The 72,089-nt window shown below is 43.0% G+C and overlaps 1 protein-coding gene across 2 annotated transcripts; it reads left to right on the plus strand.

Moving 5' to 3' along the window:
• The first annotated feature begins 28,408 nt into the window (after nt 1-28,408).
• On the plus strand, nt 28,409-48,202 carry LOC117505930 (keratin, type I cytoskeletal 13-like). 2 transcript variants are annotated; one of them, XM_034165466.1, is made up of 10 exons: nt 28,409-28,991; nt 38,731-38,824; nt 38,931-39,358; nt 40,645-40,727; nt 41,758-41,914; nt 42,531-42,692; nt 43,027-43,152; nt 43,240-43,460; nt 43,600-43,636; nt 48,192-48,202. In XM_034165466.1, the coding sequence occupies exons 3-10, from the start codon at nt 39,002-39,004 to the stop codon at nt 48,192-48,194; spliced, it is 1,146 nt and encodes a 381-aa protein (XP_034021357.1). In that variant the 5' UTR covers nt 28,409-28,991; nt 38,731-38,824; nt 38,931-39,001; the 3' UTR covers nt 48,195-48,202. The 2 variants fall into 2 exon arrangements, with proteins under 2 accessions (XP_034021357.1, XP_034021356.1); XM_034165465.1 differs by lacking the exons at nt 28,409-28,991; nt 48,192-48,202 and having other exon boundaries at nt 43,600-43,720.
• Nucleotides 48,203-72,089: the final 23,887 nt, after the last annotated feature.

Consider the following 72,089-nt stretch of genomic DNA (forward strand, 5'->3'; position numbering starts at 1 on the left):
CAAAACTTCAGAATTAGTGCATTATTTTAAAATTAAAAGATATGTTATATTTTCACTTTGTACAAATGACAGAATTGACATGTAGTTATTCTATCTGGATTAATTTGATTTAGAAATCAAAACCATTAGTCAAACCTGCTTTCCTTTTCAAGATGTCTGCCTCACGGGTGGACCGCTGTATGCTGTTAAGGATAATGACTTTTATTTAATTATTTTTTGTAGCCGTCTCACAGCCAGGTCCCTTCTGCTGGTGTAGAGTTGAATTCAGCTCCTCTTAGCTGCCTCACTGCTGCAAAATACATAGCAGACAGGAGCCAACAGGGTTTCAAAATGTTTTTCAACATTACTAACTACGTAAAAAAAAAAAAATTAGCGGTTTAAAAGTTATCGGAACTAAATCTATCGGAAGCTAATTGGTCCGCTGATGGTTTTTGAAGTTTGCTGAAAAGCTAATCTGCTAACAAAAAAGTTAGCTTCGCTAATTAGCAGTTAGCAGATTAGGGGAACTGTGCCCACCACTGGTTTGTGGTATATGCTACAAACATACAGCACCAGCACATTTCCAAACTTGATGATTCTGTGTCAGCCAAAGGCCATGCAGACGTCCAGCAATGCAGACGTGAAAGACGGCCACAGCATGCTAGTACTCATTCTCCTGCTAAAACTGCAGGACAACTGTGACTGCTATGATTACGACTGACGACATGTGGCAAGGTTACGTCAGGCCGAGCAGTCTGTTGTTCACATCCACCATGTTTTTTGAGTCCCAAGTGACAATCGTGGCTGTCAGGTGGTAACTGTTTACTCATAAGACATTTAGGTTTTTGTATGTGTCCCCTGTAGGTCAAAGGTGAGCTGTATGTCAGGATGTGGACAAATAGAGAATTTACAGAATATCTCTGTACTGACTCATTTTGAATTACTGGTATTTCAGAAATTCTGTCTGAAAGCAGAACTCAGGACGTCGTGTTTAGATCTGATGTTTCTCATTATCACAAAGCCTCCAAAGAGAAAAACATTTTTTCTGAAGATTTCAGTTGAAGCACAGCTGTAAGTGATGTGGAACCAGCAGAGAACTTATTCCTTCTCTTCAACCACAAAACAACACTGCTGAAAGAATTATGAACAGTTTAACATTTTGAAAACACATGGGTAATGTTTAATATCATTTTGACAAAGTTGTCAGAATATTAGAAGTACTAAGTTTGAAAAGAGTCACATGACATCAGGTACCAATACTTTCTTCTCTGATTGCTTCATCACTTACGTGGTGAGGAGCAGGTTCAGACCTGCAGTGGAACACCTACCTGAGCTGCAGTGGAACAGGTCCATGACGTGCACCGGAACAGGCCCCCAACGTGCAGCGGAACAGGTCCCAGAGCTGCAGCAGAACAGGACCACGACATGCAGTGGAACAGGTCCCCGACATGCAGAGGACTAGATTCCCAAGCTGCAGCAGAACAGGTCCCCGGGTTGCAGCAGAACAGGACCACGACATGCATTGGAACTGGTCCCCGACGTGCAGAGGACTAGATTCCCAAGCTGCAGCAGAACAGGTCCCCGGGTTGCAGCAGAACAGGACCACAAGCTGCAGCAGAACAGGTCTCCATTGTGCAGAGGAACGGGTCCCCGGGCTGGAGCAGAACAGGTCTCTGACATGCAGTGAACAGGTCCCCGACTGCACCAAAACAGGCCCCTGATGTGCAGTGGAACAGGTCTCCGGGTTTCAGTGGAAGAGGTCCCCAACATGCAGAGGACTAGATTCCCAAGCTGCACCAGAATAGGTCCCCAATGTGCAGAGGAACAGGTCCCTGGGCTGGAGCAGAACAGGTCTCTGACATGCAGTGAACATGTCCCTGGGCTGCAGCTGAACAGGTCCACAATGTCCAGTGGAACAGGTCCCCGTGCTGTAGCAGAACAGGTCCCTGACATACAGAGGAACTGGTCCCTGGGCTGCATCAGAACAGGTCCCCGACATGCAGTGGAACAGGTCCCCGACCTGCAGCGGAACAGGTCCTCAGGCTGCGGCAGAACAGGTCCCCAACGTGCAGAGGAACAGATCTCCGCCAGGGCTGTAGCAGAACAGGTCTCCGATGTGCAGCGGAACAGGTCCCCAACATACAGTGTAACAGCTCCATGGGCTGCATCAGAACAGGTCCCCAATGTGCAGTGGAACAGGTCCCTGGGCTGCAGCACAACAGGTCCATGACATGCAGTGGAACATTTCCCTGGGCTGCAGTGGACCAGGTCCCTTATGTGCAGCGAACAGGTCCCTAGGTTGCAGGGGAACAGGTCCCCAGGCTACAGCTTAACAGGTCCCCAGTCTGCAGTGGAAAAGGTCCCCGACGTGCAGTGGAACAGGTTCCTGGGCTGCAGCGGAACAGATCCCCGACATACAGCGGAACAGGTCCCTGATGTGCAGCGCAACAGGTCCCCAGGCTGCTGGAAGTCCCTGAACAAGTCCAGAACAGGTCCCTAAGCTGCACTAGAAAATGTCCCCAGAGTGCAGAGTACTGGAACAGGTACCTGGGCTACAGTGGAGCATGTTCCTGATGTGTAGTGGAACAGGCCACTGGGCTGCATCAGAACAGGTCCCTGGGTTGCAGTGGAACAGGACCACGACATGCAGTGGAACAGGTCCCTGACCTGCAGCAGAGCATGTCCCAGACGTGCAATGGAACAGGCCCTGGGCTGCAGCAGAACAGGATCCTGACGTGCAGCAGAACAGGCCTTCAGATTGCAGCAGAACAGGACCACGATGTGCAGTGGAACAGATCCCTGGGCTGCAGCAGAACAGGTCCCTGGGCTGTAGTGGAACAGGTCCCCGATGTGCAGAGGAACAGGTGCTTAGGTTGCAGGGGAACAGGTCCCCGGGCTGCAGCGGAACAGGTCTCCGATGTGCAGTGGAACAGGTTCCTGGGCTGCAGTGGTTATTTTATGGGACTGAACATTTAGGCTTTTCCAAATGCGGTCAGAGATTTGGACGCAATCTTTAAAGTTCCTTCTTGACTGATATTTTCTTTTTTTAGATTTTTGGAAATGAGTAATTTTTAAAGAAGTTGTTAAATTCTTTTGCATTTTGGAACCACGTCTCTCTCATTTGTGAACGAACCCGTGTGTCTTGAGTTGGAGTTATTCCAATTGGAGAATTCCCTGGGTGAAACTCCCAGGGTGGTGTCAGAAGTCCGACCTGTCATTTCCATTCATGATTTCTGATTGTCTCGATGATTAACCAACCCGTCCTCTTTGCCACATTTTGGTGTCAGAAGTGGGATACAAATTGAGAGTAGAGAGGTGTGTTCTTTTTTTTTTTCCTTTTGTTAAAAGCAACATTTTTTTTAGTTGTGTTTAATTTGTTTGTTTTCTCTTTTTCAGGGCAAAGCAGCAGTCGGCTTCTGTGAGAGTGATTTCCCCTTTGATTTTGGTCTCACCTTTATCGTGGGAAAGTCTCAGGTGGTAAGGTGAGGGATGGAAGTAAGATTCAATTCGTGCAGGAACTGTGCCACTCATTGAAGCATTTTGAAGATATTAAAGACATTGTAGGCTGCTAGCCTACTACAAATGATAACGTTTGTCCAGCGCACTAAAATCTACTTCAACATGTCATGGGTGACGCATTCTGTTGATTATTTTCATGTATTCATCAAATTGACATTTATTTTGGAGAAAATTTTCTAAAAATTTTTATTCTCTGAACTAAAGACAAGGAAATACAGACGGGGATGCAGAGACTCTCCAGTACAGTTCATTGAGCCATTTAAAGAAATATTTTTGAGCTCTACAGACTCTGTAAAATGGCAGCTGTGATCCCAGTGAGTACTGCTTAGTTTTTCTAAGTTAAAACGTGTAAAAAAAAATGCCTCAGATCCACCATGAACAATAAGAGATTAAACAGAGCATCGAGTCTAGGAGGGCAAAGGCATTGAGTCTTGATTCATTTGTTGATCAGTTTGCCAGAAAACACTAAAACCACAGAATACAGTTGCTGTAATAGTAGAGCAGTCATAGTATTTCTATAATTTTGGACTAAGAAACTGAACCAAGGCTGCACCTAAGTTATTTTCATTATCAATTCATCTGCTGATTATTTTCTCAAGTCAATACAGTCTGTAAGATGTTTTATTTATATATATATATAGTATTTTTGAACCATTCAGGTTGGTCACAATGATTAATCAGTAGTTTTATGAAAATAAAAATAAATCAAATAAGATTTCAAATCTTTTGCCCTGGTTTGACAAACACCAGGCCCCAGCCAGGCCCCCTCAATAAAAATGATCTAGAACCGCCACTGTGAGAAAGTCACTTGTTAATTAAAAGGGCTTGCGCACCAGCAGGAGCTTTGTGGTGATTCTGTCAGGTCTCCCTCTGAGTCTGCTGCTCACAAACAGAAGACCAGTGGCTTCACAAAGGTTTTTTTTTTTTGCCTTCCTCCCCCTGATGTACGAGGTCTGTGATAAAAGTAACGGACCTTATTATTTTTTTCAAAAGCCATATGGATTTGAATCACGTGTGATTACATCAGACATGCTTGAACCCTCGTGGGCATGCGAGAGTTTTTTCACGCCTGTCGGTTACGTCATTCGCCTGTGGGCAGTCTTTGAGTGAGGAGTCGCCCACCCTCTCATCGTTTTTTCATTGTTTATGAATGGCTCAGAGACTGCTGCTTTGTTTGATCAAAATTTTCTCAAAACTAAGGCACAACTGAGTGGACACCATTCGATAAATTCAGCTGCTTTTCGGTAAAAATTTTAACGGCTGATGAGAGATTTTGGTCTGGTAGTGTCGCTTTAAGGACCGCCCACGGCGCCTGACGGCGATCTGCGCCTCGAGGCGGCAGCGTCTCGCCGTTTCAAGTTGAAAACTTCCACATTTCCGGCTCTGTTGACCCAGGAAGTCGTCAGAGAACTTGCAGAAGAAGTCGGCATGAGGAGTTTATTCGGACATTCCATTGTTAACGGACATTTTGTAATGAAAGAACGTGCGGGCAGAGTCGCATGTCGGGCCGGACCCGACCGCGTGGGGTCGCGACAGGAAAAACACCTCCGTTGGAAACCTTAACGGGCAAGTTGGAACATGCCCAAGCTGTTAAACAATTTCTCAGTTACTCACTTGTTGAAAGCCATCAAAAGCCTCCTGAATTTTACAAATGGTTTTCAACACAGAGGTGTTTTTCCTGTCGCGGCGCACATAGATTCACCGAGTTGTCACGGAAACGACTCGGCGAATTTGCGCGCACGTCTTTCATTACAAAATGTCCTTAAACAATGGAATGTCCGCATAAAGTCCTCATGCCGGCCTCTTCTGAATCTTCTCTGTTCTCTCACGACGTCCTGGGTGAATTAAGCCTTAAATTAGAATGTTTTCAGGTCAAAAAGGCCGACGACGGCGCCTGGAAACGCTGCGCGACATCCCGCTCCGTGGGAAGTCCTTACAGCGACAGAAACACCCCATAATCTCTCATCAGCCGTTAAACTTTTCACCGAAAACCAGCTTAATTTCTCCAATAGTGTCCACTCGGATATCCCTCACAGGTCCAGAAAAAATGTTGATAAAGCAACGCGCGCCGTCCGCAGCGGCTATTCAGACAAAGAGATTCTGACGGACGGGGTGGAGCACTCCTCACTCAAGGCCTGCCCACAGGCGAATGACGTCACCGACACCCGTGAAAAAACTCACGCATGCGCACGAGGGTTCAAGCATGTCTCACGTAAAAACATATGAATCAAATCCATTTATTTTTTGAAAAAATAAAAAGGACCGCTTTTTTCATCACAGACCTCGTATTCTGCACAGGACGTACATTTGTGTGCAGGCGCCAATTCAGAAGACAGAATAACGCACCATTTGCGCGCCCCAAGGCGCATCTCCGTTTGGTGTTGTGACTCATGAATCAAACTTCCAGCTCTTCAAAAATACAAAAGTAACTGGAGACAGACACAAAGCGGCCTACCATTTTTTTGGGCTGTTGTTGCTGGAAGTTTCTTTTCTTTCCTCTCAGATTATAAACAGGGGTGAAACGTTGCTCTTCAACAGGCGTACCGGCTGTGTTCCGGCTGTAAAGGACAGAATATCTCTTACTGGTATGGAGTTCCACTGCATTCCAGCTTACTTTCACCCTTTGGTAAGGTTAAGTGATGGTTATGTGTTAGGACAGACTTAGTGAACCCCAGAGCAGGACAGCTGAGTCGCAGGTAGGGATAAAAAGAACAATCGTTTACTAAATAGTACATGCGTTAAACTCAGGAGTAGTCTCATAAGAAAGAGGAGTTCCACAGGGGAGTGGTCTTCTTCAAAAGGGTGAGTAGAACCAAGGAGTAGTCTTCAAAAAGGGGGAGTTCAGTTGAGGAATAGTTTTCATCAACATGGTGAGTATAACCAAGGAGTAGCCTTCTTGTTGAGAAATCAAGTTTCATACAAAAGGTGATAAACAGAGGAGTCTTCTTAGTAAGGGATTAGACAAACTGAGGAATGGACTTCAAGTTCATCACAAATAGTTTTCCTCACAGAAGGTAATCCAACTTGAAACTTCCTTCCTCAAAAAGGAGGGTTCAAAATGCTGAGTCTCGTACTCAATAAGGAGTGCACCAAATCAGAGTCTGTTTCTCATAAGAAAGTTCCAAACACAAAATCTCTTAAGGCCCGGTCCCACTGAGGAGGGGATTAATTGCGCATGAACTGAGAATACAAATGCTGGGCTTTGTTGTCATCTGCAACAAAAGTGGTCAAAAATGACAGATGTCTCAGTATGAATTACAGCTATATTAATAATGTACAGCGAATAACAGTCACGGATGTATAACGCATGTATTGAGGAAATGGATCGGACGCATTGCGATTATCACGGAGGTATTACAGATGTATTGGCAATGCATTGTGCACGTGCTGCACATGCACAGCATCTGCATCGTGGTCATAAAAGAAGTGCACTCGGGCCTGTCAGCATCACTATTCACACCAACACCACAGCCTCTGGAGCAATTGCTGGACTTGGACAAGTTGATTGGAGTAAACAAGCAGTGAACAGGGTGAGTGTTGACGTCAACGGATTGCATCAGAGCGCAGCTCGTCTGAACGATTATAACAAGAAGTTAAATCTGTTATAAACATAAGAATACTGTAAGAGCTGCAGACAAGAAAGGGAAAAACATGCAACTGTTTTATCAAGCCTTGACAATGTAAACAAGTCAAATAATTACCTTTTTAGACGGCTCAAAATGCTTTCTGCAGCTTGTAAGGCGCGAACGGCTCGGGCTGCAGCCTCCTCTGTGATTCAGATAAGATAATAAAAGACATCTTAGGCATATTTTCTGTCATTGAATAAAATTCAACAAAATTTAAGTTGCAGCTTCACATTGTCTAGCATAAAACCTCATACAATAATTTAAGACAAAGGACAAAAATACACATTCAACTATATACATAGAGAATACAGTAGGCAGAGAAATGGAGCAGGGAATATCAAAAAGTGCTGTATGCATGGCAGCTCCATAGATAAAGTGCTGTGTGCATGACAGTTCTATAGATAAAGTGCAGTGTGCCAGGAGTTGCAACCCCTGTAAGCATTACAGTCCCCGAGGAAGTGTGTGTGTGTATATGTATGTATGTGTGTGCATGTATGTATGTGTGTGCATGTATGTGTATGCGTATGTCTGTGTGTCGATAACTACAGATTGGTGGGGTGTATATGAAAAACTGCAAAGGAGGGTGGGGGGGGAGGGCTAATAGCTCTGACAGCCCTAGGGAAAAAAACTGTCTCTCAGTCTGTTTGTAGTGACCCTTATATTCCTGTACCGCTTGCCTCATGGAAGCAGTACAAACAGTCTGTGGCCCGTGTGACTGGGGTCCACAGCGATAGATTTGACCCTTTTCTTGACACAACCCTCATAAATGGAATCCAAGTTTGGGAGGGGGCAGCCAACAATGCCCTGTTCTGTCCTCACCACCCGCACCAGACTCTTCTTCTCCTGGGTCGTACAGCTGCCGTACCACACAGTCACTCTAAGGCAGAGGGTGCTCTCTATTGTGACCCTGTAAAAGTTTGCCAGCAGTCCGGAGGATAGTCCAGCCCGTGTCAGTTTCCTGAGGAAGAAGAGCCTTTGTTGTGCCTTCTTCACCAGATGGGAGGTGTTCATGGACCAAGACAGATCAGATGTAATATGGAGGCCCAGAAATTTTATGTTATCCACACGCTCCACCACTTCTCCGCCTATGAGGAGGGGGACGTGATCCGTTTTCTTAGCCCTCCTAAAATCCACAATGACCTCCTTGGTCTTCCCTGTGTTCAGTATCAGATTGTTAGCTGAATTAGCTGATGAACCTCCTCTCTGTAGTGGGTCTCATTATTATCTGAAATGAGACCAACTACTGTGGTGTCATCTGCAAACTTCACAACTGTGTTTGTGGGGTGGATGGCAGTACAATCGTGTGTGCAAAGAGTGAAGAGGGCGCTGGGCTGAGCACACAGCCTTGTGGAGTGCCTGTGTTAAGGACCAGAGAAGACTATGTAAGGTCACCTATTCTCACCACCTGAGGCCTATTGGTGAGAGAGTCTCTGATCCAATATCACAGCAGCACAGGCAAACCCATCTGGTGTAGCTTCAGTGTCAGCTTGTCTGGGATGACTGTAAAAAGCTGAGCTGAAGTCTACAAATAGCATCCTAACATATGTGTTAGGGTGCTGCAGATGGGTCAGGGCTGTGTGCAGAGTGATGGAAACAGCATCCTCTTTTGAACGGTTCCCTCTGTAGGCTGTCCAGGTCCGCAGGAATGAAGTCTCTGATGTGCCTTAGAAGAATCCGCTCAGAGCATTTCATGATTACCGGGGTCAGAGTGACAGGCCAGTAATCATTCAGGCAGGTGTTGGATGTCTTCTTTGGTATCGGTATTATGATGGAGGAGTTGAGGCACCCAGGAACCTTGGCCAGGCACAGGGACAGATTGAAAATATCTGAAAACACCCCTGCTAATTGTTAAGCACATGTTCTCAGAGTCCGACAAGACACCCCATTCGGTCCTGCAGCTTTGCGGACCTTGATCCTCTGCAAAGTGGACATCACCTGATGGTGCTGCAGGATAGAGCATGACACAGGAGTGGATTTTCACTCCCGCCCCATCCCGCTCACAGAAAAAAAATCCCATCCTGTCCCAATCCTGGACTGGAGTAAAAAAATAAATCCCATCCCGTCCCACTCCCACTCAAAATCAGTCCCACTCCCATCCCACTCCCGTATGTCTTCGTGGCTAGGATGCGGTTTGACATCTCCCAATTGTGGATGTAGTGCACGGTGACCGTTATGTAATTCGTGTTGGTTCTCTCTTCTAACCACAGATCTGTGGTAAACGCATGATCTCTGCTCTAAGCGATTTTGAGTGATTGGCGCGTTTGTGGTGCGATATTGCGTTGCATCACGTCGCGTTGCCCTCCTCCCCAAGTTGACAAATCTGAACTTTTTCATCTCGTCGTGCCGTGATGATCAATCAGGGACTGAATATGTAGTGATGTGGAGATGTCTGGAGTTTGATTGAAGATGTGAACATGTCCTGTCTCTGGTAGCAGCCTGTGAGCAGGACTTATGTCTCTTTTGTCCTTTATTTCACAATTATGACAGAGTTTTTGGAGCGAGCAGCAGCACCACAACAGTGGGGAGCAGAGTTTCTTTTTCTTTTTATTTTACATGTGCGCGCGAGTGAATCGTCCATGAAGATTATTTTACTTATTAACTACACAGATGTATAATAAAACAAATGGTGACTTGTTTCTAAACACAATTATGACAAGGTTTTTGGGGGAAGAGCAAGCTGCAGTTCCACAGCAGGTAGCAGAATTTCTTTTTCTTTTTTTTATTGTTTACATGTGCGCGCATGAACGGGACAGGAGGTCCTCAAACTGGGTCCTGCAGAGGCGGAAGGACCGCTGAAAGCGGCCGTCATCCAGACGCAGCTCCTGCAGCAAATAATGATACTCTCTGTATTGGGAGCTTTCCACAACAACTCGCTCCGTGTGATCAAGGTCAGTCATGATGACTTGACTGACAACCGGAGCTGGCGAGCGGAATGGAAGCTCTTCCTATTTGATGACGCACCGGGGTGAATTTTCGCAGCAAAAGCAGAGCGACACACCGGGCGAAGGAGGCGCGTCCGTCGCCACGCGACCCCTGCGAATTTGTAGCGTCTGATCGCACCCGGTGTGAACGCGTTTTGATTGTTTTAAATAGATGAAAATCATCTATTTTTGGAATTCCCGCTCCTTCCCTCTCCCATTCATTTTTATTCCCATCCCATCCCCATCACGGGATTGATAAAATTTTGAGTTCCGCAAGAATCACGTGACCCACGGGAATTCCCGAAAAATGTCATCCTCTACTGCAGGACAAGGGGCTTGTGCTGCTCCTCAGGTTGGGGTAAATGTACAGCCGCCCTGCTGTTTGAAATGTCAAAATGGACAATGAAGTTGTTCAAAGTGTCAGGCAGGGTGGGGTCATAGCTGGCCAGTTGATTCTTACGCTTTTATTCTGTTATGTTCCTGATGCCTCGCCATATATTCTGAGGGTCCTTGTTATTAAAGTACTCCTCCATGCGCTGTTTATACCAGAGTTTTGCCTGCTTAATTCCACTCCTCAGTACAGATTGAGCCCTGCAGTACGCCAGCATGTCTCCAGCAGCATCTTGGGCCTTCAGCAGGGACCGTACTGTGCTATTCAGCCATGGTTTCTGGTTAGGAAACTCCTTAATGGTCTTTTCAGGAAGTGATTAGAGCCATTTTCAACTGCGAATTTGCAGAAAACATGATTAATCTGCCACAAAATAATTATTTTATATATGTAGCGTCCAGCGCAGAGTGGCAGCCGGTAGAACAAAGAACGGCGTCCAGTTGTGAACACCACGGGTGTGATTGTCAGGACACAGGTCATGCTGCTACGTGAAGCAAAACATGCTCGTGTCAGTGCACCTTTATGTTGATGGATGGTGTTTTGGGGGATCCATAACTACATCTGTACGTCTCCACAGCTGGACTGGCATTAACTGGCAGGTATGTCAATGTCTGCCATGGTACTTTGGGTTCACATGGAGTGTTTGTTGTGCATTCGCAAATTGTCCGCAATTCAGATGCAAAGCATACGTAACACAACAGCTTTATTCGTGGCCAGTCTGTATGCAGTCGCTACATGTCGCAGTTTGTGATGTGGACGTGATAGGCACGCTATATATCCGTTTTACAAACTGTCCCAGTCTGCTGCCAAGCCGCAATACCTCGTCAGTTGCGGATATCAGTGGATAACTGCGGATATTTTGTGCAGCTCAAAAATCCTGGCAAAGGAAAAACGTGCCTCTGCGGATACTTGCGGACGTGTGCGGTTGTCGGCCGACTCATACAAGCATGTTTCACAGATATTGTGGACGTTTAGTGAATATGAACCAGTTCTGTGCGCAATACATACGCAAATCGGGCCTTTACACAACTCAGAGTCTCTTTCTCAAAGGAATGTTCACCGGACAGAGTCTTTATCTCAAAAAGGAAATTACAAAAACACAAAGTGAAATGGGAGACTGGGAAAAACTGAGGAAAATAATCTTCCTGTCAAAAGGGTGAACTTGTAGGTAAACACTTTAACACATTAGGAAAGTGCAGGAAAAAGTCACAGGAGGGACATCTAAATGCAATACCAGGCTGATTACTCACAACTTGCAGGCACTGGAAGATCCAAGGACAGGACACCACAATATAATTAAAACCAATGGACCTGCAAATAAGACTGAGCAGAGTCTCTTTAAATAACAGACACAATCAGAGACAGCTGCAGCTCCAAGCAGGTGTAGACAATTTACTGTAATTCTGCTGGAACGCAACAAAACAGCAGAGGGGGCTAGAAGGTCAGGATAGAGGCTAAAACATGTAGGAATATAACTAAACACCAGAGGGGGAAAGCGAGTAGATCACACGTACAAGATGACAGAGGAAAAAGTCAGGAGATAGATAATAATAAGACAAAGGCAGATGTGAGAACAGACAAAGGTAGTGACAAGAACAGACATGAGACAGAAGAGGCGACAGAGTGTGGCACAGGAGAAGCAGGCTGGGACTAACAGAATAAAGCACAACATATGTAGGATATGAATGGGGGAGAGTGAGAGAAACAAAGCAGGGCTGAGCAAGAGAGATGCTCACTCTCACACCAGATTGTTTTCATTGGTATTGATGGGCCTGATGGCATGTATGAAGCAGCGTGCACCCAGTGGTATCCCAAATGCAGCGGTTTTGTTGCGTGATCAGTTTGTGGAGTATGTGCTTGATGGGTCACTTTGTCATGAGTTGAAGAAGTTTGTCCATCGGCAGTCTACCACTACCTTACTGGAGGTCAGGGGTGAGGCAGTTAGGTTGGGAACGAGAGGGTCCACCTGGGGGTGTGCAGGGTCGTAGTTTTTCCATCCATTCTGTTGTTGGTACTCAGTGTGTGGTTCAGGACAGTGGCCAGGTGGAGGCTAGTTCTTCCCAGCCCTCAGAACTGCATGAGATGAGGGAGAGCTGTGTGTCATCTATTCAGGAGTCTCTTTTCTGTCGGCAGTTTGAGCCGTGGGTTTCGGGGTGGCTGAAATCTTGTGATTGGCTACAGCTTAGAGCCAAATAGCCATCCCTTACCTTGGCTATTTGGAGTTGGACGTGGACTTTTGTGGTAAGCTGTTGCCAGCGTGTGGCATCTTGGTGGTTAAAGATTCTCCTGGTATGTCCCCGCAGGTTCCTGGGGTCCTGGGGATGAATGTCATCCACAGGTGTTATGGGGAACTTTTTGGGCAGTACGGGGTTACCCTGTTCGATTTGCTGGTGGTGTCTGAAGCCCCCGAGCATGTCATGCAGGTGTTTCAGAAGTGTCACAAAGCTAGTTGTATGGTTGATCGAAGGTTTAGGTTCATGGGAGAGAGGCTTGTCGGATCCCGGGTGGTGTGATGAAGTTTGTTAAGACCACATGCTCAGAGTGGTATTCTGGTGGTGTGACCCTGTTTGAACCTGTGGAGTCTGGCCTGCCTGCTGGACTGTTGGTGCCCCCTGCTTTGGTGCAGGTGAAACGGGGTACAGCCTACATTCTGGTGGTGAATGTGGGGTCTGCAGATGTGTGGGTTTGTCCCTGGGCTATGGTAGGTATTTTAGAAGAGGTACGGATGGTGAGTTTGCCTGTGAGGTGCCCCCTGTGGAGGGTCTAGTGGCTTCGCAGTTCATTTTTCCATCAGTACGGGATCAGATCTCGGCCTTGGAGTTGGGTCACTTACCTTTGGAGGTATAGGGTAAAGTGAGAGCATTGTTGGGCCAGTTTAGTTCCGTCTTTTCAGCCCAAGATGGGGGTCTGTGTTGTACTGACCTAATCTTGCATGAGATTCTGCTCCTAGATGATGTTCCGGTGCAACAGTAGTACCGCAGAATTCCCTCATCTGACTATGAGGTGGTTAAAGATCACATTAATTAGTTGCTCCATGCACAAGTTGTTAGGGAGGGTAGCAGTGCTGGTTAAGAAGAAGGATGGTAGTTTGCATATGTACATTGACTACAGGCTCCTGAATGGTAAAACCAGGAAGGATGCCTGTCCTTTGCCTCAGATTGATGAGTCCTTGGATGCTCTCACTGGGGCACATTGGTTCTTTACTATGGACCCGGCAGGTGGATATAACCAGTTCCCTGTGGCAGAGGCTGATCATCCCAATGTGGCCTTTGGATGCCTTTGGTCTGTTTGAGTGGAACTGTATGCCCTTTGGACTTTGTAATGCTCCCGGTACCTTTCAGAGATTGATGCAGAGGATTTTTGGTGATCAGCAGTGTTTGTCTCTGTTATTGTATTTGGATGTCATTGTGGTTTTTTCCTCTACTTTTGAGCAACATCTGGAGAGGTTAAGGGTGGTGCTGGAGTGTTTGCAGCATGAGGGGTTAAAGGTTAAACTCAAGAAGTGTGTGTTTTTCCAACAGGAAGTGCAGTATTTTGGGCATGTCATCTCTGATAACGGTATTACCACAGACATAAAGTGGAGGTGGTTGCCCATTGGCCGACTCCAGCCATGCTTTCAGAGTTACGCTCTTTCTTGTGCTTTGCCAGCTAGTACTGCCAGTTGGTAGAGGGTTTTGCAAGGTTGGCTGCACTCCTAGATAGTTGGTAGCTGAGTTAGCTGGGTTGAAGCCCAATTGGGTGGACCAACCGGTTTTGGGTCATTGGACAGAGGTGTATCGGTGCAGCTTTGAGGCGCTGAAAGCTAGACTTACCTCCACACCTGTGCTGGCATATGCTGATGTTACTCTCCCATTTATTTTGGAAGTGGATGCTAGCTATGGGAGACTGGGAGCAATGATATCCCAGGAACAGGATGGTAAAGTTAGGTCCATCACTTATGCGAGCCGTGGGTTGAGGCCCACTGAGCGTAACATGATTAATTACAACTCCATGAAGTTGGAGTTTTTGGCGCTCAAATGGGAAATGACTGAGAAGTTAAGGAAGTATCTGTTCTGACATAAGTACATCCTGTATACTGTCATGTAAAATTATTTGCCTTACAGATGCCCTGCCTAAAACTTTTGCATCTAAACTGTAACTCTGTACAAAAATGCCCTTACATAACCTTAACCTAATGTGCTGGGCAGGTCCAGCTGCATTAATAATCGCATTATCTCTGTCTTACGATACTCCTTTCCTCCATAGCAGAAACTGTGATAACATGTATTCTTCAGCGAGAGTTTTCATGGGAAAAGCAAATGTATTCATGTGTATGTGTCTGCTTGCTGCACAACCCCATCCTGGCTAGGTGTATAAAAGAGCACTTTCAGAACTGCTTTTCGCTGCTGTGTGCGTCTCAGAGACCTCAAATTAAAAGCCTGTTAGTTTGAGAATCTGTCAATTCTCTGACTGTATTTCCACAAACAGCCTTAGGACAGCTTGGTCTAAAATTAATTTTGTCTCAACAATACTGACAATAGTCCATTGAGTCATTTGTCATCTGCAAAGCTTGGGACCACTGAGCAGCGTAGGGCAGCGCAACTTGCCACATTTGACTTTGAGGTTAGGTGTTGCCTGGGTCACAGTAAGAAGAACGCTGATGCCCTTTCCCGTCAGCACACTCTTGGAGCACAGGAATTCCAAGTAATGGTTGATGGTGCATGGCTTCCAGAGCCATTGCAGCAGGTTTGCCAGGGAGACAAGGTGGATGTTACACAAGCTGTTGTTGGAGTTTTGCCCTATCACCTTTCATCTGACCTGGCTTCGCACTGAATCAGTTATTCAGGAGACTTTGGTGTTCTGGGAATGTAAAAGGTGTCCTGATAAAGAGGAGTGGAAATAGGTGTCATAGTTAGCCCGGGTGCTGCTTCAGCAGTGGGACCGGTTGATGGAGAGGGATGGTGTCTTGTTCCGTCAGGTGTTTAGGCCGGATGGAACTGGGGCTGTGTTGCAGCTGGTGTTGCCTGGGGCTTTAAAAGCCGAAGTGTTGACTGAGGTTCATCAAGAGCATGCTCATCAAGGGGGCGAGAGGATCTTAGAGCTCTTACGTCAGTGGTATTATTGCCCAGGGATGTCTGCTGAGGTGGCAGATTGGTGCCAGTCATGTGAGAGGTGCCAGGTGGCCAAGGTGAGTCAACCAGTGGCTCCTGGCCCTATGGGACACCTATTGGCATCCCAGCCTAATGAGATTCTTGCCATTGATTTTACCATTTTAGAGCCTAGCCATGGTGGAATAGAAAATGCACTTGTGATGACTGATGTTTTCAGTAAGTACACGTGGGCAGTCCCTACTCGTGATCAGCGAACCACTACAGTAGCTCAGGTTTTGGTTACAGAGTGGTTTTTGAGGTTTGGGATTTCAGCTCAGATCTACTCTGATCAGGGACAAAGTTTTGAGAGTGTATTGATTCAGCAGTTGTGTGGCTTTTATGGCATAGAGAAGTCCCGCACTACGCCATACCATCCATCTGGGAATGGGCAATGTGAGCGTTTCAGTAGAACACTTCATGATTTGTAGCATACATTGCCTGTGTCTCGGAAGTCTGATTGGGGTTCCTGTTTGCCCCAGGTTCTGTATGCTTTTAACAATACTCCACATCAGGCAACTGGGGAGTCCCCTTTCTTGCTGATGCTTGGTCAGGAGCCGAGACTTCCAGTTGATTTTCTGTTGGGCAGAATTCAGGAGCCTGTTGGTGGCTTTGTTCGTGAATGGGTCCAGGAGCACCAGACCCATTTGCAGATGGCTTTTGATAGATCTCAAGAATGGCTGAAGGCTGCTGCAGAGCATTGCAAGAAAGATCATGATCAGAGTGTCTGTGATCCTCCTTTGAAGGAGGGTCAGCTAGTTTGGTTGCGAGACACTGGGGTACGGGGTCGCCATAAGATCCAGGACTAGTGGTCCTCAGTGATGTATCGTGTGTTGAGGGCAATGCGGGATGAGGGAACTCTTTATACCATCACCCCTAGGGATGATTCAACCAGAGCCAAACAGGTTCACTACTCTTTGTTGAAGGCTGTGGTAGGTGTTGATTCCCCTGATGGGGCTGTGGTTCCACCTCTGCTCCCTGTGGAGCAGTCAGAGGACAAGTGGTGACCCAACCTGCCCCTCAGGTACAGGTTGTTGAGGTTGTGAGTCTATCTGCTTCTCCGCAGTTGAGTCCACCGGCAGACCTGGTTGTGATTGTCTCATCTTTGCCAGTGTTAAGCTACCTGTCTACTTTGCCATATAAGGATTAAGTCATTGCTTTTACAGCCAGTTTTCTTGAGACAATTGAGGTGATGGACACATGAATATGTCTTTGACTTCATTTACATCAGTCATTATGAAATACAAACAATGTGGTACTATGTGGTAAATCTGTGTCAAGTAGGCAGTTTTATAAAATTGAGTGACCATGCTAGAAGGAGAGCAGTGAGAGAGGCCACCAAGACACCTTTTATTTTTATGCAGCATTTTTTCTGACAAAAGAATCAACATGTCTGCATCACTCATGGACAGAAGAGTAGTGAATTTAATGATTGTTTTCTGGATCTACACTATTGTCCATATCCACACTTAAAGAACATCATTTTGATTGTTTCTCGGCAAAAAGTCTAGGCATGTACCCTGTAACATGTATTGAATAAATAAACAGATGAGTCCATCTCGTCCAGGTTAACATGATAAATACCACTTGCGTGTTGCCCGTGGGGGTGCACATTAAATTTTGCTGAGTAAAATATATTCTCCCGGGATAACATTTGGTCCCAGTCTAAACAGAGTAAAATACACTATTATAGAGTGAAATCAGCTCTACAGTCTTGTCAAATCAAGTGTTTCTACTCCAATAAGAGTTGATTTTACACTGTGATAGAGTATATTTAACTCTGTTTTGAGTGGGACCAAATGTTATCTCAGCAGAGTAAATTTAACTCTGCAAAATTTACTGTGTGGAAAAACAAGACAAGCCAGTCTTAACTATTCCAACCCGTACCACACTATGCCGTATCGATCCAGAATGCTCGGTGGAAATGGGGCTGTTGGCATACGCTGGCTAAATCATCACAGTGTGACAGGACCCTAAGATTATGTTGAAATGTGCTATTGTTTTGAGAGACTCTTGTGCAAGAAACAGTAAGTGTTCCAGGATAACGGCTAGCTTTGTGTAAGTTAGAACGTCAGCGGCAAGACAAAGTAGACGTTCTTCAGTTTTCACTGAGAGGCTGAGGGGAAAATGCCACCTCCTGTGGCCGATGGATGTTTTATCTTAACAAGGAAAAAAATGGACAGTAAAAACAGATTAAGAGCAGCATTGCCTGAATTTAAACAGGTAGGAGCTTTTGAAGCTGCCATCAGAACCAGGGTTTCCTGCTTTAACATAACACTCTACAAAGCTAAATTATTATATTGTCATGTGGTTACTGAAAAGTAGCCATGCCTCACGTCGTTTCATGCAGTGCATCCCTGCAGACGGGATTCTGCTGTGACGATCTTTCTGCTGCCGAACTGAGAAAGCAGCTTAACATTGACTGGACACCCACTTGCAAGTTATGAACAATGACAGGACAAAATAAATTTAACATAATCGGGAAAGTTCTGTCTGATGTCCGCTCAAAGTTTACAGCATGCACAAAACTTTCCAACGGACTCGCCGAACATCAGCTAACAATGAACACATTTAATGAATGAGAAAAGGATTTGTACAGATCAAAAATGGACACAAATGGCTGAGTTATTTGATTTATTTCTTATTTGTGATGAAATTAGACATTTTATTGAAATGGGTGTTCCGACAAACTTAAGATTTGGTATATGTGTGTTGCTCACTGGCAGCTGAGAGTGGATCTTGAAAAACAATTAAAGCTGCCTGATCATATCACACACACATGGCACTCTGCCCAGACCTTGTCACCTCCTCAGACTACACCAAACCGGTGACTACATGGGAGCTGACAGGACTGACACATGGCTCACAAGTGGAAGCTCACCAATGATTTCTATTTAATCCACAAGATGGCGGATGCAGCCCCTGAGCTGTTTCCAGGCAGCCGCCAACTTGCTTAGCTTTATTATGCATTGTCAGGCATTAGATTAAATAGAAATCGATGATGCGCTTAAACTTGGGTTAAAGTGATCTGAAAATGCTGTTTTGTGCAGCGTTCGGTCGCAGCGACAAGCTGACAATGGATTGTGGAGTCAGCTTTCATAAGTGAGTATTACATGTGAAGCCTTTACACCCATTTTGGCATCTCTTCACTGGTTTCCTGGATCATGAGCGAGCGAGTGAGCAGCAGAGCGAGCGGACGGTCAGTGTCTGTGCAGACGGCCGTACCATTTGTTACAGCCCGCAGCCTCAATCGGAGTCCACGGTCCGTCGAAGGCCCCAGCCAGGACCGTAGCGCGTCGGTGGATGCCAACAGCCCACAGCTTGCCGGAGACTCCAGCCGGGAGCGCGGCTCGAGGGAGGTCGCCATCAGCCATGGTTTGCTGGATGCCCCAGCCGGGACCGCGGCTTGAGGGAGTTCGCCATCAGCTGCAGCTTGCCGGAGGCCCCAGCTGGGAGCACGGCTCGAAGAAGGCTGCAACAGCCCCGCAGCTCGTCAGAGGTCATCACCAGCCTTCGGAGACACCACCCAGGCCTGCAGCTCATTGCGGCACATTGGAGGCTGCAATTAACATTGGCAGTCAGCCTGCCGTCCCTGCAGGGAAGCCCAACAAACAGCTGTTAAATAAGACAGTGAAAATGGGGCCAAAGAAAGCACCCATGATGGAGGATTTGGAGGATATTAAGAAGGTTCTGGATATTCTCACGGAGGAGGTTGGTGCTGTAAAAACTCAGCAGAAGGAGATACTGGCACTAGTTAACGAAGTTAAAGACTTGCGTGGCCTCATTGAGGAGAAGGACAAATGCATCGCATCCTTGGAAAGGAGGGTGAATGAGATGGAGCAGTACATGCAAATGAACAGTGTTGTTGTATCTGGGCTCTACATCAGACCCAGATCGTATGCTCGGGCAGCAGCCACTGGTAACAGGGGTGAGCCCGATGATCAAGACGAGTGCTCCTTGGAGCAACAAGTTGCTGCGTTCCTGCAAACAAAGGGGATCAATCTGGATATAAACACTATTGAAGTGTGTCACCTGTTACCCAGGAAGAATTCATCAGACAAACCTACAGTCATCATGAGGTTTGTCAACAGGAAAGACAAAACAACTCTGCTCAAACAAGGATATAAACTTAAAGGATCAATGTTTACTTAAATGAGCATCTCACTAAACACAATGCAGATATAGCAAAGAAGGCAAGATACTTGAGAAAACAACAAAAATTCAAAACACATGGACTACAAACTGTAAAGTATTCATCAAATTGAACGGGACCCCAGAAGAAGCTAAAGTGTTGCTGATCAGAAGCATGGAGGAATTAGCAAAATATGACTAAAACATGGTAAGTGAAGGCAACCAACTTTCACAATGACTGACAAACATACAGAACATTCATCTGTGCTTCTGAACAGTAACTGAGATGATACATGGTTATGAGTATCTGGAACTACAACATTTTCAGTATACTGAGCATCATATACAGGATCTGGAATATGAGCTAGATCCGGACACCCATCCATCCATCCATTTTCTTCCGCTTTATCCGGAGTCGGGTCGCGGGGGCAGCAGCTCAAGCAAAGCCACCCAGACCTCCCGATCCACACACACCTCCCCCAGCTCCTCCGGGGCAACCCCGAGGCGTTCCCAAGCCAGCCGAGAGACGTAGTCCCTCCAGCGTGTACTGGGTCTTCCCCGGGACCTCCTCCCACTGGGACATGCCCAGAACACCTCTCCAGCGAGGCATCCAGGGGGCATCCGGGAAAAGATGCCCGAGCCACCTCAGCTGGCTCCTTTCAACATGGAGGAGCAGTGGCTCGACTCCAAGCTCCTCCCGACTGACCGAGCTCCTCACCCTATCTCTAAGGGAGCACCCAGCCAGCCTGCGGAGAAAACTCATCTCAGCCGCTTGTACTCGCGATCTTGTTCTTTCGGTCGTGAGCCAAATCTCATGACCATAGGTGACTGTCTGAACGTAGATCGATTGGTAAATCACGAGCTTTGCCCCCTGCTCAGCACTCTCTTCACCACAATGGTCCGATACAACGACTGCATCACCGCAGACGCTGCACCGATCCGTCTGTCAATCTCACGCTCCATCCGTCCCTCGCTCGTGAACAAGACCCGGAGATACTTAAACTCCTCCACTTGAGGCAAGGACACTCCACCGAACTGAAAAGGGCAAGGCACCTTTTTCCGGTCGAGAACCATGGCCTCGGATTTGGAGGTGCTGATTTTCATCCCGGACGCTTCACACTCAGCTGCAAACCACTCCAGTGCACGCTGAAGATCCTGATGTGATGAAGCCAACAGAACCACATTGTCCGCAAACAGCAGAGATGAGATTCTGTGGTTCCCAAACCAGACCCCCTCTACACCCTGGAAATTCTGTCCATAAAGGTAATGAACAGAACCAGTGACAAAGGGCAGCTCTGGCAGAGGCCAACGTGCAGTGGAAACAGGTTTGACTTACTATTGGCAATACGAACCAAGCTCCTGCTGCAGTCACACAGGGACCGGATAGCCCTTAGCAAAGGACTCCGGACCTCGTACTCCCGAAGCACCCCCCACAGGGTGTTCCGAGGGACACGGTCGAATGCCTTCTCCAGATCCACGAAGCACATGTGGACTGGTTGGGCAAATTCCCATGAACCCTCGAGCACCCATGGAGGGTGTAGAGCTGGTCCAGTGGACCAGGACGAAAACCACACTGCTCCTCCTGAATCCGAGGTTCGACTATCAGTTGAATTCTCCTTTCCAGTACTCTGGAATAGACCTTACCAGGGAGGCTGAGGAGTGTGATCCCCTATCCGGTCCCCCTTCTTAAACAGAGGGACCACCACCCCAGTCTGCCAATCCAGAGGCACTGTCCCAGACAGGCCATGTGATGTTGCAGAGGTGTGTCAACCAAGACAGTCCCACAACATCCAGAGACTTGAGGTACTCAGGACGGATTTCATCCACCCCAGGAGCCTTGCAAATGAGGAGCTTTCTGACCACCTCGCTGACTTTTGCCTGGGTGATGGATGAGTCTGCCTCTGAGTCCCCAGTCTCTGCTTACTCTTCAGAAGACTTGACGACGGGATTGAGGAGATCCTCAAAGTATTGCTTCCACCGCCTGACAACATCCCCAGTCAGAGTCAACAGCGCCCCACCTGCAACGTAGACAGTGCCGGTGGAGAGCTGCTTCCACCTCCTGAGGCGTTGGACAGTTTGCCGGAATTTCTTCAAGGCCGACCGATAGTCCTCCTCCATGGCTTCCCCGAACTCCTCCCAGACCCGAGTTTTTGCCTCTGTGACCGCACGGGCTGCAGCACACTTGGCCTGCCGGTACCTGTCAGCTGCCTCTGGGGTCCCACTTACCAACAAAGACAAGTAGGACTCCTTCTTCAGCTTGACGGCATCCCTTACGTCCGGCGTCCACCACCGGGTTCAGGGATTGCCACCGTGACAGGCACCAGAGACTTTGTGCCCACAGCTACAAGTGGCCACATTGACAATGGAGGTGGAGAACGTGGTCCACCGCGGACTCCTTGTCTCAACCTCCCCCGGGATCTGGGAGCAGCGCTCCTGGAGGTGGGAGTTGAAGACCTCGCTGACACAGGGTTCCGCCAGTCATTCCCAGCAGACCCTCACGATACGTTTGGGTCTGCCAGGTCTGACCCGCTTCCTCCCCTCCCAGCGGATCCAACTCACCACCAGGTGGTGATCGGTTAACAGCTCAGCCCCTGTCTTCACCCGAGTGTCCGAGACACATGGCCGAAGGTCAGATGATACATCGACCTCCAGCTCAGGGTGTCCTGCTGCCACGTGCACTTATGGACACACTTGTGCTCGAACATGGTGTTCTTGATGGGAAAACTGTGACTAGCACAGAAGTCCAACAACTGAACACCACTCGGGTTCAGATCGGGGAGGCCGTGCTTCCCGATCACCCCTGTCCAGGTCTCACTGTCGCCGCCCACGTGGGCATTGAAATCCCCCAGGAGAACAATGGTGTCCCCAGTCGGAGCACTATCTAGTATCCCTCCCAGGGACTCCAAGAAGGTCGGATACTCTACACTGCCACTCCGCCCGTAGGCTGAGACAACAGTGACCTGTCCCTGACCTGAAGGTGTAGGGACGTGACACTCTCGTTCACCAGGGTGTGAACTCCAACACATGATGACTGAGCTGGTGAGCAATAAGCAATGCTACCCCAGCTCTCTGCCTCTCCCCATGGGCAATGCCAGAAAAGTGGAGCATCCAGCCCCTCTCCAGGAGTTGGGTACCAGAGCCCAAGCTGTGCGTGGAGGTGAGCCCAACTATCTCCGGTCGGTATCTCTCAACCTCCTGCACAAGCTCAGGCTCCTTCCCCAGGGAGGTGATGTTCCATGTCCCAATAGCCAGGGGCTGTGAGCACGGACCGGGCCGCCGGGCCACCTGCCCTTGACTGCCACCCAATCCTCTCTGCACCCGACCCCCAAGGCCCCCTCTGCAGGTAGTGAACCCACAGGAGTAGATCCGGATAATCAAGTGGTGTACAGTATGTTTTAAACATGGCTACTTTCACCTGTGTTGAACAGAAGCTGAACTTGTCCAGTGATGTTTGCCTGAGCATATAGTTTACAACATTGTTTGTATATATCATCATCATTTTTTAATTCATCATTTATAAAATGTCTAAGGTATTTAATCTTGCTACATACTTTAAGAACATTGCCAGCCAGTTTAAAAGCAGGAAAATTGAGCTTTTTGTCCTGCTTGGTTGTACATAGCACTCTTGTTAGCACTGTAGGAAGAGAGATACACACTCACTCTGGATCTTTTATACAACTTTTGACAGAATGCTGGCTAGCGCTATAGACCTATAATTGTCCATAGAACTGACTCTCCCACCTTTGTCCTTAAGCACTGGGACAAGCAGGATGGACAGCATTGAATCCGGCAGTATACCATGAATCATAAAGGTGTGTTTACACATAACCAAGACGCGTTACGAATGTCATTTTTCTGTCATTCGTGACACATTCCTGACATTCTTAATGTGACTTAACGCATCTGAATAGGTTTCTTAATAGTGCGTGTTGGTGCGTGATATTCTTGATATTCGTGGAGCATGTTTTTGCCTGTCAAAAAATCTTCCACGAATGTCACACACCACCCTCATTTCGTCTCACGTCGTGGAGGTTGCAACTGAGCGTATTGATCCGTCTTGATGAGTATTGAGGGACCACTCAAGGTCCCAGAGTTGGACAATGTCAGGGCAGCTTTCGAGGAACTGTGAACAATAAATATTGCAGCACTCCTAAGTCTGAAATTGCACACTTGTGAAAATTGCTTAAATCATGTTAAATGCATGTTGTTCTTGGCACTGATTTTTCAGTTTTGATTTGAACCTGCTATTTGTGACTTTTCTGGACTTTGACAAATTTTTTTGTTAAGATTTGTTGGTAATAATTTGAAATGCTACATATCTCAACGCACTGAGAATACCAATAAGCAACTCGTGCTGTAGTCAGCCCGCCCTGTTTGGCTGTTGGCACTGATGTGTTTTAAGTGCCCTCTGTCCATGCTCCTATCCAATTAATTTAACAGGCATTCATGGGAAATACTAGACATCACCTGTCTGGCCAAAACAGATCTGAGTGCATATCCTGCAGCTAAAGCCCAATAAACAGTGATATTCAAGTTATATACTTCAAAGTGCTATGAAATTCTACTGAATAGTATTGTCTCTAAGGCATGTCACTTATGTCACGCCCGTCACACTGATGATTTGGTGCTCCTGAGTAAGAGCAATGATCATCAGTGCATAAAAAACAATATAGATGGTAAATACTTGGTTGTAACAACAGACCTAAAGAGTTCATTTGTTATTCATCTCATGAAGAATCAAACTGCAAAAGCTTTTTTTAAATGTTTTGGGCTTCTGGCACAAATTTAAAAATTCAGGGTGTGGTGTGATGGATTGCACCCTGAAAAGCTGTTCTGTTCTGTTATTCATCTGAAAGCATCTGGCCCCCTCTGCCTGCAAATGCTTAGAAAAACAGTTGCATGTTGTACTTATTGAGTTACTGTGGTGTTTATGGGGTGTGACGGACGTGACATAAAGTTCTGAAGCACCAACTTCAGCCATGGCATATTCAAAAAGTCATAAAAATATTTACTTTTCATATTGATTTCCATGTATTTGATATTGTGTTAGTTTAGAATCAAGAATCAGAATTGTTTGGAGATAAAAAAAATTTAATATCCTACATTTTTACACAGTAGTTCCATTTTTTGTGACTTCACTTATAATAGTAGTAAGCAGAGAATTAATATAGTCATAATGAATGCTTCAGTCAGAACACAAGACTAGTGAAGCAAGATACTCCACTGTTTATTATATGGAGAATATATATTTAAAAAGGCATTACAATAATGGTCTTATTTAAATCATTATGTTTTGGTGATGCGAGCTTCTTGTTTTTCATCTTCTTGTTCGTTAGGTCAGAGTGAGATGTCATCTGCTAGCAGCATCATGTTCCTATGAGGGGCATCAGCTCACTTTGTCTCCATCTCCTCCTCAGGCTGCCTCAATGCAGCTGTCTTTGCAACTGAAGAAAAACAGGAAAACAAGGACAATTTAATCCATGTTTCCTGTCTCGTGATCTGACAGATATTTACTTTCACATGAATGAAAATAACAGCAACATAAATGTTTCTTGTTGTACCTGTCTGAATCAGTCTTGGACTCTGGTCGCTGTTCTGTCTGTTGAACGAGGACGGTGAATCCAGGTACGGCAGAAGGAGACACGGGGAACGTTCCTCCTGTGTATGTCTGTACCATCCTCGTCATCTGAGTGAAGAGAATTTGACACACAGACCAAACAGTTGATTTGTTGAGTATCGCACTGAACATTACTCTTCTGTAGTAACTGTACATTTTTTTCACTACAATCAGCAGCAGACTGGGGGGGGCAATCCCAAAGTTTTAATTAAAATATGAGAAAGATCCTGCATAAACAAACACTGACTGATGAGAGAGAGTCGGTACTAAACATCTCACTTTACCCCCATTTCACATTAAGCTGGATCCACAATCATTCAGTGTTTGTTCCAGAAATGTCAATCTGAACCATTTTCCCAGATGAGACAGCTCCTGATTGTTTACCTCAAAAGTCAGTTGGGAAACAGCTTCTGCATGCTTTGCAACCTCAGCCAGCATGATCATCATCTGATCTTTCACAACCTGGTCATAGGGCAAAGTCTTCTTTTCTGTCTCAGTCACAGGTTCTTCCATGACATGAACCTAGACAAAACCATACACGTGGAAAAAAGTACAAAATTAAAGGACAAGAATCCAAATGTTGGAAGTCTCCAAACAATCGATATGTGACACATAAGATTCATAATCTAATGTCCCTGAGTGGGGTGTTTGTGTGGCTGTACCATGACGATGTCCTGCTGGTTCTTCTCCACTTGGACATTTACCTCATGAGTGTCGTCTTCACTGCTGACATTCAGCTTTGATTGGTCACACCCATTTTCCTCATCTGGAAGAAAAGGCAGATGGAAAAGAGAAAAACAAAAAGGAAGATGTAAAAAACACCCACAGCTGATAAACCCAAATTTGACAGCTCCTTTTGTTTGGCTTCGACTCATACCTTCTTCATCCAGCATTGGTGGGCTGTCTTCACTGGGAATGGATTCCTCACCTTCCTCAATGGGGCTTGTGCAGTCTTCATCCTCCTCCAGACATACATAACCCCTCTACTGTGGAAGACAGTTAACATATAAACTCACCAACTCATAAATTAATTGATAAACCCAAATTTAACAGCTACTTTTGCTTGGCTTCTACTTGTACCTTCTTCATCCAGCACTGGTGGGCTTTCTTCACTGGGAATGGATTCCTCACCTTCCTCCATGGGGCTTGTGCAGTCCTCATCCTCCTCAGACAAACATAACCCCTCTACTGTGGGAGACAGTTAACATATAAACTCAACAATTCATAAATTAATTGATAAACCCAAATTCAACAGCTGACTGTGCTTGGGTTATCATACTTTTCTCAGAGGATGGAATGCTGTACTCCTTCTGGGACTCATCATCTGAACAAGGCTCTTCTTCTCCTACTGGTCTTGGTGTTGCTTCTCCTGTCATGCTTTCCTCATCAGGGCTTTTCAGCTCTGATTGGCCACACTCATTTTCCTGCTGATTGTCCTGTAGGGTCAAAATATCACGCAAATAATCAAATCAGTGCATGAATAAGATTCAATCAAACAAAAATACACAGTGAGCCAACGAGAGTGATCATCCTATACATTTAACGACCCTAAATTACCAACAAAAACCAGTCTGTGGAAATTAGCAGCTAATCCACCCTGAGAAGAAGACAAAAAGCTGAAGCCAACATTAAATGTAACACCCGTGATCTTAGGCTCTGTAGTATCACAGCAAAGTCAAATTCAAACTATTCTTTGAGGTTTATGTGGGAAGTGTTCATATGAATTCTGGAGATGATTCAGTAATCCAGTTATGTGTCATGTTTAGAAGGTCATGATAGACAGACGCACCTGCAGCATTTGGACTAAGAGCAGAAGTTCTTGTTCAGCCGTGGATATGGTCATCTCATCAAGCAGCAGCTGCTGGCATATACCATAGGTGGTGCTAAAGATGAGCCTTGCTGCCTGATGACAACATAGCGCATCAGGTGAGAGCTGTTCCTCATCTGGAAAAAAAGACAGATGGAAAAGAGAAAAACAAAAAGGAAGATGTAAAAACACCCACAGCTGATAAACCCAAATTTAATAGCTACTTTTTCTTGGCTTCTACTCGTACCTTCCTCATCCCACATTGGGAGGCTGTCTTCATTGGGAAGGTAGTCATCTGCTGAAGGAACATCACCTTCCTCAGTGGGGCTTGTGCAGTCCTTATTCTCCTCAGACAAACATAACCCCTCTTCTGTGGAAGACAGTCAACATATAAACTCAACAATTCATAAATTAATTGATAAAACCAAATTTAGCAACTACTTTTGTTTGGCTTCTACTCATACCTTCTTCATCCAGCACTGGTGGGCTTTCTTCACTGGGAAGGGACTTTTCACCTTCCTCAATGGGGCTTGTGCAGTCCTCATCCTCCTCAGACGTACATAACCCCTCTACTGTGGAAGACAGTTAACATATAAACTCAACAATTCATAAATTAATTGATAAAACCAAATTTAACAGCTACTTCTGCTTGGCTTCTACTCATACCTTCTTCATCCAGCACTGGTGGATTATCTTCATCGGGAAGGGAGTTTTCATCTTCCTCAGTGGGGTTTGTGCAGTCCTCATCCTCCTCAGACAAACATAACCCCTCTTCTGTGGAAGACAGTCAACATATAAACTCAACAATTCATAAATTAATTGATAAAACCAAATTTAACAACTACTTTTGTTTGGCTTCTACTCATACCTTCTTCATCCAGCACTGGTGGGCTTTCTTCACTGGGAAGGGACTTTTCACCTTCCTCAATGGGGCTTGTGCAGTCCTCATCCTCCTCAGACAAACATAACCCCTCTACTGTGGGAGACAGTTAACATATAAACTCAACAATTCATAAATTAATTGATAAACCCAAATTCAACAGCTGACTATGCTTGGGTTATCATACCTTCCTCAGAGGGTGGGATGCTGTCCTTCTGGGACTCATCATCTGAACAAGGCTCTTCTTCTCCTATTGGTCTTGGTGTTGCTTCTCCTGTCATGCTTTTCTCATCAGGACTCTTCAGCTCTGATTGGCCACACTCATTTTCCTGCTGAATGTCCTGTAGGGTCAAAATATCACACAAATAAATTAGTGCATGAATAAGATGCAATCAAACAAAAATACACAGTAAGCCATCAAGAGTGATCATCCTATACATTTAACGACTAATCACAAAGAAAGATTAAACTGCATTTTGGAGATCTCGGATTTCTACTGAGTGAATAGTGTTGTTCTGAATAGTTGTGTTCTGGCTCCTAGTCCATTCAGTGTTTGTTTGGACAGGGTGCTCAGTCGGGTTGATCGCATTATGACCCTGAAGCAGGTGATGTGGGTACTGACCCTAAATTACCAACAAAAACCAGTCTGTGGAAATTAGCAGCTAATCCACCCTGAGAAGAAGACAAAAAGCTGAAGCCAACATTAAATGTAACACCCGTGATCTTAGGCTCTGTAGTATCACAGCAAAGTCAAATTCAAACTATTCTTTGAGGTTTATGTGGGAAGTGTTCATGTGAATTCTGGAGATGATTCAGTAATCCAGTTGATATGTGTCATGTTTAGGTCATGATAGACGCACCTGCAGCATTTGGACTAAGAGCAGAAGTTCTTGTTCAGCCGTGGATATGGTCATCTCATCAAGCAGCAGCTGCTGGCATATACCATAGGCGGTGCTAAAGATGAGCCTTGCTGCCTGATGACAACATAGCGCATCAGGTGAGAGCTGTTCCTCATCTGGAAAAAAAGACAGATGGAAAAGAGAAAAACAAAAAGGAAGCTGTAAAAACATCCACAGCTGATAAACCCAAATTTAACAGCTACTTTTTCTTGGCTTCTACTCGTACCTTTCTCATCCCACATTGGGAGGCTGTCTTCATTGGGAAGGTAGTCATCTGCTGAAGGAACATCACCTTCCTCAGTGGGGCTTGTGCAGTCCTTATTCTCCTCACACATACATAACCCCTCTACTGATGAAGACAGTTAAGATATAAACTCAACAATTCATAAATTAATTGATAAACCCAAATTTAACAGCTACTTTTGCTTGGGTTCTACTCGTACCTTCTTCATCCAACATTGGTGGGCTGTCGTCACTGGGACGGAATCCTTCACCTTTCTCAATGGGGATTGTGCAGTCCTCATCCTCCTCAAACGTACATAACCCCTCTACTGTGGAAGACAGTTAACATATAAACTCAACAGTTCATAAATTAATTGATAAAACCAAATTTAACAGCTACTTTTGCTTAGCTTCTACTCATACCTTCTTCATCCAGCACTGGTGGACTGTCTTCATCGGGAAGGGATTCTTCATTTTCCTTACTGGGGCTTGTGCAGTCCTTATCCTTCTCAGACGTACATAATCCCTCTACTGTGGAAGACCGTTAACATATAAACTCAACAATTCATAAATTAACTGATAAAACCAAATTTAACAGCTACTTTTGCTTGGCTTCTACTCATACCTTCTTCATCCAGCACTGGTGGACTGTCTCCACTGGGAAGGTATTCTTCATCTTCCTTACTGGGGCTAGTGCAGTCCTCATCCTTCTCAGACGTACATAACCCCTCTACTGTGGAAGACAGTTAGCATATAAACTCAACAATTCATAAATTAATTGATAAAACCAAATTTAACAGCTACTTTTGCTTGGCTTCTACTCATACCTTCTTCATCCAGCACTGGTGGACTGTCTCCACTGGGAAGGTATTCTTCATCTTCCTTACTGGGGCTAGTGCAGTCCTCATCCTTCTCAGACGTACATAACCCCTCTACTGTGGAAGACAGTTAACATATAAACTCAACAATTCATAAATTAATTGTTAAAACCAAATTTAACAACTTACTTTTGCTTGGCTTCTACTCATACCTTCTTCATCCAGCACTGGTGGATTGTCTTCATCGGGAAGGGATTCATCTTCCTTACTGGGGCTTGTGCAGTCCTTATCCTCCTCAGATGTACATAACCCCTCTACTGTGGAAGACAGTTAACATATAAACTCAGCAGTTCAGAAATTAATTGATAAAACCAAATTTAACAGCTACTTTTGCTTGGCTTCTACTCATACCTTCTTCATCCAGCACTGGTGGACTGTCTTCATCGGGAAGGGATTTTTCATCTTCCTCAATGGGGCTTGTGCAGTCCCTATCCTCCTCAGACGTACATAACCCCTCTACTGTGGAAGACAGTTAACATATAAACTCAACAATTCATAAATTAACTGATAAAACCAAATTTAACAGCTACTTTTGCTTGGCTTCTACTCATACCTTCTTCATCCAGCACTGGTGGACTGTCTTCATCGGGAAGGTAATCTTCAGCTTCCTTACTGGGGCTTGTGCAGTCCCCATCCTCCTCAGACGTACATAACCCCTCTCCTGTGGAAGACAGTTAACATATAAACTCAACAATTCATAAATTAACTGATAAAACCAAATTTAACAGCTACTTTTGCTTGGCTTCTACTCATACCTTCTGCATCCAGCACTGGTGGACTGTCTCTACTGGGAAGGTATTCTTCATCTTCCTTACTGGGGCTTGTGCAGTCCTCATCCTCCTCAGATGCACATAACCCCTCTACTGTAGAAGACAGTTAACATATAAACTCAACAATTCATAAATTAATTGATAAAACCAAATTTAACAGCTACTTTTGCTTGGCTTCTACTCATACCTTCTTCATCCAGCACTGGTGGACTGTCTTCATCTGGAAGGGATTCTTCATCTTCCTCACTGGGGCTGTGCAGTCCTCATCCTCCTCAGATGTACATAACCCCTCTCCTGTGGAAGACAGTTAACATATAAACTCAACAATTCATAAATGAATTGATAAAACCAAATTCATCAGCTACTTTTGCTTGGCTTCTACTCGTACCTTCCTCATCCAACATTGGTAGGCTTTCTTCACTTGGAAGGTATTCTTCTTCTGATAGAGCATCAGCTTCCTTAATGGGGCTTCTGCAGTCCTCATCCTCCTCAGTCACAGAAAGGTCACTGATTGAAGGACTCTGCATAGACTCCAGACATTTGTCTTTGTCTAATTCCACCAAGGGATGCTCTTGTTCCTTTTTGGACATCATAACATGGCAGCTTTGTTATTTATTTGGACTCATTATAATCATTTCAGACTTCATATGGATTTGGTGCACTCAGAAAACTGATGCATTAGATGAACTCAATTCAATTATGAGCAGGGTTTCCCTCTAATAAATATATGTAGCCCCAACTCAAATAAAGTACATCCATGCAAGATAATTTAATTTAATTTAGTTGACACTACATATATAATTTTTAGATGAAATCCTGCCCATAATTGAACTGAGCTCATCCAATGAGCCATTTGTTTGAGCGATACATTCAAAAAACTGACTCACTGGACTGGATTCCAGCTACTAAATATATGTAGTCCCAACTAAATTAAATTACATTATCTTGCATGGATGTGTTTTATTTGAGTTGGGGCTACATATATTTACTCAATGAAAACTTGCTCATAATTGAATTGAGTCATCCAAAGAACCATTTTTTGAGTGTGTGATGATGTTTCATGTACTTATTGAGTTATACCTCTTCAACAGGAGAAGGTGATGGTGTCCGTGAGACTTTCTTCTCCTCCTCCTCCTTCAGCCAAAGTTGCTTTTTTCTACGGCCCACACGTGACCTCGCAGCAGAACGTTTCAATGCTTCCCGCTGCTTCCTGTAGACTTCCTGCAGTCTTTGTCTTCTCATCTCGGACTGCTCTCTCTGTAACATCTCCTTTCTCATTTTCTCTTCAATCAGTCGCCTCTTCATTTCTTTCCTTTTCTGCACCATGAACATTCGAACTGCTTCTACATCATATGGTTTTTTCTTCATATGACCTGTTCAGCATTTACAAAAAGACAAGATGTTACAAATGGCAACAAGTACATTTGAATTAAGTATGGTTCTGGGAGCGTGCACAGGTGCAACACATCACTGGAACCTTTTTGGGTTCTGGATGGCAACTACACAAGCAGGTGGCTATGTCTTTGGCTGTTTGGTCCTCAACACTGATGCACCTGCATCCTGGATCATGACCAGAGAAATGCACCATATGGCCAAAACTGTCACTGGTCATCTTCCCTCACAACGCAAGTGCCAGACAGAATAGAGCCTCATAGATCAGGATCGGGAGGCAAACTTGCCATGGCAACTCCAAACTGAACCAAATTGAAAATTTACATCTCCATTTTACAGAATGTTTTCCAGTTGCCCGAGCAATCATCTACCCTCACATCACACATGATAAAATAGTGGAAAGACTCCCCTTGGCCCACTTCAGACTGCTGGACCCTCTGCAGTTTGCCTACCAGTCCCATCTGTGATTTTAATGGGAGTCCCAATATAGCTTGGGACTCTGCCGCCGCCCTCCCCAAGCTGATGGCGGTGCAACTCACGTTTGCTGCGGCCTTCACCCACTTTGCCTCAATTCGGATGACGGACTGCTTCAAGTTTATAGCACATAAACAATGTCAAATGTATATGTGTTGTCTTTAATTTGGATGTGTGCCATTATTACGGTAAATAAGTAATAACTGTGGATTAATTGCTGTATTCTGAGGTAACTGGAGTGTAAACATAATCTCGTTGTTGCATTTGTAATGACAATGATAATAAATCTCATTCCATTCCATTCCTGTTTTACTGTGACTGATAAATTTGCACTTCCTGTCTTGCCACTGAGTTCCCGCAAGATTCCATGGAATCTCGTCTGTCAATCCAGGAAGTGTTTGACATTTGAACATTTCCTGTTTTACTGTGGATTTGAAAATTGGCACTTCCTGTTTAGGACGCCCTGTACCATGAGCTAGCTTCGCGCCGCAGTGTGGCGCTTCACTCATATTATTATTTTGTATTTGAAATGGTATAAACAAATTAAAATGTATGAAATACCAAGTGTTCCAGTACTTTTGAGGGCAACTGAGAAACACTGAGGGGCAGCATCTTACATCCCATATAAGCCAACAAAGCATGAATCATCTGCTGCCTGCTAATTGTACTCATCTGAAATCACAGGAGAAACACACAGTGGTGGGCACACGTGTATATATAAGCCAACCCAAATTAAATGAGAAATGCCTCTTTTAACAACCTGGACCTCATTTCTGGCATAAAATACGGTCGTTTACTCACCGATATAACTTTGGTGTCATTAGGACTCCGTGGTTCAGATGACGTGTTTAGGTTCAAATCTGGTTTGAAGATTTTTATTCTATCAGAGGTGAGACAAAGTCACTGTCAAGTCATTTTCAAGTCATAAATCTGAAAGTCCCAAGTCAAGTCTCAAGTCAGCTTGCAAACAACTGGTCATTATGACTTGGGACTTGCTGATTCATGACTTGATGGTGACTTCACCCCACCTTTGTCTTCTACTAAGGTGAATTAGAACTGCAGTCAATATGTGTCACAGATTTCGAAATGGCTCTTTTCAAAACAGACGTGCCGTGCCATGACATGTCAATCATCTGGGGTGTCTAATCAGATTTCAGGGCGGTCCAGTGCCACCCTGACCTCCCCTCTAGCTCCACCCATGCCAGGAAGTGTTCAACATTTGACATTTTCTGTTTCACTGTGGACTCAGCATTTGGCACTTCCTGTTTCAACATTTAACATTTTTATATTTAATGAGACAAACAAAAAGTTACACAGAAACCTTACAGAAGATTAAATATAATAGCCAAAACAACATACAAAAGAACAGATTAATAAAAAAAAAGGCAGATCAAAACTAGGGGGAATTATAAAAAAACAAAACTTTCTAAAGGTAAACACATTTGACATTTCCTGTTTCACTGTTTACTCAAAATTTGGCAGAGGTGGGAAGAAGTCACTGTCAAGTCATGTTTTCACCCAGAGACAACTAGTGACTGCAACAAAGTCAGGCCGATTTGTCATGAGATGTCCAGTAAGCTTTTTTGCAGTTGTTTGTCAGGAAAATGATAATTTCTCTACATTGATTACAGACCCGCAGTGGGTCTGTAATAAACTTTTCTGCAGTGCGGCTTTGCTTTGAACCTTGAACCAATCGAAGCAGTGATTCATAGATCAAAGCAGTGCTTCGATCTACAATTCATGGATTCATTGTTTAATTTTGCTTTATCCTAATTTTTCCGTGCTACAACCCTGAAGAGCAGATGTCTGTGAGTAATATTTAATATTTTTATGTTAACCTGACCTGTTATGGTCTTCTAAAACAGTTGATAGATGTATTTTATAACTTAAAAACAGGACAGATGCTAATGTGTTAGCATGTCTATGGCATTTTCAATGTTAAAGTTAGTATTAAGCTGTTCGCATCATCACGTTTGTGTTGATTTGTTTTCTGTATAATTAATGGCTCGGCATTCGTTGTCGTAAAAGAGTCAAATTGTAATTTTTTAAATTTATTTTTATTCATATATTAATAATAGCAACAACAATAATAGTCTACATAACAGACAATAATAGTTCATAATAATAGACTAATAATGTTACAATACAATTTTAGAGAAAAAGACAAAAAGAACCTAAAACAAAACACAACAGAAAAGATAAAACCATGTAGCAATGAAAATAAATACATATAGAAATAAATAACTGTTTCTTGTGAACACCTATGAGTAGCCTACTCTCGTTTAGGTTTTGAAACCTTGTTTCTGAAGTGTTTTTGTGTGATGTGCACAATTTTCAGTATTTTGACTAATACTACCCGTCATTTACAAGCCTAGATAAACTTTGTAATATAAAAAAATCAGTCTGTTTTTGATTATTAACATTTACTTGTACTTTTACTTTCAGTACTTGAGTATATTTAGTTGTACATTACTCGTCATACTTAAGTACAATAAATACTAGATACTTTAAGACTTTTACTTGAGTAGCATTTCAGTCGGTGACTTGAACTACCAAAGCCATTTTTTTTATGGTATCTGTTGTGAAAGTGTAGGAACACGGACCCACAACAGGGGGCGTAAAAGAACGGGCAATGGATAAGCCAAACAGTAACAATTTAATGTTGTAAATTGTGCACAACGGAATACAGACAACAAGTTTGGAAATACAGTCAATACACGGGTGACGTGTGGGCAGGCTTGAGGATAGGAGACGCCCGTCCAGAACCGAGCCGGATCCCACACGGCCCTCACCGCCAACGGATCTGAAGAACACTGGAGCCGCCAAGTCCTGAGTCCCCAGGTGGTCACTGTCTCCAGCTGTCAGACCTGGCACTGCTGGCAGAGAACAGAAACAGCACAGGTGAGTGTGAGTACGCACACTCAGTAATCCCACAGTCTGTGTTCTTTTGGGAGGGAGCACCTCCACCTCCAGTCACACACTCGTGCAGCTCCTGTCTAACCACTTATCTGGTTGGGGTGTGAAGCGAAGCCGTCGCTGATCACACCAAACGCCAATCCCTCAGATAAGGCACACCACAGGAAAACGGCTGCAAAGAAGTTCAGACTCTAAGAGTTAAGTGTAGCAGAGAAATTACCTCCAAGGTAGCTGATTTCTCGGCGGGGAGGTGGAGTTGCAGTCCAGCCTTTAAGGTGGTGGTGATGTGGAGGAGTGACAGCTGGTGCTGATGACGAGTGACAGCTGTCACTCCCGGTTGCTATGACGCCCTCTCCTGCTTGAAGCCCGCACTTCAAGCAGGGCGCCATCTGGTGGTGGTGGGCCAGCAGTACCTCCTCTTCAGCGGCCCACACAACAGTATCTGTACTTTTACTTAAGTGTGATTTTCCTGTACTTTATACAACACTGACCATGAGTGAGCTTCGCACTGCTGTGCGTCACTTCGTTCGTAGTATAATTAGCTTGCATCTGTGTGAGCCAATCACAGTGCAGAGCTCCGCCGCCAATGAAATGGAGTAACTCACTGCTGGATGGCTGCTCAAACCTGGACTTCTGCCACATGCTTGCACTGCTGTTCCCAGTCCCAGCAGGACTGGGAACCCTATTGAATGTTTAAATATAGAAAGTAAAAATAAAAGTGAAGTTTTCTCTTTAACATCCTGCTTGTTGTCCTTTACAACACTTTGTTCCAGAGTAATTTGTAAGATGTCTGAAATTCTGTTTGCATTTATTAAATTCCACGCAGATTAAACGTAGCAGACACAGAGTAGTTGGAATATTTGTTTTAGCAAGTTTTCAGGGTCTCGTGCATGCAGTCTCTTATTAACGTGATGAAAAGCATAAAAATGTACATTTTGGTAGTATAATGTTCATTTGCATTTGTCGTCATGTGGATTCTCTGTTTAGACCACAACAACTCTCTGGCGCGCAAGGGATTATGGGATATCTCAATAGGGTGTATGGCTGAACTTTCAATTGAGCTGTCTGCGTTATGAGTGCTTCACCTCTGTGTCTTCCTCTCCTCAGGACACGTCTCTGTCCTCACTTCTGTAAGCGGCCACCTGGCAGCGGTTCCTGCCCTGGATTCCTATCAGCACCTTTTCCTCCTACCTGGTTCTGACTGCACTGCAACTTCCACCACCCGGAGCAGGCCCTGTTTCCATTCTCCATGCCTTCTGACTCTTTGAACAATTTCTGTTGCACATTTATTTTAAATAAATCTTCATTTGCTCAATTCAACTCTCTTCATTGCTCCCTGCATTTGGGTTCATTAACAGCCTGCTTCAGTTCCGCCTGGACCCCTAACCATAACAGCAGTGACATAGAAGAAGAAACAAAGGCTAGAAGTAGGTCATTAGGGGGCACCACAAATGGAAAAAGAAAAAAAAAAAAATCTGAAAATATTTGCACGGAATAACACAAAATTCAGGGTGCATCATAGCTGAGTTGAATCCTACACTTTGGTGATGTTTGCATAAAGTGGGTGTGACTTATGCAAACAACACTCAAATATCTCCACAAAAAAATTCACCAAAAGAGTTTAAACATTTTCATCATATCCACTGAGTAAAGACAAAACTTTGCCCCACTGGGCCTATTTTGAAGTCTGCCACTCTATATATTTTTCACAATATAAAAACATGTTCAAATGAATATCTTTCATCAAATACTACCAATAACACAGAAATAGTGTTTAATTTTTTTGACCTTGGTCCAACTTTACAAATTTTAATGTTTATTTTTTCAAAATAAGACTCGCAACTTCAAAGTGGCCGTGGCGCATTATGTACAACTTATCAAGCTGAAATTTTTAGGGATGTTAAAGATGTGTTCATGTTACTCAAATATCAAGAATTGCATTTATTCACCTGTAGGTGGGGTTATAATCATCATAAATGTGTTTTTACAAACCCACAACTTTAAATTGTACATTAAAAATTGTCAAATTTCTCTTCAGTTTGAGATTATTTTTTTTTAGAATTGATTTAGCTGACTGTTTAAAGTCAGTCGAAATATTTAAACACTGAAGTGGAGAGTTTTATACACACTGCAGAATCTAAAGTTATAAAAAGTATAAAAACATCTAAAATTACAGCTCCATCAGCTCGAATAAAATCTATACTGCTGATGACATTTCAAAGTGATCAGAACTAATTTATTCTTGTAATGGAGAATTTTCTGCTCAATCAGGAAGAAAAAGTATGACAAACATGCTGGCACGCGTTCCAGAGGAATCCAGAGAGTCGAAACATCAGCTTGTCGGGCAGGAAGCTGACATTCCACTCATAGCTCATCATAACTCAGTCATAGTTCATCGTTCCGTTCCATCAAATCCATAAAATTCATCTTAGTGTGAAAATAAAATGATCTCTAACAGCAATAAAGCAGATAAAAGTCTCTCCAATCACAGCCACACTAACATAAATATTTAACCCTAACTTTTAAGATTTATGTAATTTTATTACATGACAAATTCCCATTTACCTTTTTTAGATAATTTTAATGCATCCATCCATCCATCCATTTTCTTCTGCTTTATCCGGAGTTGGGTCGCGGGGGCAGCAGCTCAAGCTGATAAAATTAAAGATAATTTTAATACAAACCTACCAAATAAACCTTACATGATGCATATTCATTACTGTAATAAATCCTATTTATTTGAAATGCATAATCCTCATCTTTATGTATTTAGTATTAATAAAATATAATTACTCTAAATCAATAACAATGACAGTATTTATTTAAAATACATAAAGTATATTGCTTGAATTGCATAATTGTGTTACCTATACAAGATAAATGGCAGAGGTAACATAATTATATTTTATTAATACTAAATACAGAAAGCTGAGGATTATGCATTTTAAATAAATAGGATTTATTACAGTAATGAATATGCATCATGTAAGGTTCATTTGGTAGGTTTGTATTAAAATGATCTTAAAAAAGTAAATGGGAATTTGTCATGTAATAAAATTACATAAATCTTAAAAGTTAGGGTTAAATGTTTCTGTGAGTGCACCGAGGCTTGTCATAAAGCCACCAAATATTTTATTTAATGAAACGGTAGAAACGTGCAAACTTTAACACGTTGCTCTTTGCAGACATATAAATGTGCCATCAGCTGTGCAGAGATGTTGAAGAACCAGAAGAAACTTCCTGCTACTAGAATCACCTGAAGCACATTTTTTCATACAGGTAGAACAACCGTATTCTTGAAATTCCTGCTCCGATACATTATCTTGTTGTTTTGTCTGAGGAGGTGGACTGATGCAACCTTCCACCTCCCCTCCCTCACCTTCAGGTGGAATAAAAGCCTAAGCTGCCCTGCCTGTTCTGCATTCTGCATCCTAACGCGGCACACGAACCAGCACCATGTTCTCCAGCTCCTCCTTGACCTCCTACAGGGCTCCCAGTGTGTATGCGGGTGCCGGGGGCTATGGGGTGCAAGTCTCCAGAGGAAGCGTATCTCTAGGGACCGGGTTCTCCAGTGCCGGCTCCAGAGGCGCCAGCTTCAGCTTATCTGATGCCATTGATATCTCTGACAACAAGAAGGCCACCATGCAAAACCTGAACAACCGCTTGGCCGCTTACCTAGACAAGGTGCACAACCTGGAGAAGGCCAATGCTGAGCTGGAACGGAAGATCAGGGAGTTCCTGGAGAGCAAGGCCAAACCTGTGGGGCAGGACTGGTCTTCATACTATGCCACCATCAGCGCCCTTCAGCAGCAGGTGAGAACGCGGGAAATAAAACATCAAATTTTTTGCATTGAATGTTTAAATGTAGAAAGTAAAATACACAAGCAGCCACACAGGACAGAATCAGACTTATTGATGTCATAAAGGCAGAATATGAAATTAGGAGATCAAAGAAAAACTGATCTCACAATGTTCAGGAGACAATAAGCTGATGTAGTTCAATGAAAACTTTTTTTTGTTTGTTTATTTGTTTTAGCATCTGCAGACTAAAAGTGGTAAAGTAGGAATGCTGTACGGACAGAAGCTGTGAAGGGACATACGAAATTCTCAGAATAAAGTTTGTTGACTAATCAGAGTTGAATCTTTCACAAACGAGAGCTCCGTCAGAAACCGTACAGCTGGACGGTTTGATTCCTGATAGTGGCTCAGTGGCGACGTGTCCTTGAAGTAAATGGTCAGTCCTCCAGGCACATTATGAAGCATCATGACATTCATGCTTTCATTGAGTCATCATCAAAATGTGTCAATTACAGACACACAAAAAAGAAGGAAAAAAAGATGCACAAAAGCTTTTTGCTGGAGCTGTTTCTGCTGCAAAACTTGTTTCCTGCAGCTCAGGTGCAGAACCCCACCCAGGATCGGGCGTGGCTGCACCTGAAGGTGCACGGCACCTCAACACGCCCCCCTGACACATTTTATTATTAAATGAGACACACACACACACACACAGATTGTAATTTGCAAACAAGACCAACATTCATTTGAAAATAATCTACTGATTTTGTAGTTTTAGAGGTAAATAGTTTTTCTGTGAACATCATGGGCACACACACACACACACACACACACTGCTCTTTACTTTCAAAGTAAAGAAAATTTCCACAATATGATGAGAACAGAATAAAATGTAAAACATAAAACAATGCATTAATGTCACAAAATCAGCCAAAATATCTCAGCCAGTGAAACTCTGAACACTCCTTCAGAGTTTTCTTGGCGGTTTCCCTCACTGCCTGTGTGAAAGTGATGATTGAGTTTGTTCTATTAAAGGCAATGCAGTATTTTAGATCATGATGCACAGTTGTATTTATTTTGAGATTAAAGACAAAATATTCTCACATTTTTCTAAAAAGACCTAAAATAAAATCGGCATACTATTAAAACATTAAAAAAATATTCTCGGACTTGAATTTTCTTACCAAACCAGTTTTATGATATTTAGTAAACTATGCATTTATTCGAGCAATGTATTAAAAAAAATCAACTCATTCATACGGAAACTAACTTTTGTCTGTATTTGGACTTCATCTCTGTTTCAGATTGCAGATGCCACCCGCATGAATTGCACCTTCTACCTGTCGATGGACAATGCGAAACTGGCTGCAGAAGACTTCAAAGTCAAGTGAGTATGACTCTTTTTTTACTTTTTCCCTCGGGGTCACCACAACGGAGTCCATACAGATCTGCGTGATGACGTAACTCCACATGACATGGAGAAATGGGCAGGAGTGGTCTCGAACCGGCAACCTTCCACTCTGGAAACAAGCACACTAATTACTTAATGAATCAAAAATGTTATTTTTGAAGGAGTCCTTAAAGACATCAATAATCTGACTGATGTAACGTTAATATACTGTAAAATGTGTTCAAAAGTGCACACACACACTCTGACACATGCACACACATACGTGCACACACACAAACACGTCTGCAGGCACACACACACACTCTCTTTCTCACATGTACATATGTGCACACACATACACGCACGCTGTCACAAATGCACACTCACATACGCACACACACACTTTCCCACATGTGCACACACACGTGTACATATGTGCACACACACGCGCACGCTGTCACATATGCAAACTCACACATACACACATGCGCGCGCACACATACACACACACACACACTTTCTCACATGTGCACATATGTGCAAACACACACACACACATACACACTCTCACCCGTGCACAAACACACACAACACACACATGCGCTGTCACATATGCACACTCACACATACGTACACACACAGAAACACATGTCCGCAGGCACACACAAAAAACACTCGCGAGCACAAGCACACATACACTCTCACGTGTACATATGTGCGCGCGCGCACACACACACACACACACTGTCACACATGCACACGTACGCACGCATGCACATGCACAAACACTCACATATGCACAGTCACACATACGCACGCGTGCACACACACGCACGCACGCACACCAGCCTTGGCTCCACACCTCAACCAAGATCTATCTCATGGAATGTTTAAACTGTGGTTACTTGCTGTAACACTGCCCCCTGTGGCCATTGGCGCTAACAGTCAGCCTTTTTCTGTGTTTATTTTTCTTAAGAAATTATAATAACAATGATCATGATGACGCTGTTGCTTTGTGCTCATGCAGATATGAAAGTGAACTGAACATGCGACAGGGGGTCGAGGCAGACACCATCAGCCTGAAGAAGGTGCTGGATGAGCTGACTCTCGCAAGATCTGACCTCGAGATGCAGGTTGAAGATCTGAAGGAGGAGCTGATCCAGCTGAAGAAGAACCATGAGGAGGTTAGTCAGTACAACTTATTACAACCAAGAAATCATGATGTTCCCTCATGAATAACTGAAGGTGGAACACTTTGGAAACTTTACTCCGCCATTCAGCTGCTGTTTGATCAAGCTGATCTAAACTGTACATTGAGACCCACCTGAAGAGAATACCGGCCATTCTGATTCCAGAATTTTGTGGCTGATGGGTTCGTGTGGGGATATGAACAAAAGAACCAACGATACTTTAAAAAAAAAAACCTCTACAGCTGACAGCGGGTAATAAGTGCTAATAACAATGGACTGCCCACACACTGCTTTACCATGTCTAATTCAAATTTGGTTTGGCGTGAAATCAGAAAATAATTGTAGTAGATTTAGAATGCAATTAAAATACCAAACTGGACATTTTGATATTTAAAGAGGAGATTGAAAGTTTTTTTAGTGCTGCTAACTTATGTTTAAATCAGCTTGTCAGACAAAATGTTTGTCAGAGGTTTACTGTATCCAAACTGAAAATATATCTGTCGATCATTCTGCTTTAATTCACACGTCATGTTTTTGTTCTGTTGGTGATGTTCAGTTTAACTTTTAACTGATCTTGGATGTCATTTGACCTTTTGACCTCTCATTGCAGGACCTGCTCATCTTGCAGTCTCAGACGGGAGCTAAGGTCAACGTGGAGGTGGACGCGGTGCAGCAGGAGGACCTGTCCAGTGTCCTGGCTGAAATGAGACAACACTACGAGAGTGTCACAGCCAAGAACCGCAGAGAACTGGAGATCTGGTTCCAGACTAAAGTAAAACCTAAAAATCCTTGTAACATAATAGTTCCTAATGTACCATGTAATTTTGTCATTTTATCCTCTCAAACTCACATCTCCTATAACATGTAGTAACGTCACCTCAAAGACCTAAAGTAAAAGATTGTAATTGCAAACAAGACCAACATTCATTTGAAAATAATCTACTGATTTTGTAGTTTTAGAGGTAATTATAGTTTTTCTGTGAACATCTTGGGCACACACACAGACACACACACACGTAAAATAAAGATGACAATGTAATGGAAGTTTAATCCATACTTATAGCAGAGTATCATCTGCATACGTGGTGATTTTGTTTATTTTGCAGATAGAGGAGCTCAATAAGGAGTTCGCTGTGAGTACCGAGATACTCCAGTCCTCACGATCAGAGATCACAGAGGTCAAACGTAGGCTGCAGAGTCTAGAGATCGAACTCCAGTCTCAGCTCAGCATGGTAGATTCCTTCATTCTCCAGCTCATATTCCACTGAATGTTACAAAGCATCTCAAATTGTCTTTACATAACTTCTTCCATTTGGCAGAAAGCGTCTCTTGAGGCCACGCTGGCAGAGACCCAGAGCAAGTACGCCAACATGCTGACGATCTACCAGAGACAAGTTGTCTCCACTGAGGAGCAGCTGGTCCAGCTGAGGGCTGAGATGGAGCGGCAGGCCCAGGAGTACCAGCAGCTGCTGGACATCAAGACCCGTTTGGAGGTGGAGATCCAGGAGTACAGGAGACTGCTGGAGGGAGAGAGCAGCAGGTGAGTTGAGCAAACACAAAGCTGAGCTTCAGCAAACACCCACATGGTCATCCTAACACAAACCCCCATACTTAACCCTTCACTCAGCGCTGTTACTTCACATGGTGTAATGCGTGTGTGTTTCTGTGTTTTCTTCCAGTACCGTGGAAAGCAATACAACACGTAAAGTGTTGATCGTCACCAAAGAAGTTTTTAGCTCATCATAACTGAGCAGCTTCCTGTTGCTGAGTGCTTGCCAATAAAACCATGTGACACGTTTGCATCTTTTCTTTGCTTTGAGTGGGTCGTGTAGCGGCGGACCTGAATAAAATTACACTTCACACAAGCAAGTATAAATTTTTTAAGTGTATTTCAAACTTCAATACAACAAATTTAACTGAAAATAATATATCAGGAACATGGTTTACTGCCAGAGAGGATGAAGGTCTGACCTAAAAAGTATTGTAAGTTGTAACTATCAATTTTGATACTTTTCAGTTACTCTCTCAGTTGAATGATGGCTGGTGCCGATGATTTTTACAGGACTGTTCATATATCATGATTTTTTTTTTTTTCATTTGTTTTTATGCATGTGATACAACAATTAATAAGGAAGCTACAAATTCAAATCATACCATTTTCTCTGCTGTAACGTTACATCTGGCACATTTCCCAATGTTTCAATATGCCATTACCATGGTTTTAAGCCCCCCAGCTGCCTGCACACTGACACAAGGGGGAGCCCTAGCACCATTTCACTGAACCTACACCGATGAGCTTGCGTACAAAACTAGTCAGATGTAGCCCGACAACTGGCCCGGCTATGAATTGGGCTGGATATTGGCCTCCATTTTTGAGTGAAATTTCCCACTCCCAAATAACCAATAGGAGACCAGCGCTTGCGCCACACCCCCAAACTTAAGAAAGCGAGGCTTAGCCCGACAACCGGCCCTGAATTGGGCCACATACTGGCCTCTCTCTCCTAGCCTGTGATTGGCTGGCGGCCGATACGCTGACGTCAGCCCATGGGTCAGCCACACGTTGATGTGGTGTGAGCACTGTTCTCCTATTGGTCGTTTGGGAGTGGGATATCTCACTCCAAAATGGAGGCCAGTATCTGGCCCAATTCATAGTTGGGCCAGTTGTCTGGCTAAGTGAGGCTGACCAATGCTGATGTCAGTGTCTTAGCCGCCAACCAATCACGGGCTAGGAGAGAGAGGCCAGTATCTGGCGCAATTCAGGGCTGGTTGTCGGGCTAAGTCAAATGTGACTGCAGAAAGATTGTGGTTTTGCGTTGTTTTAAAGTCTGTCTTGAAACCACAGACACTGGTCAAGGCAGATTTACATAAAAAAAACCAAAAAACATTTAATCAGAATTGGTCTATCGCTAGTATATGCATAACAGTTCAACCTTGATTTGTTTAAGCATAAAAAAGGTTAAATGTGAATGCAATCAACTGTGAATTTAACAGTTTCTCTTAAAAAAAGATGACACAGGATTATTCTACAAAGTGGGATTTGGTCACTAATCTGGGAATGCCAACTCAGAGTAAGCAGTAAACTCAGATTTTTCTTTTCAAAAGCATCAGGCTGGTTCATAACGATGGGGACACGTGCTTTGAACATACGTAGCTTGCTACAGGGTAGGTCGAGTTCAGATTATAGTATAGTCATTGTCGCAGCCACTCATAGACGAGTATGTCGGTTTATGGATTGAGTGGACCCTCAGCCACATCTGAGCCACAGGGCCTCCAGTCTTTAATTCATTAAGCAGCGTGTGCATGCAATACTACCAGGTGCACAAACCAGAACCAGAACCAAACCAGAACTTGGCCTTCCAACTTTCTGGATCCAGAGCAAAATGTAGTCAAGACACTGGGACAGATGAGAGGTTGCAACCAAGGTGTGCCATCGAGGGAGATCCTCGACCACACCCAGGTCTAGTTAGGTATTGATCGGGGACCCACCTCTATCCACTTGATCCTGGAGACTCATGGGTGATACACCTTGCCCAAGGGTGCCCCAAAACAGTGATGACTAGGGAGTAGTGATATTCTCTCCAGAACCAGGGCCTCACCACTGGATACAGTTTAAAGTCTTATCCAGGTGTAGTATATAGGTTCTGCTTTGTCAGTGCTACGCAATAGCACACCCTGCTGATGTGGTCTTGTCACCTTCAGCTTGTTATTAGTATTACCAGTAATAACAATGTTGGCTGAAATGACTTACTCACCGCTCTGTGAGGGTCACAAACTGATGGAGGGTCTTTAAGAACCAAAACACCGTCTTGAACAGTAAAGGCTTGTGAAATGATAAAGTCAGTTTATCTTAATATAAGGACCAGCTAATCTAGGTCTAAAATCTTAAGAAAGGCTAACTGAATTAGACAATCAACTGGTGGCTCTGTAAGGGGTATACAAAAGAGATAACAAATTGGAAATATCAAAGGTCTCTGCATCGCGCTATAATTCTATACTGTCCAAGGATATTTCATGTTTTCAAGTACAACCCCAATTCCATTGAAGTTGGGACTTATAATGATTTGCAAATCCTCTTCAACCTATATTCAATTTAATACACTACAAAGACAAGATATTTAATGTTCAAAATGATAAACTTTATTGTTTTTGTGCAAATATTTGCTCATTTTGAAATGGATGCCTGCAACACGTTTCCACAAAGTTGGGACAGTGGTATGTTTACCACTGTTACATCACATTTCCTTCTAACAACACTCAGTAAGTGTCTGGGAGGACACTAATTGTTGAAGCTTTGTAGATGGAATTCTTTCCCATTCTTGCTTGACGTACGACTTCATTTGTTCAACAGTTCGGGGTCTCCATTGTTGTATTTTGTGCTTCATAATGTGCCACACATTTTGGTGACAGGTCTGGACTGCAGGCAGACCAGTCTAGTACCCGTACTCTTTTACTATGAAGCCATGCTGTTGTAACATGTGCAGAATGTGGCTTGGCATTGTCTTGCTGAAATAAACAGGGACATCCCTGAAAAAGACGTTGCTTGGATGGCAGCATGTGTTGCTCCAAAACCTGGATGTTCCTTTCAGCATTGATGGTGCCATCACAGATGTGTAAGTTGCCCATGCCATGGGCACTAACACACCCCCATACCATCACAGATGCTGGCTTTTGAACTTTGTGCTGGTAAGAGGATTCTCTGAATCTTCTGATTATGTTATGGACTGTAAATGATGGAATCCCTAAATTCCTTGCAATTGAACGTTGAGAAACATTGTTCTTAAACTGTTGGACTATTTTTTCCACACAGTTGTTCACAAAGTGATGATCCTCACCCCATCTTTGCTTGTGAATGGCTGAGCCTTTTGGGGATGCTCCTTTTATACCCAATCATGACACTCACCTGTTTCCAATTAGGTGTTCTTTGAGCATTCATCAACTTTCCCAGTCTTTTGTTGCCCTGTCACAGCTTTTTTGAAATGTGTTGCAAGCATCCATTTCAAAATGATCAAATATTTGCACAAAAACAACAAAATTCTATCAGTTTGAACATTAAATATCTTGTCTTTGTGGTGTATTCAATTGAATATAGGTTGAAGACGATTTTCAAATCATTGTATTCTGTTTTTATTTACAGTTTTGCACACTAATTGCTGATTGTTGTCTTTTAATGTCTCTGTCATCACCAGTCAGCAGTTATAAAATGTCCAAGGTATTTGACCTCATTCAAGAGCATGATATCACACAGATAAAACTCAGGGAAGATCACATCTTTATCCTCCTTACTTCTCACAGTCATGACATTCCTGTTAATGGGGTTATACAAAATATCATGTTCATTTCCAAACAGAGAAAATATTAACAAATGATTATCACCAGATGATCTACTATTGTCGCTCCATATATCTTTTGGATATTTTCAATACTCTTCCAGACCGAACAGTCTTGTCGATGCTGGTAATCCTCGAGCTGTTCTGCGATAGTGTCATCTTTGGCGACAATGGATGGTCTTTACGTGTTGTCTCCTTAGTCGGTGTGGCTGACCTGTCAGTAGCCCCCTTCTGTGGAGACTGGTCCTCAGCTTGTCTGTCCTCTCTCTGCGGTACCTCCGGTGCTCTGCACACCTCTGTTGTTTCATGAATGTGAATGCGATTTCTAACCAGGTTCCCCTTTCCTGGCACATTCATTGTATAGGAGCGGGGGTTGATCTTGCGTGCTACTGTGGCTGGTATCCAGTGATCACGGTAGTTTTGTGGGTGAGCTTTAGCTCGTACCGGTTGTCCTATCAGTAGTACAGGTAGAGGTTGAGTGTTGGGAAAGTGTAGTGACACAGACCCACAACAGGGGGCGTAAATGAACGGACAATGGATGAGCCAAAAATACAACACTTTACTGTTGTGAAATGTGCACAACAAAACAGACAAATGCAGAGTTTGGATTACAGTCAAATATACGAAGGTGACGTGTGGGCAGGCTCAAGGATAGGAGACCACCATCCAGAGAAGAGCCGGATCCCACATGATTTCCACTGCCACCGGATCTGGAGCACCCCGGAGCCGCCAAGTCCTGAATCCCCAGGTGGTCACCGTCTCCAGCTGTCAGATCTGGTACTGCTGGCAGGAGGCAGAAAACAGTTAATGGTGGGTGTGAAAAAACACACCCAGTAAACAGTCAGCTACAGTTCCTTCACGGTGGGTAAAACACCTCCACCTCTAGAACAGGACACAGTTCGTGCAGAGCCTGAATAACTACTTATCGAGTTTGATGTGAGGAGTGAAGAGCGTCAACTCCTCCACAATCCGCAAACCCCAGCTCCAGCTGTGAGTAATCACCAGGTAAGTCTGCAAAATATTCAAGAACAGATTACGTGCGTTCAGTACAATAACGGCTGAGAGTTTTACCTCGAGGGTACGACGATATCTCGGCAGCGAGGTGGAGTTGCCCGGCTTTTATGGAGATGTGGTGATGTGATGATGAGTGACAGCTGGCGTTGTTGATGAATGACAGCTGTCACTCCCGGTTGCCGCGCCCTCTCGTGCCTGAAGCCCGCACTTCAGGCAGGGCGCCCTCTGGTGGTGGGCCAGCAGTACCTCCTCTTCAGCGGCCCACACAACACTGAGCCTGTGTTGAGTGTCAGGTCTTTCTCTTGCAGGAGACGGGCACGTATGGTGTCCTCACATATACTGCCCGTATCATTTCGTCTTCTAATGCTACATACATGCAGCTGCTGCTGAGCTTGCACAGTCTTGCCAAATAGTTCCTCAGATTCTTGCACGGCACATCTGAACACATATCTCTCATATACAATATTCACTTGAGGTAGGAAAAAGTCCTCGAGGGCCTTCATAACAGGTGTCAGTTTTTGTCTATCTTCATCAGCCAGTGTCAAATGGGTTAACCTCTCCCTCGCATCGATACCCAGTACTGAAATGTGGCTATATTTTGTGGTTGCTCATTCAACTTTGTGGCAACTGAGTAATTTGAAAGCACTCCTTAAATAGCCTCCAGTTTGATGCCACATGCCCCGTCAACTTCATCGGTTGTGGAGCGGCTGAGATGCGCCATGGCGGATCGTAGATCACACTGTCTACTACTACAGTCAAAAGTGGCACACTGTGTTGCAAAGCCAAAGAGTCTCCTCTTTACCTTTTCTTTTACTTCTGACACCATGTATTAGTTTATATGCGAAGCAGAGGCTTAAAATAACTGTCTGACCGAAGCTCATGTGAACCGGAAGTGAACGTCTTTATTACTCAACTGCACATGCACGGCCTTACGCTGACCTGTGGTCAAGCGGACCTGCGTACAGATAGTTTAAACCATACCTTTTAGGAATATTTATGACCAGACCAATAATGTGGTGTACTTTTCAATATTATTGGAGCATTTTTAATTTTTGACCCCTGTGTAATTACTCACTTGACCCCTACCTGGCCAGTCAGTTTCATCAAAACAGTAATGTCTAAGTAGTATTTGTCAGAGGTGGGACGAAGTCACCAGCAACTCACTTTCAAGTCATCAATCTGCAAGTCTCTAGTCATAATGACCACCAATTGTTTGCAAGCGGACTTGCAGATTGATGACTTGAGAGTGACTTTGTCCCACCTCTGGTATTTGTGCTGAATTTAGTGCTTGCATCACTATTTGAAAGATTATTTATGTCAGTTATCTGCTGCACTATAACTGATACTCCCACTAGAGCCACAAGGTGGCGTTTTAACACTACTTTACTTAAAAGCAATGACTTGTTTTTTGCAATTATTTCAGAAACACTTTAACTGTTTTTGTGTCAGATAATGTTAACTCAGTAGAAGACACAGGAATATTCTGTGCTGCAATTAAAGGATTTATAAGAAACACTACAATTTCCTTTGCTTCTCAACTTACCAAACAAGATTGGGTAAAATTAATATCATGATTTGCAAACATTTGAATTTGTACAGCAAAGGGATGGTTTTAATGAGGCAAGGAAAAATGAAATTGAATTAGTTAATTTGAGCCTGAATGTCAGGATTCACGGTGAGGAATGAACAGAATGCAGGACACAGAATGCAGACTCACAGAAACTGGAGTTGGAGTAATAAAAGGCTTTATCTGGAAAAACTGGCACAGATTCAGTACACGGGTGATCAGTCAAGGTGGCAGAGGTAATAGGTAGACATAAGGCTGAGGCGTGGTCACAGCAAACTGGGTTCAGTGGCACAGAGTAGCAGTGTTGTCAGAACTAAGGCAGAATCAGAGTCAAAAAAACAAGCACAGTTCAAAAAAGCACAGGGAGTCCAAGTACAAGGGCTGAGGCAAAAAGCAGGGTCTAACACAAAGCAAGGTCTTACATGGTTGAGCAAAAGGTCAGGAGCAAAACAAGGCTGGAACACAGACCAGGTCAAACGAACTAGCAGAGGAGTGGAGAAAGTGAAGGCCTTAAATACACAGGTGAGGCAATTAGCTTAACAAGGTGCATGTGTGGATGAAAGTTCCAGAAGGGAGGTGTGGTTGAGTGAATCCAAGAGGAGCGAAAAGATGCAAGAGAGAGAGGGAGTGATTCAGGGGGACTGTGACAAAGATGAAACAGACAAGTGCAAGAGAGTAAGTGAACCTAAGGACAAAACAGAGACAAAGATGAAACAAGGACGTGCAAGACTGTAAGTGAACACACGAGGGGAACAAATAAGAAACAGACAGGTGCAAGACTGTACGTGAAGGAAATGCAATCGGTGACCAAAATCAGTGACAATAAAGGAACAAACTAAACACATGGCTAAAGTCAAGAAGATAATAAACATAACAAAGAACCTATAAATTACCATCGGAACTGTAAAACAGAAAACAAAACACAAGACAACCATATAAGCTACGTGAAGAACACAAGAGGACTGAAACAACTAAAGACTACATTATAAGAATCAGGAGACAAACCAGAATGGCTAAAACAATGGAAACAATCATAACTGGATGGAAACAATGAATGAATAAACCACATGACTAAAATATGAAAAACAGAAAATCCCCAAATAAACAGAAAACAAAACCAGAGACTACAGAATATAGAACAGAAAATAAACAATGAACTCAGAATGAAACTAATAACTAGAAAACTGAGCTGTGGAAATGAAAAATAAGTGAACCTACCCCGCCCCAGGGCTGGACCCTGACACTGAACAGTTCATTGAAAACAAGATATGAATTCCTGATGCGAAGGACCAGAAGAAACTTATTTTCATGACCAAGTCACTTTTTGCAGTAATTCAGTAACTGATCTGTAAACTGTGTGCTTGCATGAGCAAACCTTGAGCCACAATCATCCAAATGTCATCAGGTACATTCCAACATTACAGCGCATTTTGCAGCGGGAGCCGATTTCCCGAATGTAATCGGAGCTACTGACTGCACACATTTTGCTATAAAGGCTCCATCAAATTATGAGTTTGTTTCTGTTATTAGGAAACATTTTTATTCCATCAATGTTCAAATCATATGTGGAAGTGGCACGGTGCGCAATGGGGCTTATGTTTAGTTTATTCGTGTAATTGTCCTGAATGAAAACCAGAGCGGGCACATTTGGGGATGTACGCATTCAAATATGTTTTTATTATTATTATGAGTGTCTTTTTTATTTTTGCTTGATGGTGAGCTGCAGAGCTTCTTAACAGACTTCCTGTGCTCAGTATTTGTCAATAAATGCGTGTGTAAATTGTGAATGGTCACCGGAGGTGCACCTAACCTTTAAACATCAGTGTGCACGCACTTCGTAGCTCCCATTAATATTTTTCCAGTTTCATGATTAATCCATTTAACAGTGTACTGAATAAACTGTCCCGGCGTGTCTCCACGTAATTGTCCAGTCATCTATAGTATAATTTCCTTTTTGTGTTCATGTTGTCTGATGTGATGTCATGGGGAATCCTTGCTCCAAGGGCCTATTTGAGAAGGACTGGCTCAACTTCAGACAACTACGTAATTCATGTACAGCTGCCATTAGAAATGCTAAAGCAAATCACTTCCTCACTCAAACCATAAAAAACCTTAATAACCCAAAGAAGTTTTGGAAGACAATTAAATCTACTCATCAAAGTAATAAATGTGCTGAGCTCCCATCTTGTATTGTAACAGACACTCAAAAAATTTATGACAAAGCAAAGATTTTGGACTGTTTTTCCAAACGCTTTGTAGCGTCAGGTTCCTTGTTCAAACTCACTTCATAGTACTCATAAAAACTCAGTAGATTTAAATGTAGTTTCCTGTGTTGCTATAACTCAACCTTTTAGTTTCACCCCTTTCACAGTCAGTGAGGTGCATAAAGCCCTCAAACTTTTAAACAAGTCGACAGGACCTGACAATCTCGAGCCCTATTTCCTAAAAATAGCAGCTGACTTTATAGCCTCACCTTTGACTCACCTTTTCAACCTTATTATGGCCACAAATGAAATTCCATCAATTTGGAAATCAGCTTTTGTTCTCCCGTTCAGCACGGTGGCTTAGTGGTTAGCACTGTTGTCTCACAGCAAGAAGGTCATAGGTTCAGGTCCTGCCTGTGGCCTTGGAATTTGCATGTTCTCCCCATGTTTGCGTGGGTTTCCTCCGGGTGCTCCAGTTTCATCCCACATCCAAAGGCATGCAGGTTAGGTGGATTGGAATCTTTAAATCGTCCGTGTGAGTGGGTGTGAATGTGTTTGTTTGTCTGTTTGTGGCCCTGCGACAGACTGGCGTCCTGTCCAGGGTGTACCCTGCCTTGCGCTGTATGCCCAGCTCACCGCGACCCTTGATTGGATTAAGCGGTAGAAGACGAGTGAGTGAATGAGTGCTTTTGGTCTCCCTCTGTTAAAATGTGGTGATCCAACACTTCTGACCAACAGACCAATATCCAAATTTGGCCAAACTACTGGAATCACTCATCAGTATTCAACTTAAAGAATTTCTCTCTGACAATAATATCTTATCTGATTTTCAGTCTAGTTTCAGGAAGCAACATACTGCTGTCTTAAAAGTAGTCAATGACATTATTACGACCCTGGACAATAAATATCATTGTGCAGCCCTGTTCAGACCTCACAAAAGCTTTTGATACAGTTGATCATATATTACTGGAACATAGGCTCACTGCATGTGGACTTTCAAATCAGACAGTAAAATGGTTTCACAGCTACCTCTCAGGCCTCTCAATGTGTGAAGATAGATGGATTCACATCACAACACTCACCATCTCCAAAGGAGTACCACAAGGATCAGTAGTAGGACCTCTACTATTCATTCTCTACATCAATAACAAATCAGAATATCTTAAATGCACATTCGCATTTCTATGCTGATGACACAATTATCTACAGCTCTGTGCACTCACCCGCACAAGCCATTACTCATTTTACAATCAGCTTTTGACATTATTCAAAATAATCTCCTTAATCTAACCCTCGCCCTAAACTCAGACAAAACAAAAGTCATGCTGTTCTGAAACACCAAATCCAACTTTCAAATCCTGCCACAAATCACCACCTTACAGGGAATTCAAATAGAATCTGTTAAACAACACAAATATCTCGGAATTTGGATTGACAATACACTTTCATTTGTGCATCATATTAATCTGCCTGTAAATCAACTTAGAATCAGGTTGGATTTCTTTTTTCAAATTCGGACTTGTCTGTCCTTTGATGCCTGGAGGAGGCTTGTTGCCGCCACGTTTATGCCAATGTTGGACTATGGCAATGCATTGTACATCTGGTCTCTCTCTGGCTGTTAATGCAACATGGCAGAATCCACTCCAAAACAGATTAATTTCCATGTAAATCTAACATGTCTATCATATATTATGTAAAAGCTACTGAAAAACACTTTGAAAACGGAAAACGTTGTTTTCACAACCTGATAACACAAGACACCTTGCAGACATCAGTGTGCACACACATCCTGCAGTCGATGGTAACTTCCACATTTTTCAGAAGCTCATGCATGTGCACATGCATGATCTCCTTTGGATGCCATTAAAATGTCATTGAGTTTATCCTACAACACCAATATAAACATAGAGGCGAATATATTAGTGATACACAGATAACACAATAAAGGGCATATATATATATATACACACACACTTTGCACTGGGATACCAATTAAGTAATTGTTAAGAAGACAATCCTCATACGGCTGAGGGTATTTTAGCATTGTTTATATTTCATAATATCAAAGCTTATGAGCAGATTAGCAGCAGCATTTAATTTGCCTTGTACATGGAATATTTTTGATAAAATTTTATTTTACTTCCGGAGAAACTTTTTCTCTGGTGATCAAACATTAATTTAAATTAATAATTTTTTTATTATTTTTGTATTTTTTTATCATGAATTTCCTCAGGAAATTTTATTGTAATGTGTTTGTGTTAAAACTGTTCAATTTTGCTTTAAAAATTGTGTTCAATTATATTGTCGTATCTGACTGTCATACTTCTATGTGATTAAAAACAGTGTTTTGTCATGTGAATTTCCTCAGGAAACTTATTGATTGTAATGTGTTTGTGTTAAACTGTTCAGTTTCGCTCTTAAAAATGTGTGTTCAGCAAGTTGCATTGTCGTATCTGACTAATGTCATACTGAGTCTTCAAATCTGTGATTAAAAACTTTATATTATTTTTTCATAGGAATTTTCCCCGGGATATTTGAGAGTAATGTTTGTTTTAAAACTGTCCACAGTTTTGCTTTTAAATATCATAAAGTATTATTAACTGTATGTAGATGTAAGCTGAATTTATTTTTGCTCCTAAAATGTGTAGCTGGTTGTAGATCAATAGATGAATGTTTTTTAGGTTTCATTATTATTTCTCGAAGATTTATTCTTTTGTCTGAACATCTTTTGGAGTAGTGTCGGTGGTATGCCATGTTAGAAATCTTTTGTAAAGTTGAAAATTTTTCATTTTATGTGCTTTTTTATTTTTGAGCATGATGTTTAATTCTGTAAAGATGAATTCCATCATTAAATCTGTAAGTGATTTCAAAAGTTTCTGCATTATTGATTTTATATGTGAATTACATGAATACATTGCAAGTTACTATTTGAATAAAACCTGTTGAATTTTAAAACATTTATAAAGTTTGTTTTATGTCATTTTTAGTTCTCAATAGGAAAGATCACAAAACAATTGGAGATATATTGAGCAGGAACATTGCACGAATATCATGAACAAAGAATGAGGACAGGTAATGATAGCATTCTAACATTATACAAATGTTCATTTAATGTTCTGGTTCAACTGTTCACATGATGTTTGTGAACATTTGTATAATGTTCATTGAATGTTTGCATGCAAACATTACCTGTCATTCTTTGTTCATATGATCATCCAATGTTCATGCCATGTTTGCAAACGTTCAATGAACATTCAAAGAATGATCAGTTTCCGGGCAGGGAGAAATATGTCGAGGACTACTGGATCAAACAAAAAAATCCAATTGGACCCGGGGAAAATTTCCCTCAACCCTGCAAAAAGACAAAATGGCGAAATTATGTCTGAATTCCTTCTGGGGGAAATTCACTCAGAGGAATAATCTCACGCAAACCAAAATTGTCAGGAACGCTGAGGAATTTTTCAGGTTTCTATTCTCCGACCAGTATGACATCACCTATTTTTCATTTCTGAATAATGATGTGGCTATGGTCCAATGGCGGTATGGGTCACAATACATAGCTCATCCGGGTAAAGCAGATAATACGAGGTCTGTGAGAAAAGTATCCGACCTTTTTTTTTTCAAAAACCATATGGATTTGGATCACGTATGATTGCATCAGCCAAGCTTGAACCTTCGTGCGCATGCGTTTTTTCACGCCTGTCGGTTGCATCATTCGCCTGTGAGCAGGCTTTGTGTGAGCACTGGTCCACCCCTCTCGTCGTTTTTTTTTATTGCGAATAAATGTCTGAACGATTTGGAGCTTTGCTGCATCAATTTTTTTCCGAAACTGTGAGAGACCTCCGGGTGGACACCATTCGGAAAATTCAGATGGCTTTCAGGGACGATTTTATGGGGATTACACAGATTAAGGAGTGATCCAGACGGTTTAAAGACTGCCCACAACTGTTGAGAGCGCGCCGATCGACAGGCTCCAACCCCGCTGGAACAACCAGATCATTTCCAACGTGAAGGCTTTGTTGATCCGGGACGTCCTCTGACTTTCACAAAAAGGCAGAAGGCGTGGACATCAGCACTTTTTCGGCACATTCCACTGTTACAGGAGATTTTTTCATGGAAAGAAAAGCGGAGGGACGCGCCACGGAGACGTTCATTACGCGGGACAAAACCACCTCCGTGTTGGTCTCACAGGACGGCTTTCAGGTGGATTTCAGACGGCTGTCGGTTGCTTTTCAGTCGTGTGATTATCCGAGAAATTGAGCATGAGCTGGACATGCCCCAACATGTCCTGTGAGGCTTCATCATGGCATTGCTTTGCGCCATGCGGCTCCACCGCGACGCGGCCAGCTCTAACCCGGCCAGGATTCTGGTGGTGAGGTGAAGAGGCCCTGCGAGCAGCCTTCTTCCTCGTAGCCGGTGTAATGACCCTTACGATCGATGTCATCCTCTGGCGGGGGTGAAGCCGGAGGAATGTGAGCTGATGTGAAAGCTTGAGTCATGATGTCGGTTGTCGAATGGTAGCACATCCTGGCCCGCTGATGAATATATATAGCCGGGTGGGGTGGGAGTGGCCAGATTCCCCTTAACAAAAGAAAGGGGTCAGATTTCTTCTGACTCCGATAATGACTTTATATTCCAGCCAGTGCCTAAAAAGCCCGCTGATTCTGTCCCCATATGCCGAAAACATTTTTTTCCCACGTCAGTGGCAGGGCTTTTACGACAGCCCGCTGATTACCGTGGATGCGATCCAAGGTCATCCTGGCCGTAGTGGGTATCCCAGCAGGATATCTATCGAAGGTCACTTTATACAGAGAGCTGGCGTAACCGGTCCATGTAATCTGAAAATGTTTTTTGTTCTCAGCACGGATTGCCTGAAGATCCGCTAAAACATCCCCTGTCAAATAAGCAGCGACCACGGTGGACATAACGCTCCAGTCATATGTGCACAATGTCACTTTCGGGGTGTGGGGCTCGACCGAGGGTAACGTAAAAACTCAGGGTTGCTTTATACGCTTCAAAAATATACCCCAGACAGGCTCCTGACTCAAAATCCACTACCCCAGACAGGTGGTCGAGCGGTAGAGGCGGTTTTACACGATTTATGTTTAATTTTTCCTTCTTAGGCGCTGCCCCATTGTTAGAGACTGTTGTAATATTTACTGGAGTTTTGGCTATGCAGCGCGAAGTTAAAACACGTCGGGCCATCGCGGTTTGAAAAGCAAGATATTCCACCTCAGAACCAGCTTTAAAGGGAGACGTGTGCACGTGCACACATCACCTGCAATGAGCGTTTCTGTCAGAATTGTTTTAAAAAGGGTTAATCCCACAGGGCTCCCAGACTAAACAATTGTTTAATGAATTAAATAATTACATTTTAGAAAGAATTAAATAATTACATTTATTTTATATATAATATTATAGCATCAGAGACTCATGGAAGGGGTGAACCCCAGTCGATGTAAATTGGGCAGACATACCCATACATGCTCAGACTAGCATTCAATGCAAATTAGGCTCATATGACACCTGTGTGTGAACTAATTATGGATGGGCGGGACTCCGGAGGCTGGCTCACACTGATTGGCTGTGACATGTCATAGGGGCGGGATTAGGGAGGGGTTGGGGCCTGGTTTAGTGACATAGTCGATTCTGATTGGCTGTGACACGTCATAGGGGACGGGATTAGGGGAGGGGTTAGGGGCGGGGCTTATTGACACCGATTCTGATTGGCTGTGATGTCATCCATCAAACTTTTGACAAGAGGTGGGGTATTATTCTCTCTCCTACTGTAAAGCATGGGGGTGGAAACATCATGCTTTGGGGCTGTTTTTCTGCAAAGGGGACAGGACGACTGATCTGTGTTAAGGGAAGAATGAATGGGGACATCATGAGATTTTAAACCAAAACCTCCTTCCATCAGTGAGAGCATTGAAGATGCAACATGGCTGGGTCTTCCAGCTTGATAATAATCCCAAACACACTGCTCGGGCAACGAAGGAGTGGCTTCGTAAAAAGCATTTCAAGGTCCTGGAGTGGTCAAGCCAGTCTCCAGACCTCAACCCCATAGAAAATTTGTGGAGGGAGTTGAAAGTCCATGTTGCCCAGCGACAGCCCCAAAACATCACTACTCTAGAGGAGATCTGCATGGAGGAATGGGTCAAAATACCAGCTACAGTGTGTGCAAACCTGGTGAAGACTTACAGGAAACGTTTGACCTCTGTCATTACCAACAAAGATCATGTTACAAAGTACTGAGTTGAACTTTTGTTAAAGGGTAAGTCCCTTCGGCTGCTCCCTTGTTTGCACTCGCCACAGCAAATCCAAGGTGGATCTGCATGTTGAATTGGCATAGGTTTTACGCCGGATGCCCTTCCTGACACAACTCCACATTACTTGGAGAAATGTGGCAGGGGTGAGATTTGAACCCAGAACCTTCTGCACTGAAACCAAGCACATTAACCACTTGGCCACCTTTTGTTATTGACCAAATACTTATTTTCCACCATAATTTACAAATAAATTTGTTAAAAATCCTACAATGTGATTTCCTGGATTTTTTTTTTTCTCATTTTGTTTCTCATAGTTGAAGTGTACCTATGATGAAAATTACAGACCTCTCTCATCTTTCTAAGTAGGAGAACTTGCACAATCAAGGACTGACTAAATGCTTTTTTACCCCACTGTATGTAATGGATTAGTCAGGAGGTGCCCAACATCTACGGGAATCCTGCATCGGGACGTGCACCTCATTAATGACCAGGTCAAAATGTATTTGATCCATTATCAAAATGTTATCTGCGTGCACACTGTAAAAACTATTATAATATGATGAGAGATGAAGGATTGAAACCAGCAGTGTGTGAAATCACAGCCTTTTGCTGTGTCTGAGGATTTAACAGGTGCACGTCAGGCTGTGAGTCTGAGCAGGGCATGAAAAAAATAAACGGTCAAACTTTAAATCACATAAATGTCTCCGGTCCCACATGCGAGGGGTTTTTAATGGAAATACATTGCGATTAGACGGGACATTTTATTGGATGTAAGCAAAAAAATCCGCTGTACAAAATCAGTTATATATGATCTTTATTACATGGAAAAAAATACAAAAACATTGGGACTTTTTTGTCCGGTGACTGCATCTGGTTTATACGACGATGGTTAAGTTGAGTTTTGCTGTACATGGGACTGAACAATAAATTTACCTCTCAAAGTTTTGATGATGATGTCAGCTTCCATCCCACACAGCTGACTTTATTTTCCCAAACTTTCTTCTGTTCGTATCTGAAGGGAATCTGTACACCTTGAAGCCCTTGCTGTGTCTATGTGTGCATCAAAATGCACAGCAAGCCGGCATTTTCAGCGAATCAATAAATAAAATAGCTGGATTTATATGCAGACACATTAACAGCCAACACTATTTTTAACCCAAGATGGCACCATGAGTCACTTGACCAATTTTTTTCGACTCGTCATGTCACCACTCTCTTTAATAGTCAAAGCTACACAAGAAAAACCTGCTGGTGGAGCTCACTGTCCCATGGGAGGAGTATATGGAGGATGCCAGCAAGTGGAAGCATTCCAAGTACGCAGACCTGGGGGTAGAGTGTAGGGAGGCTGGGTGGAAAGCAGGGCTGGACTGGTTATCTGGCGTACCGGGCAAATCCCGCCGGGCCCTCGCGCATTTTGGGCCCCCTCAGGTCTGTCATTAAAAAATATATGTATATAATTATAGTTTTTATTGATTGCGACGGTAAAAAATGACACATAGTGGCCCATTGGATGCTTCTCCTGAGGCACATTGGGCTAGTCCAATGAAATTCCTTGGTTCTCGAAGGCCCGCCCCTCCCTACAGGCCCCCACATGACCCAAGTCATCACTCCAAGTTTTCTACTATTCGGTCCGAGCTCGAGTGGAGAACGGAGAGTTGTGCGCAAAATGGAGAAGCAAAAGAGTGGAGCTGAGAAGCGAAAGGAAAAAAGAAAACAGAAATTAAAAGACGACGCACAGCAAAATGTGCCAAAATCACAGATATGTTTAAAACCACAAGCTCGACCTCGGGTTCGGGTAGTGGGGCCGCCGGTCTGTCATTTCAAACTAGCCCGGGACCGGCATCGAGAGCACAGGTGGTGGAGAGTGAAGAGGAGGAGGTATGGATTTCACAAGCATCTGTAAGTGTTACACACTTCAATAACAAACAGTCCTCGACAGTAGGGCAGTCACAATTATTACAGTATTCGCCAGTCGCGATTATTTTTCATATTCGCGAATACGAGGTCTGTGAGAAAAGTAACGGACTTTTTAATTTTTTTCAAAAACTATATGGATTTGATTCATATGTTTTATGTCAGACAAGCTTGAACCTTCGTGCGCATACGTGAGTTTTTCCACGTCTGTCGGTTGCGTCATTCGCCTGTAAGCACGCCTTGTGGGAGGAGTGGTCCAGCCCCCTCGTCGGATTTTCATTGTCAGGAAATGGCGGAATGATTTGGGCTTTTTTCCATCAGAATTTTTTCAGAAACTGTTAGAGACAAGCAGCTGGAAACCATTCGAAAAATTTATCTGGCTTTCGGTGAAAATTTTACGGGCTTCACAGAGAATAAGGAGTGTTACTACAGCTTTAAGGACTGCCCACAATGGCGCTCGGCGTGCCGCGCTCTGAGCCGCCATCGAGAGGCAGAAAACACCACATCATTTCTAAACGGATCGCTGTGTGGAGCTGGGACCGTCGTGTGCAATTTCTCTGGTTATCACAAGAGCTGGACATCAGCCATTTTCCGGCAGATTTCACTTTTAACAAGAGATTTTGTCATGGAAAGCTGCGCGGAGGCTTCGCGCGTCAGGACCGATTCGCTGCTCGAGCGAGACAAAGGAACACCTTCGTTTCGGAGTGCCAGGAGACAAGTTGGGACATGCCCAGCTCTCCACAATTTCTCTTATACTCACTGGGCTGGTAAGCACTGAAAGCCGAGATAGGCATGTCCCAACTTGTCCCCTGGCACTCCAAAACGGAGGTGTTCCTTTGTCTCACTCGATCAGCGAATCGGTCGTGACGCGCGAAGCCCCTGCGCGGCTTTCCATGACAAAATCTCTTGTTAAAAGTGAAATCTGCCGGAAAATGGCTGATGTCCAGCTCTTGTGATAACCAGAGAAATTGCACAGGACGGTCCCAGCTCCACACAGCCATCCGTTTAGAAATGATGTGGTGTTTTCTGCCTCTCGATGGCGGCTCGGAGCACGGCGCGCCGTGCGCCATTGTGGGGCATCCTTAAAGCTGTAGTAACAGCAGTGGTGGACACAGATAACCAAAAAATTAACTTCGAAAACAGATAACTGAAAAGTTATCTTTGATAAAAATAAACCACTCAAAAATGTATCAGAAGTTACAGATAATCGATAACTGATAAATTCCGGTGTTGTCTATGGGGACATTTGCAGTTACTAAAGAGCTGTAATTGATTTTTAACACGATCGCTTTTGAAAACATCAAAAGCAGTAAAAGACCTAAGGAATAAACAAGAATGTTTAACCATGCTGACCTTTACAGGAAGCAACACAGACAAATCCTGAGAACACACACAAAATCAGCTCTTTGTTAATCATAATCATTTTTCTTTTAACATTCTGCCCCTGCTGGAAGTTCTTGTTTATACTAGCACGCTCACCACAAAGGCACATCAAGAGCAGTCATAAGGCCAGCTCTTTATCAATTTCAACACTCCGGTCAGGCGGAGGTCTTGAAAAATAAAGTCATACTAACTTATGGTTTTTTGAAAATACTGATACAATAAGTCCATTAATGTCAATTCTGTCATTTGTACAAAGTTAAAACATAACATATATCTTTTAATGTTGAATAAGGCACTAATTCTGAGGTTTTGCAACAAACACAGACCGCAAAGCATTCTGGGTAAAAGTGCTAAACAGTGATTGGTTCAGTAATCCATTATGTAAACCAACACGTTAATGTGATGTGTCGTGTGTTGGTTTAAAGATAAATGTGCTTTTGTAAAATATTCCATTTTTATTTGTAAAAACAGGCATTTTTACGAAGTGTCATCGCAATTGCATGTTTTAAAACTTTTATGATGTTGTAAAACGTGCACTCAGTATTAGTAAGTAAGTAAGTACATTTATTTATATAGTGCCTTTCACAGACATAAGGCCATGTACACACATTGTCGGGTATTTGTAAAACCGAGTATCTTACCCTTTCAGTTTGGGGAAAAAACTTCATCCACACTATGTCGTTTAAAAAAAAAAATCCATCCACATCGAACCATATAAATGTGTTGTAATTAGTCTGCCAAACCTTTGGGTGGCGGTACTGATTAAAATTCTATCCAATCAGGAGCCTTATTCTCTTGTCGTCACTTCCACAAAAACTAAAAACATGGCGCCAACCTCGTTCGTGTGGACCGATAAGGAGTCGGAATTACTTCTAACCATAGTTTTAGAATACAAAGTTAACAAATATATGCACACAAAAAGCGCCTGGACAATGGACGATACCAACACTTTGAGAGCAGCCATGTACCCAGATGTTTAATACTGCCATGAACACTCCTGGCCAGTAGATGGCAGTAGCGGCTTTGAAAAAATGTCAAACAAAATTCCAGATAATCCGTGTCTGCTACATTTAAGATGCGTGGAATTTAACAAACGCAAATACACCAACATCTATAAACCCAGAGAATATATTCACGAGAGTTTTAAGCACTAGAGTATAATGCTGTTATCTGTGGACCCTGAACAGAGTGTCTGAAATGCATTTGTCCTGTCGTGAACGTCTGAGATTACTTTATGCTACCCATAATGCATTGCTACCTGGCACAGCATGTGCTCACAAAACCTTAAAAATTAGCACATTACTTTAAAACGAAAACATATATCTGATATTTTCACTTTATAAACTTCAGACATGACAATAATTTTAAATAACTTGTCTAAAATGAGGGGTTAAAATTTGAACCATAAGTTAAACATGTATGCCTCTGGATGACTTGGTGACATTGCGATTATATTAGTGTGGTGGTGAAAGAAATTATTTTTTTTGGACACCAGTTCTTATTTGCTTACAGATGATAGAGTGGTTTCTGTTTGCAGAGGATAGAGCAACATGCTTGTTAGGAAACTATTAACAGGTAGGTCTCAACAGCTGTAACAGTTTTAACAATATTTTCCACTGTTAAGCTTAGTTTAGTATGTTATCGGTCTGAAAGTTATCGGATGGTAATTCATTGGAAGATAATTAGTCCGATGATGGTTTATAAATTTATTTAAAAAGATAATCCGATAATGAAAACATTATCTTCGATAATTATCTGTTATCGGATTATTGGAAGTGTGCCCACCACTGAGTAACAGTCCTTATTCTCTGTGAAGAGCATAAAATTTTCACCGAAAGCCAGATAAATTTTCGAATGGTTTCCAGCTGCCTGTCTCTAACAGTTTCGGAAAAAATTCTGATGGAAAAAAAGCCCAAATCATTCCGCCATTTCCTCGCAATGAAACAACGATGAGAGGGGTGGACCAGTGCTCACTCAAAGCCTGCCCACAGGCGAATGACGCAACCGACAGGCGTGGAAAAACTCACGCATGCGCATGAAGGTTCAAGCTTGGCTGACGTAAAAACATGAATCAAATCCATATAGTTTTTGAAATAAATAAAAAGGTACGATACTTTTCTCACAGACCTCGTATTTTTCATAATCGTGATTACCGTGAATTACTTATTTTATCCACAAAGTTGCATAAAACGACTCCGAATCTGATGTCATCATGCTGCAGCAGCCACACGCAGCCTCTCTCACTGTTTCCTCTCATCTTGGTCGGATGGTTAGCGAGGCTCGGAGCGTGAGGAGGTTTTGGTTCCAAAGCCTCGTACCGCGGCACCGCTGTGGATGCATTTCATTTTTAAGTAGGGCTGCCACGACTAGTCGACTAGTCCAGGGCTGGACTGGCATCTGAAAAAGGCCCGGGCACTTTTTGATCATTTTTGACCATTCAGGTGGAGGTCAGCAAGGTAACATAACACTATACAGTGTAGTTAACTTGTGTAATGTACCTCTGTTCTGTCATTATTTTTGGCCCTTCATTTCCAGTTTCTATGTTGCCCATTCATGAGTGTGTGTTCTTTGATTTGTGACATTGACTTGCTGTTGCATTTTTTGACCAGCAGATGTATAACCCCATACAGTGTATACAGTTATTATTGACAAAAACAGAATAGTGATCACAACATTTATGTATGTTGGAGCTGTGGCTGTGAATAAACATGATTTTATTTAGCACACTGTCGAGTAGGGCTGTCATGATTAGGAATTTCTGGAGACGATTAATTGTCAGGCAAATAATTGCGATTGACGATTATATTGTCTATTTTTTTCTTTTTCCCCCTTCTTTATATTCTACTATCATAGTATGATTACACAACTCTGGATTTGGCTTTTGTGAGTAGAGAAACTGGGAATAGTGCAACATTTTTATTTTTATCTTCATTTTACATACAGTCCCAACTTTTTATGATTTGTGGTTGTTTCTGTTGAATTTCTGAAATTACAGAACTGCTATAAAGAACAGTGTGAACATTTTATTGTGTTTTAAAAGTTTGTGGAGCAAACACAAACACCAAACTCGTCTAAAGAAGGAAAAACATCTGGTCATGTTCAGGAAAACTGATATAAACTTAACAGAACAATGCAGGCTGATTACACTACCCATGTTTTTTGTTGTTGTTGTTGTTTTTTGTATAAATAAATCAGAATACAGTAAGAGGCAACTCACTTTGAAATAATTAAAACATATAGCTACAGCTTAATAACTTTGAAAAACAAAAGAAATCAGCAGCTTGTATTTTTATTCTGACTCCAGTTGATCTTAGTGTGATGAAGTCATCCTTTTTACCTCATCAGTCACGTTTTGTGCTTGAACACGACATTAAGCACAAAATGGAACAAATACACACCTTTGGAAAATAAACAGCTGTTAATGTTCAGCTTTTTGTGATCTGTGCCTCTGCACAGCTTCTAAACAGCAGGTTTTTTAAACCCGTGTGTGTAATTTTTGCTCAATTCATTTATATATTCTCATTTTTAAGGATGTTATAAGGATATTTGACCGTTTATTTCATCTCGTGATCTCATAAATTCAGTATACGGTGCGCACATGGTCTGAACAGGTCGGTGCCGTCAGAACCACACGTGTAGAGAAAGTACATAAAGGCAGCTCCAAGATTTGTTTTTTTTTTTAAACATGTTCACTCGGGTTAAAATCTTCTCTCTGCTCCGCGCTCGCTGTCTTAATGGTTCACAGCAGAACGTAACGTCTCGTGCCTCCGTTCAGGAATCTCATTCCCTCGCAGTCTGTAGCGAGTTGACTCCGCGCGCGCGCACACACACACACACACACACACACACACACACACACACACACACACACACACACACACACACACACACACACACACACACACACACACACACACACACAGCTCCTTCGGTAAACTGCCCATTTTAAACGGCTTTGAATAAGACGGCCATCCTTTTAATCCGCCGTCTTATACAAAATTTGAACGTCCAAATGACGGCAGGACGGCTGCCTAAAACTATGAATTGAGAGGAAAAACAAAGACTTAAATAAAATAAATGACTCATCAACTACTAAATTAGTTGTTAATGATTTCAATCGTCAACGTAGGAAAGCCCAGTCGAAGTGGGATGTAGGGGCTTTGTCGGGTCCTCAAGTGCTCGCCTACTCCATGACATGAGATGCACATGAAGTGGTACTGGAAAGTCATTGAAGAAACTGGCTGAGGAGGTGGAGAAGGGCAGCTTCTGGCTATGGCTAAAGAGAAAACATAGGACTTGGGGTCCAGATGACACCTAGGGCATTAGGAGGGGGTGGAAGTGAGAGATCCTTGCCATTGCTCCACCACCAGAAGATGTATGGGGTTAAAGGAGTGAAACATCCATGACTGGCAGTCCGTTGTTGACCACTTTACACCCACAGAGGTGTTACACTTGCACAAAGGGACATGCGTCAGACAGCAATGCCCAGCAAGTAGACCCTCAAGCTGTATCTTCAAAGTGTAATCATTTTAAAGCTCACAAGTAACATTTATGACCTGTGTGAGGGGTTTCAAAGAATATAAATTTACATGTGCAGAAAAAAATTTCATTGAATGTGATTAAACTGTTCAGCACAATTTGTAAGTTTAACTCAATTAAATGCATTGAGTTTGTTTACATTCCAAATCTCATGTTTTTCATCCTATATTTTCATGTACTGATCTTTTGACACTAATTTTAATGTTAACACAAAAACCACTGAGAGCAAAACTGGCAAATGCCCATTTATGTTGGGAGGTTGAAAGAAGATGTACGGTGCATGTGGAAAGTATTCACAGCATTTCACTTTTTCCACATTTTGTTATGTTACAGCCTTATTCCAAACTGGATGAAATTTATTTCTTTTTACCTAAAATTCTACACACAATACCCCATAATGACAACATGAAAAAAGCTTTTTTCATAGATTTTTGCAAATTAATAAAAAAAATAAATACAAATAAACGACTAAGAAATCATATGCACATAAGTTGTTGGGTATTTTCTCCTCCAAACATTCTTAAAACCTTTGATAAGACAAACAGAGTCAAGAACCACCAGTGAGACAGAAAGTCAAATTTTACGCGCGGAGTGCAGTCAGGCTATACACCAAAGCTACACTAAAGTCTGGCCTGCGCTTCGCTCTTTTTATTAGTGAATCCCTCATCACATGAACAAAAACTTGTCCTAAGGGTGGGGGAATGACGCAAGACAAGTTTCTTCCCGTAACATAAACACACACGTCAATAAGTGCAGCTGTAAGCAAAAACAGTTTCTTTCTTTTACTCGTCGAAGGTCAGCACATCTCGTTCATCTGTTGCAGTTATCAGCTGTTCTGCATCTGCCTGGAGTGTCCTGGTCTTCACACTAAGCATCACGTCATAACAGTCAAAACAACCTTCAGTTCTTTTACTCCCAGTTCAGCCTGACCCCAGCATGCTAAAACAAGGTTGAATAACACGTACATTCTCGGGGTTAAGTGCAAACAGCACAACACCGTTCTCATCAGAAAGAAGACAAAAGGTACAAATGTTTAACAGTGATAACATATATATATATATATATATAAAATCCTTAACATTTCCCACTTGTTTATCACCTGTTAAACATATAGTAGGCATCACCCAGCTTAGTTAGTTAGTTTATTAACTTAGTTTATTCTGTCCACGTTTTTATTAATTGAACACCACCAACAGATGGAAGATTCGAATCCAGCTGCTATTTGATCAACCAGTTTATACTCGTCAGGCACTCCTCTGGGGACTCCTATTGCGTCAATATATGTTGGATTTCCTACTCCTTTCCAATCTCTTTTTACTCTATGTCTGGCTATGCCTTTCTGCCAATCCTCAGGAATAAGAGAGGCTGCATATGTCGTAACATCTTCAGGGGTCATGGGTAACAATAATGATATTAATGCACAATAACCTGACACATTTCGTGGCAGTCTGTCAAAGATTCTGTTATCACCACACCACCACCATACATCACTCCTACCGACTGGTATAAATGAACTGTTTTTTCTGTATTATTCGACTACACCACTTGTCTTATTACTTTTTCAGCTAAAGCTTCATAGGCTAAGAGTGTGTTAACTCATCACGTCAACAGTTCAAGCTTGAACTGGAGTTGTGAGCTTTTCAATATCATCATAATTCTCAGTACAGTCATTACAGTTTTCTCCACTAAGGTCTGACTGTTTCAATGCTTGATATTTTGGCATAGTTTGTTGGAAGGCCAGATTACACTGTACAAATGTATTTGACACCATTTTGCCAACCATTGTTTTGATATAAGGGATCACACAACACATGCAAAGTCCAATCAGAATTAGGACTATAATAACTGGTGTCACCATTTTCAATAGTAACTGCCAACATGGTCCTGAAGTCAACCAGGACCAGGGATTCCACCGGTTCACGGCTAGGGTGTCTATGCATTGCATCACGAAGTTTATTCAGCTCTTCCAATGCGTCCTGCATATCCACTGAATGAATGGAGTCTGGGATGAAAGTACAGCATGTTGTGTTCAGCAGAGCACAAACTCCTCCCTGTGAACCAGTAAGCAAGTCTAAAACCATGCGATTTTGCATCACCATGGTACGTAAAGCATCTATTTCAGTGTTTTGAGCTGCTACTATTTTTTTAGTTACATTCATGAACAGACCCAATCGATAATTCAGAGTTTCAATCATTAATGAATTTTTTTTTTTTCCACTCCTATCCAGGGGAACAATGAATGTGCTATTTTATCTCCTACAGACCACAATTTTTTGGTCCTTTAGTACATCCGAGCCCCACATGTGATCATGTGGTAACACATCTGGGTATATCAATCTCCTCCGTCTGGTGCTGCCATTCTTCTCTGTGGAGGTCCTACCACATATGTATGGTCAGTCACCTGGGTAGGTGCACACACACCACCACAATTTGGTGGGAGACTCATGTACAGTCTGGAACCATAAAGCCAATAGATGTCATCATACACCGGAGTACCATTTACAGGTGGTAGCAAAAACTAACTAACATAAGCACATGATTCATCCGTTCCCCATGGACAGGAGCCTGTATAATTACATCCCCGTCCAATGTGATGAAGATAAGTACCATCCACATATTATGTTTTGGTTAGGCTTAAATTATTTGATAAAACATACGTTTGGGTACACAGACGTTTCTTAATTTTACCTACATTTTTATTCCCTGTCCCGTAAAAGCAAATTGGGAATGGCCGTTGTGATGACAATTTAACGTGATGATATTTTTGCGTTTCCCTTCAGTCTAGTCAATGGAGCAGCACTTGGGCACGCTTGTACGTCCTCTGTTGAAATCCCTATCATATAAGTGGTTGCACTGAGGCAAGTGGTGTTACATCTTATCAGATTTGCTGAGAACTGCTGCCCCCGAAATACAGTTTGATTATGCATCCGTATGATAAGACATTCTGTCACCCTAGCAAAGTACGGTTTAGCCGTCAGAGCTGGGTGTGTTGAGGATATAGGTATTTGCGAACAAACATAACAATTAGTAACGTAATTCCATAGCCAATAAATGAACATGTCTGTACCACATATTAGTATGGTATATATGAGGGTGTCCATCTGTCTCGTTCACATTATGAATAAACCTCTTCTGTCGTTGCTTGCGTTGTTCTCTGGCTCGGTCCACAGTGAGCTGCAATTCTTGGGTCAACCACCAGGCCAGGAGCACGAAACACACTAAGATCACAACGCAACCGGCTGCCCTACCAACAGTCCGGCAGCGGCGGCGCTGAGCACGCCGCTCCGGGGTCTGCTGTAGTTCAGTCATGATTGCTAGGATACAGTGTTGTTAACCACCTCACCTAATAGTGCAAGGATCTCCCTGCTTCACTGGTATTGAGACAATCTATTGCTAATTAAATAGACTCCCTTTGTAGCCAGACTTCCCCTTACACTGTGGAGGCAGCCAACACACGCTGTATCTTACAGTGACTTAGATGTATCCACGTTGATTTCTCCGCTATCTTTACTGCAGTTGGTGTTGTTAACAGCACTTGGTATAGACCTTCCCAACGAGGACTGGACTCTGATGAACACCCAGTCTCCTGGCTAGACTACTGGAAGGCCGTCCTGTGGAAGATCAAAATTATTCGGCAGTAAATGTGTTTAAGTTATCTCTTTCTGTGTTAATGTCTTTTTCATAAAATTTGCTAATGTTTGTTCCTCATCTGCTGTTTTAGTATCCATGTCAAAATTGGTAGACGATATGGTCGTCCATAAAGTATCTCAAATGGTGTTAACCCTGATGGTGTTGGTGTTATTCTCATATACAATTTTACTAGGTCCAACATTCAATCCAGGTTTGTTTTGTCTCTTCTATACATTTCCTTAATCTTATTTTTATTGTGCCCTTTGTCCTTTCCACTAATCCGGCACTGTGTGGTTGATAAGCACAATGATTTTTGAGATTGACCTGTAGCGCTTCTCCTACGTATTGCACTATTGTATTAACAAATGCGCTCCATTATCTGAATAAACTGTTTCTGGTATTCCAAATCGTGGAATGATGTCTTTGCACAATGCCTTAGCCACTGTAAGTGCATCTGCATGTTTTGTAGGGAACAATTCTACCCATTTTGAGAAGGCATCAATTATGACTAAACAAAATTCCTTCCCTTCATGTTTACTCAGCTGTATATAATCCATATGAATCACTTGAAAGGGATATTGTGGTGTTGGAAATTTGCCTCTTTGGGGTCTCAAATTGCCTTGTGAGTTGTGTTTTGCACGTCATGCATGCTCTACAATGCTGTTTTGCATATGCATCGAACCCATAAAGACAAAAAATAGATTGCAATTGCGATATCATACCCCCTGATGAGACATGCGTCACGCCATGGCTCATAATAGCTGCCCATTTAAACATATTTTTTGGCAATATGGGTTTCTTTTGTGGTCATATCCGGAGGGGTGTCATATAGGAGAAAAATAGAAAGAGCTGTTGCCGCCTTTGCGGTTTTGTCAGCAACGTCATTTCCTTTTGAAACACTGTCAGAGCCTTTGGTGTGAGCCGCACATTTGCATATAGCAATTTGGTTAGGCAATTTCACAGCGTACTGAAAGCGTACTGGCTGTCTGTATAAATTGATACAGCCGTACCTTTAAACAGATAGCAAGCTGCAGTTAAAGCAACTAATTCAGCTGCTTGTGCTGAAAATGAGGATGGCAATGAAGCAGAATCCAATACTTCTGAATTTGTGACAACAGCATATCCAGATTGTGTTTGTCCATAAGCGTTTTTAGTGGAAGAACCATCCACATACACAATTGTACTGTTTGGGATGGGTGTGTCCTGGAGGTCTGGGCGTGCTTTCGTACAGACCGTAGCTACATCAAGACAATTGTGCGGCTCACCATCCTCAGGTAAAGGTATCAATGTGGATGGATTCAATGTTGTACAGCGCTCTACCGTAAGGTGTGGTTGTGATAATAGCAAGGACATACACGAAAGATGTCTTGCTGGGGACAAAAGGCTCATGTTTGTCTGCAACAGAAGTGCAGAAACTGCATGTGGAACTTTCAGTGTCAACTGATGGAATAGAACAACATTATTGCTACTTTGAACAGCCATAGAGGCTGCAACAACAGCCTGTACGCATGGTGGTAGAGCACTTGCTACTGCATCCAATTTAGATGAGTAGTAGGCAACTGGCCTCAATTTTGAGCCATACACTTAAACCAAAACACTAGTCATGAACTTATTCTTACAATCAGCTGTTTGAATGAATGGTTTACTATAATCTGGTAGTGCCAAAACTGTGGATGACACTAATGTTTGTTTTACTTTTACAAAAGCTTCCTCAGCATCTTTGTTCCATTCCAACATGGTTGACATTGAAATATCATCCTTGTACATCAAATCAGAAAGTGGACTAGTCAATTCTGCATAGCAGGGAATCCATGCTCTGCAGTAATTAGTCAGTCCAAGAAATGACATCATCTGCTTTTTGGTTTGTGGTTTTGGAGCGTGCAAAATTGCTTCCTTCCTGTCAGACAGGATAGTACGCCCTGTGGCTGATAATTCATGTCCTAAATATTTTACTTTATCCCTACACAACTGAACTTTGTTTTTACTCACTTTGTGGCCATTATCAAATAAGAAACATAATAATGCTACTGTGTCAGTTATGCAGTTTTCTCGTGTGTCAGAGGCAATCAAATGTCATCGACATACACTAATAGTTGGCTATCTGCCGGTGGAACAAAATTGGCTAAACATGCTGACATGACTTGAGAATAAATAGTTGGACTCTCTGCGTAACCCTGCGGTAATCTGGTAAATGTATATCGTTGTCCTTTAAAGGTAAAAGCAAACCAGAATTGACTATCTGGGTGTACTGGTACGGAAAAAAAAAAAAAAAAATGCATTACTGATATCTATTACAGAAAAACAACTAGAATTTAATCTCAA

Source organism: Thalassophryne amazonica, unplaced genomic scaffold (genome assembly GCF_902500255.1).
Source record: "Thalassophryne amazonica unplaced genomic scaffold, fThaAma1.1, whole genome shotgun sequence".
NCBI lineage: Eukaryota > Metazoa > Chordata > Actinopteri > Batrachoidiformes > Batrachoididae > Thalassophryne > Thalassophryne amazonica.

Bases quoted from the DNA above. Each gene is read 5' to 3' on its own strand.
- LOC117505930 (XM_034165465.1), top strand. From the start codon at position 39,002: ATGTTCTCCAGCTCCTCCTTGACCTCCTACAGGGCTCCCAGTGTGTAT. The intron at 39,359-40,644 runs GTGAGAACGCGG...TCTCTGTTTCAG, and splicing joins TCAGCGCCCTTCAGCAGCAG to ATTGCAGATGCCACCCGCAT. The intron at 41,915-42,530 runs GTTAGTCAGTAC...CTCTCATTGCAG, and splicing joins TGAAGAAGAACCATGAGGAG to GACCTGCTCATCTTGCAGTC.